Genomic DNA, 65,480 nt, shown 5'->3' with positions numbered 1-65,480 from the left:
TAAAAACATTATAATTCAAGTTTTAGTCGTGAAGTACAAAATAATAACATAAATACACGATTTTCGGCAAGATAACCTTACGTTTGGGAACGGCGGGGCTGCGAGTTGAGTGCTGGCGAAGAAGTTGCCTGTGTATCCAATAACATCGTTCTGGAAGGAAGCGAGCGAGTCAGCGGGCTTCAAATTGATTTTGTCATCCAAACGGCATAATGTTTCGAGAGCCATTGTAAATTTATTGAAATAAAGTAAACTATTGATGATGACAAGCGAAAACTTCTTTGCTTTTGCGTTCAGTTAGTTTGACAGCTTGCAGCTTCAGTGTTGCAATTTAAAAGTAGAACAAAACGTGCCCGTTAAAATACAGGATCAAGATAGGGAACAGGTTTATAATTATTTAAGGATATATGTATTAATAAAACAATCCAATAGTATGTTACAAAGTAAACAACTCACATAATTTTATCTATGAATATTAAAATATATATGAATTACATCCTCCTGTGATAGCGTCATCTGTGGTCATATTTGTCTAAAATTTTATTACTCTACTCAACAGTAGATGACTCTAGGAGTGGCCATTTTATAAGTCACTCATTAACTCCGCTATTCAACAACAGATGGCCTAAATAAGTGTATATCAGCAAATATCAGATTGTCTAAATTGATGATCTTTTTTTACAAAAACTCAAACCAGGCGCTATATGTTACCAAATTACAAGTTGTAAATCGATTCCCACAAAACTATAAGGCGTTACAGCCGTATTAAACCCATAAACGTGATCGCTTGTTTCCACGGCAAAAATTAGACCATTTTCGAGAAATCGTTTGAGAGCAATAAAATGAATACAAAGTATATATCTAATAATGGTGGTTACAACCTATCATTACACTATGAGTCAGAATAAACCGATATAATCTTATTGGCCGGTTTGATTCGGAACGGGCTAAACTCTGTCATTATAGGCACCGGAGATGTGCGATAGACCGTAGTTTATTATATCGGCTCTGATAAAAATATCTCTATAATTCATTCGTTAGATGAACATTAAGTTTACATTTTTACAAGTTGTCATTAATCACTATAAATAATAAAACAAAGTCCCCCGCCGCATCTGTCTGTTTGTGTGTATGTATGTTCGCGATAAACTCAAAAACTACGGAAAGAATTTTCATGCGGTTTTCACCTATCAATAGAGTGGTTCTTGAGGAAGGTTTAGGTGTATAATTTGTTAAGGTTTTGTGAAACCCGTGCGAAGCAGTAGGGGGTCACTACGGGGTTACAAAATCGCGGTGACGGCGGCCGCTGTTGCGGTGACAGCTGCATGCTGCGGCAGGCGGTTATTTCTTGGGCATTTCTATTTAAAGTTGTACCCCAACTTGCATTTTAGATTTTGAAATTTCGATTTCGAGAAACCACGAAAATATAACCGCTGGTGGTAGGGTAAGTATATAAGCGCTGGTGGCCTAGCGGTAAGAGCGTGCGACTTTCAATCCGGAGGTCGCGGGTTCAAACCCCGGCTCGGACCAATGAGTTTTTCGGAACTTATGTACTTACGAAATATCATTTGATATTTACCAGTCGCTTTTCGGTGAAGGAAGACATCGTGGGGAATCCGGACTAATCCTAATAAGGCATAGTTTCCTCTTTGGGTTGGAAGGTCAGAAGGCAGTCGCTTTCGTAAAAACTAGTGCCTATGTCAATTCTTGGGATTAGTTGTCAAGCGGACCCCAGGCTCCCATGAGCTGTGGCAAAATGCCGGGATAATGCGGGGAAGATGATACCTACTAATAATATAAAATATTGTAAATAATATTAAAATTTCCAATTCTATCACAAACATTTTTGGTACATCTTTGCTCTCAGCCCCCAGTACTGAATTGCGAGAGAGGCATTAATAGTTATTTGTTTTACAAGGGGGCAAAGTTGTTGTTTAACCGCTCGTGCTAATATTGATACCCGAGCAAGCGAAAGATTCCGATATTGAACCACTCGCTACGCTCGTGGTTCGAAAAATGGAATCTTGAGCGTTGAGGTTTTCAAAGCACGAGGGTTAAACAAAATTTGCCCCCGAGTGAAACAGATTTTTTTCACCACACCAATCCGAAGCAAATATTAAATGTAAAATATCAAACAAAATCAAACCAAATCAAATTCAAATTAATGTTATTAAATATTGATCATCCAAAATCATCATTTAAAAGTAAATTCCACCAGCATATCGGCACATAAGAAAACAACTCAAAATTTGCATTTGATTACTTTGCCTCGCATGTGAATAAAACGGCCAAGTGCAAGTCGGACTCGCGCACGAAGGGTTCCGTACCATTACGCAAAAAACCGGGCAAGTGCGAGTCGGACTCGCGCACGAAGGGTTCCGTACCATAATGCAAAAAAAAAAAAAAACAAAAAAAAAGCAAAAAAAAAAAACGGTCACCCATCCAAATACTGACCACTCCCGACGTTGCTTAACTTTGGTCAAAAATCACGTTTGTTGTATGGGAGCCCCATTTAAATCTTTATTTTATTCTGTTTTTAGTATTTGTTGTTATAGCGGCAACAGAAATACATCATCTGTGAAAATTTCAACTGTCTAGCTATCACGGTTCGTGAGATACAGCCTGGTGACAGACGGACGGACGGACGGACGGACGGACGGACAGCGAAGTCTTAGTAATAGGGTCCCGTTTTACCCTTTGGGTACGGAACCCTAATTACTGATAGCATCTGATAGCAAAGTCCAACCAGAGATATATATAACTCCGTATAAGATAAATAAAGTCTAAGAAAAAAACGTGCCTCGGACGGCCAAGGAAAAGTCATTCTCGAATAGATGGCGCCATTACCTTTGGCCTATTCTCGGCTAGATGGCGTTAACGACACCGTTTGGTATTTAACAATTTTAACACATATCAGTGAAAGAACATGGGTCAGTATGGAACATTAAAAATTAAGAATCATTTATCCGTAAACATATTTTGATTTTTAGGGTTCCGTACCCAAAGGGTAAAACGGGACCCTATTACTAAGGCTTCGCTGTCCGTCCGTCCGTCCGTCCGTCCGTCCGTCCGTCCGTCCGTCCGTCTGTCACCAGGCTGTATCTCACGAACCGTGATAGCTAGACAGTTGAAATTTTCACAGATGATGTATTTCTGTTGCCGCTATAACAACAAATACTAAAAACAGAATAAAATAAAGATTTAAATGGGGCTCCCATACAACAAACGTGATTTTTGACCAAAGTTAAGCAACGTCGGGAGTGGTCAGTACTTGGATGGGTGACCGTTTTTTTTTTTGCTTTTTTTTCGTTTTTTTTTTTGCATTATGGTACGGAACCCTTCGTGCGCGAGTCCGACTCGCACTTGCCCGGTTTTATTTTATACATTTTCAACTTTATTTTAAGTTTTAATCGTGTGTCGATAGATGGCAGTAAATGTACCGTGACTACAAAATTGACAATGACAGGACCCCTCTATACTATCTATTCTTTTTGGTCCAACTTTGCTATCCGTTAGTGCAAAGTAAGCCTTTCCGAGCTGGTGTGAGCAAGTTCTGAAGCATTAATCGGTGCAATGCAGTCGCATCTGGAATTTAACTTTAAGTATATGACGAACCTAATCCCGCATCAATCTGTGACAAGCAATAATATGTAATCATGTAATTAGGGCCACGACACATGCCTTATTAACATACACACACGACACTGCTGCTACCATGAGGTTACCAATATCGGGATAAACAAAATACCATACATTTTTAGAGCACCGCGATAAGTTTGTATTTTTTATTAAATATGTACTCGTATGTAATGTATGGTTGATTATGTAGTATTTTTAAAACCTGATAATTTTATAGGTCCTATTGGGGCCTTTGTCTACCTCTTATTAGAACGCAACGGGGGTAGCCCTATACTCTGTATCTTTAGGTATCTAATTAAATAAAAGTAAACAAAATCTACCCTCAAAAGGCTCCTTAAGCCAGTTGAGGGTAGATAAAAACATTACATGAACACGTCATGCTCCCTGGAAACCCCACTGTCTGTTTTGTGATTTATTGAAACGTAATGCTGATGTACACAATATGTACTGAATTAGTACATACTTAAAAAAAATTGTACCTCAATAGATCGAGAGTACAATTAACTCAATTCGGACTTGCTGTAGAGCATCTCCCCAGCAACCCCAAAATTTTATTAAAGAAAATTCACGTAAATACTTACTTTTTAGCAAAAACCACGCCTAAAAAAAATTGTACTGCAGTTTTTAACGTTGATCGAGTTAGCCATGGCTAGTTAAATTACCTAATTGTCGCCAGGACGCAAGCGCCTCTAGCCGACTTCTCAAACGTACGAAACTTTGTATTTTTATATAGGTACAATGAGATACACACATTTTATTTATGTTATGAACTTGGTTTCTGGTGAGAGTTCCAATGTTTTCTTGTCAACCAGCAATGGTGTAGTTGCATTGATCATAAACGTATGTACTTATTTTTAGTCGTACCTACGTGTTTTTACATGACATTATTGAAGTATCTTGATAACATTAAAACGAAGATTAGGTACTTTTATTTTTATTGCTAGGTAGGTACTTATAGGAGTTATAATTCATAAAACCATATTTTTTATCTCATTTTAATTGTTAAGCGTAAAATATCACATACGACAAGAAAACATAATAATCAAATCGATTGAAAACTATTTTTAAGTTATCTTATTGACAAAATATCATCATCTAAACATAATATAAACCCATATAAACATTATCACCTAAACATATATAAAACTCGATTGACTTTTTGCATTTTTAATAAAATTAAATATTGATGTAAATAAGTATGTTTGATTGAAATGGTTTACCAAAATTTGTTTTATGTACCTTTGTCTTGAGATCATCATAGCAGTACCAGAGAAGCGCTGGTGGCCTAGAGAAGCGCTGGTGGCCTAGCGGTAAGAGCGTGCGACTTGCAATCCGGAGGTCGCGGGTTCGAACCCCGGCTCGTACCAATGAGTTTTTCGGAACTTATGTACGAAATATCATTTGATATTTACCAGTCGCTTTTCGGTGAAGGAAAACATCGTGAGGAAACCGGACTAATCCCAATAAGGCCTAGTTTCCCCTCTGGGTTGGAAGGTCAGATGGCAGTCGCTTTCGTAAAAACTAGTGCCTACGTCAAATCATGGGATTAGTTGTCAAGCGGACCCCAGGCTCTCATGAGCCGTGGCGAAATGCCGGGATAACGCGAGGAAGGAGATTTAATTTTATTAAAAATGCAAAAAGTCAATCGAGTTTTATATATAAACTGAAATAAATGTCATATACTAAGAAAAAGTGACCAAGGCCTCCAGTTTATAATTTATATAGTAGTGTTTCTACTTGATAAAAACAAATTAAAATATTTTCTGAAAAATAATTTAATTTGTTCAAATACTTCATAGAGTTTTATATATGTTCAGGTGATAATGTTTATATGGGTTTATATTATGTTTAGATGATGATATTTTGTCAATAAGATATAACTTAAAAATAGTTTTCAATCGATTTGATTATGGTTTCTTGTCGTATGTGATATTTTACGTTAAACAATTAACAATGAGATAAAAATATGGTTTTATGAATTATAATTCATATAAGTACCTACCTAGCAATAAAAATAAAAGTACCTAATCTTCGTGTTAACGTTATCAAGATACTTCAATAATGTCATGTAAAAAACACGTAGGTACGACTAAAAATAAGTACATACGTTTATGATCAATGCAACTACACCATTGCTGGTTGACAAGAAAACATTGGAACTCTCACCAGAAACCAAGTTCATAACATAAATAAAATGTGTGTATCTCATTGTACCTATATAAAAATACAAAGTTTCGTACGTTTGAGAAGTCGGCTGGAGGCGCTTGCGTCCTGGCGACAATTAGGTAATTTAACTAGCCATGGCTAACTCGATCAACGTTAAAAACTGCAGTACAATTTTTTTTAGGCGTGGTTTTTGCTAAAAAGTAAGTATTTACGTGAATTTTCTTTAATTAAATTTTGGGGTTGCTGGGGAGATGCTCTACAGCAAGTCCGAATTGAGTTAATTGTACTCTCGATCTATTGAGGTACAATTTTTTTTAAGTATGTACTAATTCAGTACATATTGTGTACATCAACATTACGTTTCAATAAATCACAAAACAGACAGTGGGGTTTCCAGGGAGCATGACGTACATGAACATGATCAAATAATGTTGGTTAAAGTCAAGTCGTTCAGTGACTGATCCAGGCGGTTTTTGTATTTAGTTGGTTAACCAATAAATGTTATAACTACCCGAAAATTTACAAATTGTATGTTTACTTTTATTTCAATACCTAAAGATACATTTGGCACAGGTTTATACATAGAGTATAAACCTGTGCCAAAAACGTAGTCATCAAACAAAGTACGTAATAAGCCTAGTGAAATTAAACTAACCGTGAATCATTCAAAACTGTTAAAGTATGTAATATTGAAACCTGGCAAAAATACTTTTTAGGGTTCCGTACCCAAAAGGTAAAACGGGACCCTATTACTAAGACTTCGCTGTCCGTCCGTCCGTCCGTCCGTCCGTCTGTCTGTCACCAGGCTGTATCTCACGAACCGTGATAGCTAGACAGTTGAAATTTTCACAGATGATGTATTTCTGTTGCCGCTATAACAACAAATACTAAAAACAGAATAAAATAAAGATTTAAATGGGGCTCCCATACAACAAACGTGATTTTTGCCCGAAGTTAAGCAACGTCGGGCGGGGTCAGTAGTTGGATGGGTGACCGTTATTTTTTTGCCGTTTTTTGCATTATGGTACGGAACCCTTCGTGCGCAAGTCCGACTAACACTTGCCCGGTTTATTGCGTAATGGTACGGAAGTTACGGAACCCTTCGTGCGCGAGTCCGACTCGCACTTGGCCGGTCTTTTAATGACATAAATTTATCAGTCGACTGTATGTTGTAAATGGTTGTATTGAATTTTTTGGAAAGTAAAATGTATGCACTTGCACACCACGCAGCTTGGTCACCGTACAAATACCAACAATCGCGTGACATGCCGGTCCTATGGGAACTGCGGAATAGCGCCTAAATCTGGAAGAATGCCTTAAATTGCGGCCGTCCTCACACCGAATCCAAGACAGTCCAGACAATCATGGAAACTAGATTGCATAGGTACCTATTTCAGGATATTTTTCCCTAAAGGATGATTCACGTTAGACCGGGCCGTGGCCGGCCCGGAGCTTCGTTTTCTATGGAAAGCATCACGTGATCAGCGTACAGCCGTCATAGGAAATGATATGTCGGACGCCTCGGTCCGGGCACGGCGTGAGTCAACCTTAACCTCGTTGTAATAAAAAAAATACTTATGTTAGAAGTATATGTAAATAGAGGTTAAACTAGCAAAAAGTTTGAATAAACTTTAATCCGATGTCCTGTAGTTTTAATAAAACTATTCTCTTTTTGGTAGGTATCCAGGCAATAACTGTTAAAAAATTGTTAAAATAATTCGACCGTGCCATAAAAACGAATTAGTCATATAATTCACCAAAATAGGCTAAATAATTTTGACGCTACTATGGAATACACGACAAGAACATAGAGTTAGACCAAGACAAGTCTGCAACGGTTTGATAGCACACGCAGTGCAAGTGTTATTTTAAACGTCAATCTTCTATTAAATTATGTCCTGATTTTATGAGTCCGCCTTTTGTATTCATAAACGCGCTACAAACCTCAATTAGCTAATAATCGTTTGTCTTTATCTGTCATTTTGACTTATAACTGTAAGAAAGGGATAAAACATAATTTAACTAAATCAGGCCCGTAAAGTTTTATGAATAAGGGGCTAAATAAATAAACAATTAAATATTCGGTGTGAGCGACGGCTCAAATTTGCCCTGACTAATTTGGCGGGCCGGGCTATCATTTCGGTGCTAGGTTAGGTTTGGGTTGTCGTGACTTTCGCCACGATCGACGGCCCGAGTGGGCGGACTTTTGGCGTTCACGGCGCCAACGGCTTCTAATTTTTCTACCAAGGAGGCTTCTTCTTCTTCTTCTTGTTAGGGGCTATATTGTGACGGATTGTCACTTGGCCGTATCAATCTAGGAAAAACAGCATCTGTCTGGTCGGTGTGATCGATTGTTAAAGGGCAATTAAATAAATAGATTGCGAGTATATACTCACATCGTATATTATCCTTTTTCACATAGTGAAATAAAATGTCACATCATGTTTATAGGTTGTGTGCTCGGCTAAGGTCGGAGCAAAAAAAGAAGGAATCATAGATAATGCAGATCTACTTATATAGTTTGTCATAGACATTACGTAAGGGCTACACAGACGTTCTAACATATATAAGACTCTACAGCCTATGTATCACTGCGACCATCCCTGATCTATTGTGATCGCCATCTACTACAACTCTCGATCCAAACCTGCAACTTCAAACAGCTGCAGGATCTTTTTGATCTCGACAGACTTTAACTCCTCCGGGCGCAATATGTGTCTGCCGAGGATTAAGTTACGAGTGCGCATTAGGCAAGGGCACTCTGTGAGGATGTGCAAGGGCATCTCCTCTGCCTCCACACAGAGTCTGCACCGCCCCATGTCACGTTTCCCCATAGTGTGCATGTGCTTATTTAGGCCGCAATGCCCAGTAAGCACCCTTACCATGTTGCAAGGAGGCTTGCTGTTCGCTTGTGTACGAACCGTCTGATGGTGAGCGGACACCGCAGACTATGGAGATCTAGTTTGAGATGTAACCTGAACAAAAATGCAGGGCCACAGCCTACACAGTGTAATCTCGAGCGCTCTTAGAACTTTGTCATAAGAACACAATACTTAATTCGTACATATGTATACCTACAGACTATGAATAAAGATAAGGTATGAAGCGCCCTATTCTCTCTTGTGAAAATATGAAATTTTACAATATTCGGGTATTTTATTTTCAAATCTAAGGATGGTAGAGTTAGACCAAGAAAAGTCTGCAGCGATTTTGATAGCCCACGCAGTGCAACTGTTATTTTAAACGTCAAACTTCTATGAAATTATGACGTATAAAATAAATAACACTCGCGCTGCGTGGGCTATCAAAATCGCTGCAGACTTTTCTTGGTCTAACTCTACAGGCGTGTCTTACCACGACTCTGACACTGACATATTCGCTAGCGTAACTTACCTACTTCCTATGCATCTCGCTTGTATGTACTGGCATATTAGTGCGAGCGAGTCTTTATTTGTAAAGATGTAAATAGAGCATTGCGCATTGATCTGCAATTACTGCATCCGTGCAATAAAACGACATTTCCGGTGCTTTGTCAGATACTTACATTTATTGTAACGGGAAAGGCTACACTATAGATAAATCTGCGATCATCTTACCAATGAGTTTATCGGATTCGGTACTTATGTGCGATATATCATTTGGGTCAATTTTTGAAGAGGGTGTTTTTTCGACATTTGTATGGCATTTTTTTATTTTTGAAAAATCTGATTTATAATCATCGTTTTAGGAAGGGTTCTTAACAACAAAAAATATACTGTAGGAGGCACCTCTGTACTTTTTATAGTTAGCTAGATATGGACGTTTAAAGATCGACATTTGTATGACACTAGTTAGCCATTTGTAAGGCGCTTTTGACATGTATAAGGCATATTTTCGACATTATATGGCAGTATCAACATGTATATGCCACTATTTATTATTTTTGTTGCATTTATAAGACCCTGACGACATTTGTATAACACCTTCTCGACATCTGTATGGCACTATGTCGACATTTGTATGCCGCAATCAACATTTATACGGTCAAAATAGCCGTATAAATGTCGCCATACTAATGTCGCGACATGTCGCCAATAATATTTTTTAGCGATATTTCCTACACAATACAACCGATTCACTTATTTATTTTACTATATATTTTAACACTATATTTGCAACTATTATTATAAAATAAACATTTTTATTCCAACTATGTACCAACGTATTAAGCGTCCATACAAATGTCATTGTAGTCGTACCAAAATATATCGAAAGAGATTTTTATCTGTTTTTAAATATTTTAAACTGTTTCCGGGTCTACATTTGATGTCAATCGATGCCCAACTAACCGCACTATTCTGCCCTCCTAAGGTAAAAAGCCGTATTTGCATTCAATTTTCATACAAATTGAATGCAAATACGGCTTTTTAGCTTAGGAGGGCAGTATTGCGTTGTAAATTTAATCTAACCGTTATTCAATAGACAAAGAAGATTATAGGGGGTATATTTAAGTCATAACAAAACAGGTGCCGCGCGGGACAGCGATAAAAAGGCTTCCCTTGTTTTATTAAATAACGCATTAATTTATCAATATGATTAAATCAATTCTCTAGAAAATGCTCTTTATAGAAATACAAAGTTGTTTATAATACGTTGCCTACATCCAAAGTTATGATTTTTTTTATTGCGCGATGTCGCCACTGGGACACGCGAAAAACGGCAAATTTCGCCGTTTTTGGAACTTCAAATACGATTTTGTCAGGAAAAAAATAATATTTTAGGTACACTTGTGCATTATTTTTAAAGCTTATAATACACTGAATGAAAATATATACATACCCAGTCTTTTAGTCCTATGGACTTCGAGTTTTAGCCGCGGGACAGCAAAAAATGCCTATTTGAAAATTGACCCATTTGATGAAACTGCAAATCCAATCCTTTAAGTACCTTAAAAAGCATTTACCTACTCGTAACTCAACAACAAGTATAAAACTAATGGGACTATATTCATAAATAAATATTTGTCAGTGAACTGATCTCTCTCTCAATCTGTCTCTTTAAAAAAAAGTCTTATTACACATGTTTTGTTCTGTTGCTATTCTGTCCAGTCTCTATTTTAGTTTTAATTTTGTTTCTGTTTAAGTCTTAAGTGTTTTTTTTCGGTGCCCTGAAGACCAGTGTCGTGTCTATTAATAGACGTGGCTTACGCTGAACGGCATCCTATTTGTTGGTAGTTATGATTAATTAGTTAATTACTTTGTTTTAATACTTAATGCAGTATATTTTTAATGCCAAATAAATAAATATTTTTTTCTATTGAGTTGGTATCCTTTGCCGAACTGCGACTGATATAGTCGCAATTCGGCAAAGGAAGTCGTATGCGATTTCCGATACATTGTAGCATTTGATTGATCGATTGAATTCGTTCCTACTTAGCCTTGAATGATCTAAAATCGCATGCCATTTGTTGCAACGTTTTTAGATGCCTTTATGTACAGTAATAGCTCGGCGGTGGTGTATGGCACGAGCCGGTGTTGCCAGTGTAATAAGAAAACGGACGCGCCCGCGGCGCCCGCGCAGCCACCGGCCTAGGGACGAGCGCTATCGATACTAGTGTCGACAGTAGGTAGAGTACATGTAGTGCATTTTCTTCGTATTTTCTCGGAAATGTTCGTAATTGCCATGCTACTTCAGTCAACGTCAGTACTTTTTGTACCGAGACTGACTGAAATAGAAAGACACGTTCGTACGTTTCCGTAAAAATACGAAGGAAAATAATTATGCACTACATATGTACCTACTCATTTACTCTTTTTAGACAAGTGTAACAATTGATTTAATTACTGAGTGTTAGTTTTTGTATAGATCTTCTAACTTATTTTGGGATAGGGAGTCGGTTCAATATTTACATACCTAGTACATATGACCCAATCACCAGGCTCAGTAGTGTCAAAGTTACGGTAGAAAATGTAACACACGTGTGTGTACTCAGCAGTTTATGTATGTACATGCATAAACTGCAAAAAAAGTTGACGCTCATCTTCATCTGAAATGATTTTCGTATTCCCTATTACTTAATAGTTTTCTAAAAAAATATTCGTAAAAAAAATGTTATGTGACAGATAATATAATCGTTAGCACGAGCGTTTATTATAAATTAAAGCTATCAAGTCCTTGTCATTTCTAATAATATATTTACAAACCTGTCTAAATTCTTCCTCTAAGACTTTCTCTTTTCAACAATTTAAGTTTTTTAAGTAAAAAACACTAGACCCTTTAGTGTCATGCATCGACTGTCGATAATCAAAATTTTTATCGACTAATCAAGCCCTAACATAAAAATATAAACCAAAATCCCCTCAGGCGACTGGCAACATTCATTTCGGAATATTAATAAGCCGCGTGCAGCATTACCCCGTATTTCACATCTTTTCTCTTTCTTTCTTGTTGTTAATCCGTATGTCGGTGCTGCTCTAATGTTCAAAAGTCGTATAATGACGATCGTTGCTTGTAAGATGGTAGATTGGTGAGTTTTATGCTCTGAATTTTATGTTATCCGAGATATATGTATGGTAGCAGGTTTTCTTGTGCAGCTTGTATGTATTAATAGCCGTGTCGGATAGGTTCATGTTTAGATTAAAAGATAACCAAAAAGCGTGTTATTTAAGTTAGGTAGTAACTAGGTACCTTAGTTAAACTTGGTCAAGCAGATCTTGTCAGTAGAAAAAGGCGGCAAAGATGAAAAATGTAGGCGCGAAGGGATATCGTCTCAAAGAAAATTTGAATTTCGCGCCTTTTTCTACTGACAAGATTTACTTGACCATCTATATCAGACAATTCTAGTCCAATGTGGTGTTTAGCAATAATGTGTCAACCCACATTTGTTACGCAATAAGATGCCAACTCAAAAAAATTACGCTTAAAGTTGACATTTTACGCTTAAAGTCGCGATTTTAGCACTTATTAAGTACTCATGATTGAAACTTTCATTCATTTACAAATTTGAGGCCAATTTCACAACACCAATCACCGTACTATGAGGAAACTATAGAATTATAAGTTTAATCATTCAATCATTTCATCGAGGCACTTAGTATTTGGCCCTCGGCTGCTGTCAACTATAGGTATAATAATGTAACAATCGGGTACGATTAAAAGTTAATTGTACGGTTCGTCTATTAATCGAGTTTGGATTGAGATTTCATTGAATAATTAGTTTTTATGATATGGCAAACGCGCTCATGATTCTGATGGGAAGCATTTACCTACCTGTAATACAAATGGGGTTACAAATGTGTTACAGTAGGGCTAATATGGCCGGCTCTTTATCATTTGTCGCCATGCCTGTCACGTTCTAACAAATACGTTAGTGCGAAAGTGACGCATGGCATGACAGGTGATAAAAACGCGACCATTGATGCCGATGCAGGACTTTATGGAAGTAGATACCTACGCTCATTTCTTGAAGGTTTGAAGGTCGTATAGTTAATTTCATTATGATTGCCGAGCCTATACTTACACCTTAAAAACAAAGTCCCCCGCCGCGTCTGTCTGTTTGCGTGTATGTATTGTTCGCGACAAACTCAAAAACGACTGAACGGATTTTCATGCGGTTTTCACCTATCCATAGATTCTTGAGGTTGAGTTGTATAATTTGTTAAGGTTTTATATAACCCGTGCGAAGCCGGGATGGGTCGCTATGTTATTTAATCACTCGTAGGTATATGCCCACAACATGGCATGTATATGGTATGTTGTCTTGGTCTGCATAAAAGTCTGTCCATAAGAACTTTGTCTACTGCGTCGCTAGGACGCTCGGAGTAGCCCGACCGTCCGACACAAGGGGCAGCTAATTTCCCACCGCGGTAACCGGCTTACGAGTCCCCGGAGAAATTCATATGGCGCTGAGAACAAAAATCAACACTCGAGAGCCCGCGCTCATTTGAGGGATGTGTGTGGGGTGGATGCGGCAACTGGCTATCGGCCCTATTCGAATAATGTTTCTAAGAAGTTATAGCGATACGATACCGATCTGTCAGTGTCAAAGAAGAAGTGTCACTTTTGACACAGACAGATCACCATGACCATGACAGATTGACCATGTAGTAAAAGACAAGAGGCTTGGTCAAACACTGATTTATTTCAGCTACCCACATATGATCATATCTAAGACTAAGAACTACCTACATATTGTTAATGTAATTCTACATTAACAATCGTAGGTATCCCGGCGTTTTTCCATGTATCATGGGAGCCTGGGGTCCGCTTTGGCAAATATACAAACACTTTTTATGTACCGACATTAAGCAAGATGCCATGATAAGCGTGTCAGTAGCGTAAGTTTGCTAAAGTACGAAGTGCTTCTGGTCTATTAGATATTCGTAGCCATTTTCAAAATTATCCCGCTTTCGAAGTTACCCCAATGAACCTTACTAGAGTTCGTTTTTTTTAGCATTAGAAAGAACTTGAAAGAAGGTAAGCGATCTTGGCATGTCTTTTAAGTGAAAAACGCTTTTTAAAAATCAGTAACTATTACTTATGAAAGCAGAAGAATATAAAAGATCGTATTATATTCATAATTGTTACATATTTGCCGTAACTTATTTATAAAATGTGTTTTTCCATTAAAAGACACATCAAGATTGTTTACCTTATTTCTAATGCTAAAAAAAACGAACTATAGTGCCGTTGCTCGACTCGAAACGCGCCGCAATTGATGCAAAGAGTACAGTCGCCTGCAATAATACGTTACACAACAAAGGCCGCAAAAATATCTGATACGATCTTATTTGTAGAGCCATAAGAGCGTCTCACATATATTTGCGGCCTTTGTTGTGTAACGTATTAAGACGAAACAGGAGCTGAGTTTTAAATATTTTAGGTAAATATACCCGTCTCGCTAACGGAAGCGGCACCTAAAAGTAGTGCGATAAGGACAAGGCGAAAAATCCTGCGTAAAAATCTCAAAAATCGAGGTTTCGTACTCCTCTGTTTCCTCCTCCAAAACTTAACCAATCGTAACCAAATTTGGAAATCTAAATGATTATGAAATTATCTGTGTCGGACCGTTTTGCTTTTTTGGCTATTTGATATCAGTTTTGAATGCCACGCCTCTCATTGCGGCATAGTCAATTAGGCCATTTTGGCCATTTTTGAAGGGCTCTAGCGCCTTAAAAAACAAAAATATAAAAAAAAGGAAAACGGTCCGACACAGATATTGACAATATTAATCTGTGTTGAAAAAACCATTGCTCTAGCTTCAAAAACCACGGAGGAAAACGAGGAGTACGTTTGTATGGAGAAATGACCACTCCCGTTGGCTCTTAATGCAGGTGACTGTACGTAATGTAACCGCTCCCACCATAGAAAAACTGCCGCATCCGCATCTCTGGCTCAATGTCAAAATGTCAAGTGTCACTCAAAATTGGCGGCATGTTGACAGAGAGGATTACGCCATGAATATGTATCGAGATTACTTTCTATTCACTTTACGTATTTACTCGGCAGGAGCTTATTTTTGGCCAATTTCGTTTGGTAATTTTATTCCCATGATAGTTTGATTAGTACGGGCCCCTAAAACTATAGGTAAGGTTCTAGTGCTCGACATGCTAATGCCCAATAAATGACACCTTGCTGTCACCTCTATTGACAATGACTTAAGTTTCAAGATGACATGTACAGCATGTACTGGGACCGCGTCGAGCACCAACCAATACGTTTCTGTTTCTTATTTTTGAGATGTGTTAGTTACAGAAACTAATTTTATTTTGAAATTATCGGTTTTCGACATGTCGATTCAGTCCGCATTTGTATTGATTCAAAATTACTTAGATAATAACTTATTATGTAAGAAAATTTCGATTTGTTCTGAGGCTTTCTAGATCTGACGTGAATAGAGGTTAGGCATATGTGGCATAAGAGGCAAGTCATTGTAAAACGAGCTCTGTGGACTCCGCACCCCCCACCACACTTTCTCAGAGCGCATAATATTAATTAGGCCCTGGTTACACATTGATTAGTGTTTAGTGCGAGTTCATACAATTTCTATTTGGGTTAAACTTTAGTAGCATGGATAAATAGGCTCTAACAAGTCTAACAGCCATTGAAAAAAACCACTTGAATTTGGAATCGGTTGCAAATAAATGAGTTTTACGGCTGTATTCTTAATGTTTAGCAGCAACACTCAGTCTACCCACCCCCTATAGCTACCTCTAGTTGTCGATGCCGACTTGACTGCTTTAATAAAGGGCATCACTGGGCAAACATGGCCGCGTGCCTCCGCCGGCTGTCACGTGACCACAGAGCAGATAATAAACTGTCATTCCGATCGCTTACAGAACACGAGCGGGATATCCGGGTGAATTTCAAAATGGCGAAGTCGTATCGTCGCGAGAATAGTTTTTTGCTCATTAGTGTTTAAAGTGTACTTTTGATAGCTTTAACAGTGGAATAATAAATCTGGGGGCCTTCTCTTCTTGTCTGTCACTCTGATTATGCCTTAACTGGAGTAAAAGGGAAATTTCGCTACCATGGAATTTATATGAAACTCTAGCATGTGACGTCACAATCAAATTACCTACTCTTTATAGTTTTACACGGGTTTTAAAATAGAAATTGTGTCTAAAAATAACTCCTGTCTACGTTTCTCTATTAATCTTCTGGTGCTTTATTGCATGCATCGCCTAAAATAATTTATTTTCAATACACTCAAATACCCTATTTGCCAACTTCGGTGTTCGCGGTAGGCCCTGATGTCCAGAGCATATGCAAAGTGCCTCGAGATCAAGATTTACTGGGTTGCCAGTAAACTAGGCTAGCATGTGCAAACAATACGACCACTGAGCAGAGATCGCTCGCGCGCGAAATTGACTATGCCCTTCGCGTTTTTGATGTCACTAAATTAAAATGGCGGTCAGTTGTGTGTGAACGCGGGTAAACTAGTGGAAAACTGTTAAGGGAAAGGAAACCTCTGACATATGTTTTCTATGCTCTATCACTTTTAGCAGTGGCGGATTTCCAGTCGTTGCCGCCCTAGGCCCCAGGCCCTATAGGCGCCCCTTTCGCAGCACCAGCGGCCTACTGGGCCTTAGGGCAATTCCGCCACTGACTCATAGAGTTTTTACTTCAGTGATCGGAATTAATTTTGAATTTCGTAAATACATGGCTTTGGAAAAGTGCTTAGGTACCTACGTCAATTTGGCTCTATTAGCATGTTTTTAGAACTTGGGCGTAGGTATATAGGAAATCTACTAGGCAATGTGATTGTTAAAATTAATTTATAAGGTAAACGTACTGGTGCTCGACGCGGTACCAGTACATGTCATCTTAAAACTTAAGTCATTGTCAATAGAGGTGACAGTAAGGTGTCATCTATTGGGCATTAGCATGTCGAGCACTAGTACGTTTACCTTATTTGTGGTGTTCCATGGAAAGCTTATTTAACTTGTTTAGGGATTTCTCTTCTTATTCTTAATCTAAATCATGCTTCGAATATAAAAAAACCTAATGTAATGAATTGATATTTTTGAATTTCAACCACTCGATTTCATGTATGTGGTTCAATAATATTATCTCCACTACTAGGCACTTAAATTCTACTAATGCAATTGAAAACGAGTGGTCAATATACCACTAGATTTCCAATTTCTATCGCTCGTATTTCAAAAATTAGCATTTCGCCGTTTTCCACCGATTTACAAGTAACGAAACCGAGCGATCGAAATTCAAAAATCGCTCGGAAGATAAAGGTAAAACGTGTAAAGAGTAACGTCATGTGATCATATTATCTAGGCTACCATGCTTTAATGCATATGAATTAAACACAGTTAAACCAATTTTTAAACAAGCAGATGCGAGCGATATTCCAAATTTTATATTAAAGGAAAAAATGGAAAAAAAATTACGCTTCCGGCAGGACTTGAACCCACAACCACCGCAATTCGTGCGTTTGCTCTAACCAATTGAACACATTTCAATTGTTGTTTCTGTTGTTTTTTTAAATACAGTTCTTAAGTTTTTTATCTGTAAAATATGCTAACAAGTCTTGTATTAAAAATGCATTTCTATGCATATCAAAAATCTAAATATACTCAAACTTACCCTTTACCTTATCGCTACTTATTATACCGCGATAAATCATTTAGCATATTCCATACCAATGCAGATAAAACCGCAATTTGAACTTTTACTATAAAACCAGCAATAATTTTAATAAAACGAAATACAAAAGGCCTAAGTCATCAAATGATTTGCGAATTTAGGCCTTTTTTAAACTGTAAGAATGAGACATAAGCCCTATTTAAATAATAATAAATATTACGGAGTCGAACCCGGGACCGTGCGCGTTGCTAATTGAGCCATTTCACAGATAAGTAGATAAAACACGGAATAGGGCAAAACCCTACATTATTCCTATTATTTGCATATAATAACTATGGGGTCCGTTATACGTGACTTCACCCTACTATAACCACCAGTCACAGTCCACGTAAACTCGACTCTATCTCAATTGCATAAGGTTGATATTTAAGTGTATTTCTCGTGTCATAATATTTTTTTAAATGGTTTTATGGAGTGGTTCGATAGGACCCCCTCGGGATTCGAACCCGCGACAGCGCGGAATGCAGTTATGCAGATTATTCGTTGATGACCGATAGCGTTTGATGCGGTGTTTTTGATCGCCTGATTTGGTTAAATGAGGGTATTTGAATGTTCCCTTCAGTTTGTAAGAGGGTGACATTTAGAAAGAATAAATGTCACATTAATACTGTCGTAGTCGGTAAGAAAAGTTTACGAAAATTACTGTAACTACAAAATAGTGGAACAGGTTAGGTTCAAATCGTAATTGTGTCAGGATTGTTGATTAAAGTTATAATCATGGTATAATAATATACTCCGCCTGGTAGGTACTCTCTTCCCGTCTTTTATAGGTCACCTAACTGACACAAGCCTACGTCATCATGCGACAGCGCTATATGATAATATGCGATAGCGCTATATATAGCGGCCATGTTATTGTGACGTAGGCCTGTGTCACTCTGGGAAGAGAAGACCATGTTTTATTAGACTATGGTTTTAATTATGTCTAACTCTTAAAGTATAATGAATATATCAACATGTGTAAATTGGTCGGTGAAATCGTTTTTTTTTTACATTTTACAATGGTCTTGATCTCGACTTGTGATTAAAACGCTTTACTTGGACCCCAGCACACTAGCACACATTGGCTCCGACGCAACCGTAATGTGTGTCAGAAAAGTGCATCATCCGTCCTAACCATGATGATATATAGGTATGATCAAAATAACAATAGGATCAAAACAGACCTCGATCTAGGCTGTTAATAAAACAGGAACCGTTAGCAAAACTGTCAAAAGTACAATTCATGGACGGTATAGGTACCTACTATTTATTTACCAATGATAGATTACACTTTTAACTTTACCACACACAAGCCAAACTAAAACAAACTTGATTTTAAGACCATTAAACACGTCACAAAAAACTATAAAACCACTAATTTCCAAATCTATAAAGCTAAATGGAGAAAAAAGCGGCATTTATAACTTTATCCTTATATTTAAACGATAATTATGGTTTACGTTAACGTTCCAAAATTAAAAGTTCGGTCTCGCGCCACGTATCATTATGTTTGCATTATTGTGTTTTTATTTTGGAACGACCATAGAGTAGAGAAGTGTAAAAATATCCAAAAAACTAAATTAAATGAAAAAAATTGTAAAAAGGTAGTGAATTTTGCCAAGTTTCTTTAAAAAATACGTTGAATATGTTAATAGGTTCTCTAGATTAAATAGTGCCATATAGGTATTATAGGTATGTAGTAGGTAGAAACGAGTGACGACCAAACAATAAAAAAAAACCTCTAAATAGGCTGTTGCGTGTTTGACAGTGTCCGAGACTTAAATTAATAATGAGCTTGTGGTTTTGAAGTGAAAACTTCTTTAGCGGCGCTGGGCAATGAAAGAAAAACTCAATGACATTACATGAAAAAGGTTCTAATTGTACGGGTTGAAATACGAGGATCTCACAGTTACATTCTAACTTTATATCACTCAAATATAATTCAATAAACCTACATCTTGATGAAATCGCTAATAAAAGTGAACTCTAGTACTGGTGAATAAAACTCAAAATATCATGACCAAATATATTTAGATGCGAGGTAACTTTACAATTTCTATTCGAATTTTAAACAATTAACGCTACAAATTTCAATTTCGAATTTTAAACAAGCTCACTGACCAGCAATTTCGGAACTAAAGTTTTTCAATAGAAAGGAGGATGGGTAAATTATACATAGTGCTGCAGACATTTTGGACTAGTCATTGAGTTTTCACTTCTGTCGGCACTCCCGGAGTGCAAACCGTTGTTTTTTTTATTGTTAAATGTTGTTGAAATAAAATCCCTCAATTAATAAAATCCCAGGCAGTGAAACGCACTATTCATGAATATTTAGGTAGGTACCTACCTATACTTTTTCAGTAAAATCACTTGATTAAATTCCTTTATATTTAAACATAGAAATTCAACCATGCTTGTTAAAACAATGTTCAAACTTGGCTCTTTAGTTAATTATACCCTTTTATCCAAAGGCCCCAAAATTTTCGAAATGTGATCGTGCGTTCTGAAGTCTACAGTTCGACCTAAGGTTAAGTTGGGTCACGACTACGACACATCCCAATTAGGGACGATTAGGTGAAATAATTTATGGGGTGCGTTCAGAAACGCGCATTCGTAACAAAAACGTAGAGGAACACCGCCTGGAGGTCTGTTCGAAACTGATAAATATTATCTCAATTTGTTATTTCTGTTGATGCATTCTCGTTGCAGCAGTGGAACGCTGCCTATTAAAGAGTGACCAATTGGCCAGTAATTGCTGATGTATCCTTTATATTATATAGGTACGTAAAAAAACAAAAATAAATTATGCTCTGGTACTAAAATTCAAAATTCCTTGCAAAATCGTTTCTTAAAACAAAAACGTACGGTCGTCCCGTTAATAATTTTGTGGTTATATAAAAAACACCGATGTTTAGTTATTAGAATGATCAATAACGGATTAAAATGAGGTCTTCCAATTTCGAATCCTGCCCCTTGCCGGCATGTTGTGGTGGCGCCAAAATGTTTCTTTTAGTATTTATTTTACGTTAAGTGTTGATTTGCGGACACAGCTTCTTAGAAACTATTCGTTTTTTTGAGGTCAATACTGTTAATCAATTCACTATATGCAAGTGAGTCATAATGACTTATTTTTTTTATTGTATTATCAAGATTTTACGTACGGTAATTGCTTTTTACGAAAAGTAACAAAAAAATAAATAAGGTAGAGATACGTTTCGACTATAATTCACATAATTTTTATCTTTGTGCAGAGTTAGTTGGTCAGACTAAAGGCTTGGCCACATACAGAGCGCGACGCAGCGCCGCGTCCGCGCCGCGTCCACGCCGCGCGACCGCGGCACATGCTAACAGGTTACCGACGTCAAACAGACTGCGTCCCGCCGGTATCACGCCCCGCTTCTGTCGCGCCCCGCGCCGCGCGGCCCCTTGCGTCCGCGCGGCGCGTTCGCAGCGCTGCGCCGAGCGAACGCGGCGGCCCGCCGCGTCGCGCAAGGTCACATCAGTAGGATCGGACGTTAGGCAGCGAGCGGTGCGCCGCGTTCCCGCGCGGCCGCGCCGCGTTCACGCGCGCCCTGAGGGCGTGTTGAGAGCGTGAGGCCGGCGCGATCGGCGCGCGCCCTGTTTGACCAGGCTTCGCGTCGGCATCACGCGGCGCGGACGCGGCGCTGCGTCGCGCTCTGTGTGTGGCCAAGCCTTAATACCTGTTAGCCTGTTAGATATATGTAACCAAATGGAACCAAACGGGATATATGTGGCTTAATTTCTATGCTTTCCTTTTTTATCAGAAAATTCAACAAAATTTGTGTGATACAAAGGCTCTTATTGCATATGAAGCAGGGTCTTTCTCTGAATGAGAGCTACAAATAAATTCCCTGCAAAGATATTATAGTCTGTCAAACAACTTTGTCAGTTGAATCAAATTTTCTATGGGACGATAACATTTTTTAAATTTGCCGCTTCTGTTGACGGAAATGGCTTGACAGACTATAATATACATATAATAGATTGTGATTTCAAATGCTAATAAACAAAACACTGTTTTTTAACATAAACCATAAACTAAAGAGAAATTGCCAGAAAAAGCTCCAAACGTTGTCCCTGTCATTAATAGTACCGCTCTGCGGTTATTAAAAAAAATAGCGCCGCCCATCACGATTCACGCGTTTTTCAAAACTTTGGATTTGGAACGTTCTTGTTTATTTGTTTTTTATGTTGACAGCACTGGATTTAAGGTGCGTGGATTTTCACACGGTGCCCACGGTGGTCAATTGTTTTTTTTAAACGGTACTCGAGTTGTAGAACTTTTAAATTAGAAAATTACTTACATTTTACTTAATTATACATATTCTTTTAGAAAATTTACAATAACACAAACATCCAAATATGCAGAAATCACAAGATAATACATTAATAATTATGTCAATAAAGACTTGTTGGATATTAATGATTATCTGCATTAATATCTAAATTAATTAATTACTATGTTGCCCGTTAATAACGGCGATTTGGCCCAAATATAATATTACCTGTACAGGTAAAGTACTCAGTAAGTTTATTTTTCCATTATCAATAAACAAAACAACAAAATATCTAAATACACCCTTTTAAAGTACCTTTGCCAATCGATAATTTTGTCTTTAGTAAACATAGTAATCATTGATAAATATTATAATAGTAGTTACCGTAACAAAAGCTATTGCCTAGCCCACAAGGGTCACGCTGCGGGTTACAGGCCACAACTTTCCATTCTATGTGACAGATTCAGTTTTACCAACTCGTAATGGTTTTGATCTTAATTTGATATGACCTTAAATCGATCACGTTGATAGAATTGATTGATTGAAATGAAGTGAAGATATGGAGTTTGTCTCACATATTGCTTAAGAGCCCATCAACGTGCACATTAGCGCCGCTGCTAAATAATCGTGATTATTTAAATTCAGTGGCGTGCACTTCATAAAGGCAAAAAGGCACTGCCTACCCTACTATAATTCCGATGTCTATCCTCTTAAACTACTTAATTTAATTTATACTTGATCGTACTATCAGTAATCGATATAACTTAAAACATTCTAAAAATTAATAAGCGCTCCATCTACCGGTTAAGCTTTGTCATCAAGTCATCATCTATAATAATTCTACGCGACGAAGTTTACACCACGCGGCACTAGCGCCGCTACGTGCCTTGCACGGCAAAGACAGAAAACATTTCCGTCTAAATCTTTCTATGTGTGCCTTCGTCGTTACGCGGTTACAGTGTAGTGGGCCTTCCTATAAGTACGAGCACACAATTATACAAGTAACGCACACATTTAGACGCAATAGGCAGTGTCTTTCGTACCAAACCTAAACGAATGACGCCCGAAAGTTTCCGAATAGTTCCGATGTTTATGTGACTATTTTAAAAAGTAGCATTTGCTATGGTAATTTAGTGCAAATACGAGACTATTTTTTTATTCGTTTACAGTATTTGGTTAAGTTTATTTTCATTTTTTATTCGGTCGCCATTGTTTGTTTGTTTTGGTGAGTTTATGAGATAACAGTTAACAGTTGCCGGAAATTATAAAGTGCGATTAGTGAAAAAATGGATAATTTAACTGTGAAAGTTGTGGTGGGTGTGTGTGTGTGCAAACTATTAAAAATGATGCGTTTTCGAAGCTTTCGTTTAGCCAAAAAAAGAAGTAATTGAAAAGACTTGACAACAATATGAAAACCATCACGCAATTTTTTTGGTGAGTTAGTAGCTCTCATTTTTTAAGGATCCGTATCCAAAGGGTAAAACGGGACTCTATTACTAAGACTCTGCTGTCCTTCCGTCCGTCCGTCTGTCATCAGGCTGTATCTCACGAACCGTGATAGCTAGACAGTTGAAATTTTCACAGATGTATTTCTGTTGCCGCTATAACAACAAACACTAAAAACAGAATAAAATAAAAATTTAAGTGGGGCTCCCATACAACAAACGTGATTTTTGACCGAAGTTAAGCAACGTAGGGCGGGGTCAGTACTTGGATGGGTGACCGTTTTTTTTTTTGCCTTTTTTTGCATTATGGTACGGAACCCTTCGTGCGCGAGTCCGACTCGCACTTGCCCGGTTTTCTGATATAATTTTGCTTACCCAGTCCCAAATCTCTGTGCACGCGACTGCACCGGTACCAATCAACCATGCAACTAAACCACTTCGTGTTTAGGCTCGTTTGATTCGTCTCAACAAGATCTTTGACACAAGATAGTACTCAGGGTCTGATGATGGAGCCGGCAGGTGGTCACCGGTACCAATCAACCATGCCACTAAACCACTTCGTGTTTAGGCTCGTTTTATTCGTTTCTATAAGATCTTTGACACAAGATAGTACTCAGGGTCTGATGTTGGAGCCGGAAGGTGGTCACCGGTACCAATCAACCATGCAACTAAACCACTTCGTGTTTAGGCTCGTTTGATTCGTCTCAACAAGACCTTGGACACAAGATAGTACTCAGGATCTGATGATGGAGCTGGAAGGTGGCCACGGGTACCAGTCTACCGTGTAACTGAACCACTTCGTGTTTGGGCTCGTTTGATTTGTCGCAACAAGATCTTTGACACAAGGTAGTACTGAGGGTCTGATGATGGATCCGGAAGGTGGTCACCGGTACCAATCAACCATGCAACTAAACCACTTCGTGTTTGGCTTCGTTCGATTCGTCGCAACAAGATCTTTGACACAAGTTAGTACTCAGGGTCTGATGATGGAGCTGGACTGTGGCCACGGGTACCAGTGTACCATGTAACTGAACCACTTCGTGTTTGGGCTCGTTTGATTCGTCGCAATAAGATGTTTGACACAAGATACTACTCAGGGTCTGATGATGGAGCTGATGATGACAGACAGGTACCCGTCGCCACCTTCGCGCTCCATCATCAGACCCTGAGTACTACCTTGTGTCAAAGATCTTGTTGAGATGAATAAAACGTGCCTAAACACGAAATGGTTTAGTTGCATGGTTGATTGGTACCGGTGACCACCTTCCGGCTCAAACATCAGACCCTGAGTACTATCTTGTGTCAAAGATCTTGTTGAAACGAATAAAACGAGCCTAAACACGAAATGGTTTAGTTGCATGGTTGATTGGTACCGGTGACCACCTTCCAGCTCCATCATCAGACTCTGAGTATCACCTAGTGTCAAAGATCTTGTTGAGACGAATCAAACGATCCTAAACACGATGTGGTTTAGTTGCAGGGTTGATTGGTAATGGTACCTTCCAGCTCCATCATCAGACCCTGAGTACTGTCTTGTGTCAAAGATCTTGTTGAGACGAATCAAACGAGCCCAAACACGAAGTTGTTTAGTTACATGATAGACTGGTACCCGTGGCCACCTTCAAGCTCCATCATCAGACCCTGTGTATCTTCAGTGTCAAAGATCTTGTTGAGACGAATCAAACGAGCCTAATCATGTTACTACATGGTTGATTGGTATCCGTGACCACCTTAATCATCATCAGATCCTCAGTACCAGTTCGTTTTTAAACCCTCGTTGATACAAACTTTACAACCTATAGGTTCCAAATGCAATGACGAAACATGTAAATAAGCGAGTAGGTACCTATAATTTCTTTCGAGTAATATACCTTCATAAGTACAAGTATGGGGCTATTCATAAATTACGTCGTTTCAAATGGGAGGAGTGGGGGGGTCTGGACATCGGATGATGGTAACATGACGTAGGAGGAAACAGATTCATCCGAAGCTTGATTTTTGGATGATTTGAGGGGTGGGGGGGGTCAAAAATCGTCAAAAATAGATGACGTAATTTATGAACAGCCCCTATGTACATTTGCACTGCATTTAGTATTTTCGTACTTACCAAATAACAGTTTTAGAACTTTAAAAGTTAAGTACAGTTAGTGTTGTTATGGTTGATTTCAATATGCTTCGCGAAGGATCAAGAATGTTTAATCCATCATTGTAGTGCGAGTGTGGTAGAAGGGGTCGGCGTACTGAGCTCGCACGGCCTGCCGCAGCGCGTAAAATACCTAAACTCGCTCAACGCCGAAATGTAATAGCGCTCTTAAACAAGAAACTTCAAGACGCCACTCGTTCAAGTAACTTTGAATTTTGAATACCGCGAATATTCCGTTTTTTTCCTCGTTGTTTTTTTTCTTAACTTGTTGGGTCTTGCAAGAGTTGCCAGCGCGCAGTGGTGCGTTCCAATTCTCATTCACGTCCGGAAGATTTTTTGACTTATCGGTAAATTTACCAAATAGTAAATCTATTTAAACGCGAATAAGAAATATACATTATCATAAGTAATTGAATTAATGAAAAGTAATTATAAAATGCCCTTCTTCTGACATTCTTTACCACGCTCGATCATATATTGCTGAAAATAAAAAGATGAAATCCGAACGTACCCTTAAGGGCATAGATAAGAAAAAACCATTCTGTTACAATCATATAAAAGGTATGATGGCCAACATAACGCAAAAATACCTTATGACTAAATTCTTAAAACTAATTATTACACATTATACAAGAACGAATGTATAATTATAACAATTATGTAATATTTCGTTATACTTGGTTATACTTAATCTAGCCTAGGGTGCACCCTTTTACCTCTAAAATGAAAAAAGGTTAACTTAGTACTATAGAATTAAAACAACATTCAGTTTTTTATTTCTTTAATAAACTCCGTTGAATGCTGTGAAAGAAATAATGATTAATTACGTACATATTTTCAAAAGAAAATACGTCAACCGTTACCTTGAGCTCAACCAATTCAAAACTTAATTTGACAACCTCGGCTTCAAGGCCCTTCGAGAGGGATCTACAGATGGAATAGCCAAACCTAATCTGGCTTCCCATCATCAGAAATCTCAGATCATCTCCACCATTTTTGTCGTGCCATCTATACCCATCTAAGTATAATACACTTGCCTGAATCCAATCGGGTATAGATTCGCTTGGGCGACAATATCATATGATGAGTACACATAACACCATGCTACATGAGAGTAGGAGAAGGGGTCACCTACGACCACACTGTTACATGTACAAGTACATTTACTTCCGAGTTGGCATCGCATGTTTCGTATCAATATGAGAGTGCAGTCTACTGGCCTTATCCAGAGTGACTCTCCCGTCCTGTACGATCGGTCGCCTCCAGACTAGGTACTACCATCTAGTACCCTGGTGTCCTACACACCACCTGGACGAGGGGGCGGTGCCCCCTCGGGATCCTCCATATGCCTGCCCCCTAGATCCGGCCCTTATACTCCAACTCATAACCGACCGTACTACATGCGTTATTGCCTGTGTGCTTCCGATACACACTCCGGAAAGCCCCGCCCGGGCTTCCCAGTCCAATATCGAGATTGGACTATGTCTTAGTGAAACTACGTTAACCAAGGACCGTTGGTTAACCCCTTGTTCCACTCCCATGTAGCTAGGATGTCGATTATACAAGCATAAATATGTGTGTAAACACTCACCGGGGCAGGCTCCCGTTACCGCGTGGAGGCGCACCATGTACCGACTCAGTACACCCAGCGCCGTCCTACGCCTCCTGCACGTACCTTCATTTCTTCTCTAATGGCGCCATCGTGCTTTTTCCCGCGATCGGAACTGTCAGCTGTCAGTGTGGCAGTGTTGCCACATGACAAAGTAGTCCTGGTTGATACCACTTACCAACTTACATCGCGCTTGGCGCGACACTCCGGACAACAATGAAGGTTAATGCAGCAGGGCGAGCAGGTGTCGCGTCCACTCCAGGATTTTATCCCTGGCACGTATGGCTGCGATCCGCTTGCTTCTGCCAACGCCTCTTTCCTCTGGCTGTTCCTCTGGTGGTGGGACTTCATTGTGACTGGTCATGTCACACTCTGCCAGATCATCCGCGTCGACCTCCGGTTGTTCAACGAGCACAGGTACGTGATGATCATTCACTCTGTTTGGAACTTCCAACTCCCCGCTGTCCTCTCCAATCTCAGCCGAGCCTCCCGCTACAGGTTCTACCTCAGGCGTCTCGTCATCTACCTCCAGAGGGTAGAGATGGCCAATGGAACGTGTTAAAGTAGAATCGTCAACCTTGACCCTCGCTACTCTACATTCACCATCACTTCCCTTGATCAGCTCGTGGATCTTCCCCACTTTCCAGAGGTTTCTGTTCTTGAGATCCGATTTAACCTGTACAAGGTCGCCTTCTTGTGGTGATCGATGAGATTTAACTCTAGGCTGCTTGGGTGAGTTGTTGTACCTCTCTCTCAGACTAGCAAGATACTGCATGACGAACATTCTCTTAAATTCTGCTAGAATATTGTATCCTCTCTTCCAGCTCTCAAACAGGTCACTCTTTGTAACAGTGTTACAAGTCGGAATATCAGCAGCAGATGGTCTCATAGTCAAACATTGTCCTAGGCTTAAGAAATCTGCCGGGCAGAGAACATGTTCCACATCTGTACCGACTCTGGTCAGTGGTCTTGAATTCAGCACTGTTTCCACTTCCTTTATCACCGTCAGTAACCTGGTATCATTGAGAAGGTGTTTTTCTAGGGTTCTTTTAAGACAATGCTTCACCAAGGCCACAAGCCGCTCGTAAAACCCTCCATGCCACGGTGCTAGTTGACATATGAATTTCCACTGTATGTCATTCTTAACGCAGTATGGCTGTTGTACCATTGCAGCGACCAACTTAAAACAAGTCGCATTATCTGAGTACATCCGTTGTGGTTTGTTTCTACCAGCTATAAACCGTCGCAATGCTAGGAGACATTCTTCAGCCGAGAGGTCCTTCACGATCTCGAGATGTATCGCTCTTACTGTCAAACAAGTGAATAAGGCTACCCAACGTTTCTCTTTACCAGTCTGGGTACTGACAAATAACGGTCCTAGATAATCAACACCAGTGTAAGTAAAGGGTCTGTTGTAATTTACTCGTTCTGGAGGCAGCGCCGGTGTGGCTGGTAAACGATACGGACCGCCGCCGTGTTTGACACACTGGGTACATCGCTTTAACACCTTCATCACCTGGGCTTTCCCTTGGGGTATCCAATACCGTTCCCTGATGATACTCAATGTATGTGGAGCACCAACGTGGTAGTTACTCTCATGAGTCTCCTTTATGATTCTGTCAGTGAACTCTGAATTCTTTGGCAATAGTATCGGATACTTCATGTCATAGCTCCAGGTGGTGTTTGCCATACGCCCACGGCACCTAAGAAGGCCGTCCACATCAACAAAGAGATCTAGGTTTCGTGCTAAATGAGTCCTTTTACCATCTAGTTCTTCTTGGAAGTGCTTTCTTTGTAGATCTTTTATCTCGGACACTATTTTGGCAACAATGGTCTGCTGCTGGATGTCTCCTTCGCTATGATTTTCAGGATTGTCAAGTTCCATGTTTCCATCAGTAGGATATTCACCACTCTCTGTAGGCATGCTTAAATCCTGGGTATCCATTAGTTCAACGGGATCACTGGGACTTCCTTGCTCTAGGTCCTCACTCTGGTCAGCGTCATCACCAATGGGTACTACCTGTGTTGGCTCACCTGGGTCGTCACCCAGGACCTCCCCAACAGAAAGAAGGTTCTGATGTGCCTCATAGAGTCTATTTTGGGGCCAGCATGATTCTTCCTTGGCAAGAAACTGCGGTCCGTTAAACCAAAGTTGCCTTTTCTCTCCAAACAGCTCGGGACGCGTAGCAATATCAGCAGGATTTTCTTTTGTGTGGACGTAGAACATCTCTGTGTTAGGATGGTCACGCTTGATTTCGTTTACCCTGTTGGCAACAAAGGGTGGGAGCAGTTTGTTTGACCTCATCCAACTAAGTACAACCAAACTATCTGACCACAAATATTCTTTCTCAATGTCAAGATCAAGGTTGTTCCTTACATATTTCAGGAGTCTGCTTCCAATCAGAAATCCTAGTAATTCTAATTTGGGAATTTTTAATTCATCCTTGTCTTTGGTCTGTGACACGTGTGATTTTGCTATCAAAAGCGAGACTGATTTTCCTTGTCCATCTTCAATCACTTTGAGGTAGATAACGGCAGCATATGCGTCTTTGGAGGCATCTGTGAAGCAGTGTAAGTGATATTTAAGATCACTCCTTGAGATATCTGTCCCGATATACCTAGGCACCTCTGTGTCCACTATGGATTTCAGACTTTCCATGACTTTCTTCACAGACTGTGTCATCTCCGTAGGTAGTTCTGTATCCCATTTACATTTCTTTTCACAGATATTCTGGAAGATCAGCTTCATTGACAACATTAATGGGCATACAAAACCACATGGGTCATACACACGTGCTAGAGCCCGAAGAACTTTTCTTTTTGTGTCAATAGGAGGATTTGTGCTGAAGTGGTTCTCAGTCAAATTCAGTTTCAGCGTATCTTCTTCGACATTCCACATAAGTCCAAGCACTTTGACCTGTCCATGTTTGACTGACCTATGACATTCTGGTATCATGTCCATAAAGCTCTGGTTGTTTGAGATCCAGTCCCTCATATTCATAGACAGCTGTTCAAACACTGTTCTGGTTTGCTCATAGATCTGCTTAGCCTCCTGCAGGCCATCGGCTCCAGTCACTAGGTTATCCACATAGCATTTGTCAGCGACTTGTTTCAGCAAGGCCTTGTTTGACTGGCTTATGTAATGTCGGATCGTTGCTGTCAGTAAGAATGGACTCGCGACAACTCCGAATGGTACTCTGCAGAACCTCAGATATAGCAGGTTATCCTCCGTCGCTTCCTTGGTTGTGTCCTTTAACCAGAGGAATCTTGTGACATCGCGATCATCCTCTTGAAGTGCTACTTGTAGGAACGCCTTTTCTACATCAGCCAGTATGCCATACCTCTTCGTGCGGAACTTCAAAAGTAACGCCGTTAGGTCTTCTAACATAGAAGGTCCGCTGTAAAGGCACTCATTGAGGCTTTTCTGTCCAGTACTTTTGGCACTAGCGTCGTATACTATCCTCCCCTTGCCGCCGCCATCTTGTTTCACCATATGGTGGGCGAGGTAGTGAATTGGGTGGTCCCCGTTCAAGTCTGACCCTCTAGTAACGACTTCTATAATTCCGAGGTCAAGTTGTTCCTTCAAGATCAAGTCATATTCCTTAATCAACTGCAAGTCTAGTCTTTTCAGGTTACTCTTCAGTCGACCAAAGGCCAACCCAAAATTTGATGGCAAATCTGGTGGGTACTCAATCCAGGGCCATTTCACTAAGTACCGGCCTTCCTGATGTTGCACTGTCTCATTGAAGTGACGAACTGCTTCTTCTTGTCTCGTAGCTTTTGGAGAGTCCGTAATCCCTAGGTTCTCTAATGACCATAAGAACCTTACATCTATGTTTCTTAAAGGCAGATCTGGCTCGCTGAAATATGGGCAGCTAGGAGTATGACATTGACAGTATGTGACCACTGAGAGTACTCCGCTTCTTTCTTCAGGAGCAAGCTTCCCCGAAGGCACCCATCCAAAATCCGTATCCAATAACCAAAAGTCTTCGGACACCTGGATCTTTCTTCCTGTGAGGATAGCGCCAAAGTAGTCATTCCCAATGAGTACATCAACAACCTCTCCAACTGTATCATCATCAGCAACAATGTCGACTCCAGGATACTTGAAGGATGTCACCGGAACCCTGTCTGTAATTCTTGGTACGACGTTCACAGTAAACTGCCTGGTAACATCACGTTTTGTCTGGATGTCAACCGTTGTTGAGGGGGTCGATGTCTCCATAGGTTCAGAAGCTCCGAAGGTAAAAATTAGTAGAAGGTCTTCCTGAAGGGTAGGCAGGCCTAACTTTTTTGCAGCTGCCAGAGTAATGTAACTCCGCTGACTACCGCAGTCTATGAAGATTCTGCCTTTGTTGCTTTTCTTAGTTAGAGGGTTTTGAAGAGTTGCCACTGCGGTCTGTAAAAGGGTATGTTTGTTAGAAGTAGCACACAAGGATTTTAAAGAGAATTTCTCTAAAATGTCACGTTGCTCACCATCTGAGGCCGGATTGGGACAGAATATGAGTAGATGGTCCCCTTTACAGCGGAAACAAGCAATCTTGCGCTTGCAGGATGATGTCACATGATTGCGTCGGAGGCAGTGTAGACACCTTCCCATTACTTGCTTCTGTCGAGCTTCGACTGTACTGTACTTGCGACAGTCCCTGCTAGCATGTCCTTTCAGGTTGCAGAACAAGCATGCTCTCTTAGCTCGCTTTGAAGGTGGTGCTCCAGCATTTCCAGCAAGTTTCCTCTTCCGGCTAGTCTGAGGCCTCACCTCTGTGCGGACTTGCAACGCCTCAGTTGTGCTACTGCCAGGCACGGCAATGTACTCTGTACTTGGTGTTGACTTTTCCATTGCCGTTATAATTCTATCTAGACTGTTTCTGATGGCCATCAAGTCAGTACCTTCACCGATGAGGTGGTGCTCACGTATAACCTGTTCCGGGAATTTTGACAGTACTAATGCCCTTAAATGGTTGCCTCCAACTGGTTCCCCGAGCTTCTCTAACACCCTGATATTCCGTTCAACACTGTCTAGGACACTCCGACAGCTGGCACTAGTATAGTCTGCCTTTTGGAGGTTGTTGAGGGCCGTATAATGCGCGTCAATCAGAGTGTTAGTTGACCCATATCTTCGCTTCAAAGTTTCCACTGCAACGGAGTAGTTTGCGTTGGTCGCCGCTATTCCCGAAACCGTTTCAAGTGCTGAACCCTTTAGGCAGCTCAGGAGGTACATTAGTTTCTCAGATTCCTGTAACTCTCTATGGTGTACATTAGCTGCAAACCGGTCCCAAAATTCGCACCATTTCAACTTGTCCCCCGAAAAGGAGGGAAGGCTTAGTTCGGGCAGTTTGGATTTCTTCACGGTTTCCTTCTGTCTTTTGGAGATCTGCCACGCAACTTCCAACTCCGTCAACAGATCTTCAGCCACTAATTGATTCTGAGTTAATTCAATAACATCCGCATCTGGTACCGCGTTTAAGTATTGGAATAACTCCTTCTCAAAACTCCCCAAGCATTGCTTCAATTTTAAGCGGATTGCCGTGAACTCCTCTTCACTGACAGCTCCTTCCGCTTGCAACTGCTCCCAGAGAGCTTGAGATTCCGCAGTCACCTTTTGTAATTTGTCATGGCGCAGCTGAACCCGGGTGTACAAACTTGCCATGGTGACAGCTGAAATTAATTAACATAGCTAGTTAGCCTACACTGCAGTCTAAAATACAAATAATCGTCATGACTAGTCGAAAGTTATATGTTTATAAAATAACTAATTCAAAAATGTAGGTAGTATTCATCTCGGCGGAAGCACTACCGTGCATCCATTTATTTTCTTCAGCTTGTTGTTTCGAACGGCGATTACATGTAGAAAGTTCCCAACAAAATCATTACGTATCCATTGTTTAAACTCACCCTGAAAACCGTGCTGCCGTACAATAGTTTCCTTTCTTTTTTAGCTCCGGACGGTGGAATTGAATACGCGTAGCGTACCTACGTATCACAAAACTCGTCTCAAACTGGCCAGGTACATTCCCTACTTCTTTGTGCAGCTGTAATGTATACAGAATACCTCAATTACCACATTTTACAAAAGAATATAACATATTTGCTGATAATTCGAAGATAAACTTTGTCGCCGGGAACCTGGCAGCGTCATGGCTACTCAACCAAGTACATTACAACTTATCCGTACCTGCAATTTTGCTGCAACTCGCTTTGGGAATGATCCCTTTACCAGAACTGAGATCGCAATCCTCACAACACTGTGATATATCCAGGAACACACTAAATGATACACTTAAGAGCGCTCTTACAAGAAAAGTCGAAATAATGCAAAATTGATGATACTAGTCGACGAAATTCAGGACTTTGCGCTCATTATTAGAAACAATGAGTACTTGTTCCAGTAAAAGCGTCTTCTTATCTTTATAAATATCGTTGTAAATATTAGAAAAAGGACTTATTAAATTAGTAATGATTTTTTTTCTGATGGTCGTTTCCGAAAAACCCCGTGAAGCACTGAATGGCGAGCTCTTATTTGGAAATGTTGAGAATTTTACTCTGCTAAACCTGGCTATTTTGTATTACTAATACCCTGTACTTTAGGCATATCAAACTATATTTTTCCTACATACCTTTGAGAAAGAGAAAATCAAAGTAAAACGAACTCGATTTTCTCTCCGAAACAAGTGTCAATTCCTACGAAAATCTACTTAATATCGAAGTCATTTTCATACTCAAGCAATCTGCAACGTTTGCTTATACTGTTGGTATACATTAGTGTTTATGAAATTCTACTATAATTTTTTGGCAATTTTTTGAAAACTACTCTATATTACCGATGACGCGCGCTGCGCCAGCTCAGTGCCGCGGCAGAGCTTGTAGAGGCAGGACGTGTGTCGGTCGGCTCCGCACATTTTCAACGGCGACGACGAGGTTTTTTATCATTGTGTGCGGCGGGCGCCGTGTAAAACGCTATACTGTGTGCGTGTAAACCGCAACGAGAGACTTTGATCCTAGCACCGTTTTTATAGTATTATAATTTATAATGGTACAGTTTAATAAACTACCGGACAGGATTAAAAATATTTGAAACGACCTGACATTCTATATGTATTTATTTGACTCAAGATAGTACTCAGGGTCTGATGATGGAGCCGGAAGGTGGTCACCGGTACCAATCAACCATGCAACTAAACCACTTCGTGTTTAGGCTCGTTTTATTCATCTCAACAAGATCTTTGACACAAGATAGTACTCAGGGTCTGATGATGGAGCCGGAAGGTGGTCACCGGTACCAATCAACCATGCAACTAAACCACTTCGTGTTTGGGCTCGTTTGATTCGGCTCAACAAGATCTTTGACTTAAGATAGTACTCAGGGTCTGATGATGGAGCCGGAAGGTGGTCACCAGTACCAATCAACAATGCAACTAAACCACTTCGTGTTTAGGCTCGTTTTATTCGTCTCAACAAGATCTTTGACTTAAGATAGTACTCAGGGTCTGATGATGGAGCCGGAAGGTGGTCACCGGTACCAATCAACCATGCAACTAAACCACTTCGTGTTTGGGCTCGTTTGATTCGTCTCAACAAGATCTTTGGCACAAGATAATACTCAGGGTCTGATGATGGAGCCGGAAGGTGGTCACCGGTACCAATCAACCATGCAACTAAACCACTTCGTGTTTAGGCTCGTTTGATTCGTCTCAACAAGATCTTTGACACAAGATAGTACTCAGGGTCTGATGATGGAGCCGGCAGGTGGTCACCGGTACCAATCAACCATGCCACTAAACCACTTCGTGTTTAGGCTCGTTTTATTCGTTTCTATAAGATCTTTGACACAAGATAGTACTCAGGGTCTGATGTTGGAGCCGGAAGGTGGTCACCGGTACCAATCAACCATGCAACTAAACCACTTCGTGTTTAGGCTCGTTTGATTCGTCTCAACAAGACCTTGGACACAAGATAGTACTCAGGATCTGATGATGGAGCTGGAAGGTGGCCACGAGTACCAGTCTACCGTGTAACTGAACCACTTCGTGTTTGGGCTCGTTTGATTTGTCGCAACAAGATCTTTGACACAAGGTAGTACTGAGGGTCTGATGATGGATCCGGAAGGTGGTGACCGGTACCAATCAACCATGCAACTAAACTACTTCGTGTTTGGCTTCGTTCGATTCGTCGCAACAAGATCTTTGACACAAGTTAGTACTCAGGGTCTGATGATGGAGCTGGACTGTGGCCACGGGTACCAGTCTACCATGTAACTGAACCACTTCGTGTTTGGGCTCGTTTGATTTGTCGCAACAAGATCTTTGACACAAGGTAGTACTGAGGGTCTGATGATGGATCCGGAAGGTGGTCACCGGTACCAATCAACCATGCAACTAAACCACTTCGTGTTTGGGCTCGTTTGATTCGGCTCAACAAGATCTTTGACTTAAGATAGTACTCAGGGTCTGATGATGGAGCCGGAAGGTGGTCACCAGTACCAATCAACAATGCAACTAAACCACTTCGTGTTTAGGCTCGTTTTATTCGTCTCAACAAGATCTTTGACTTAAGATAGTACTCAGGGTCTGATGATGGAGCCGGAAGGTGGTCACCGGTACCAATCAACCATGCAACTAAACCACTTCGTGTTTGGGCTCGTTTGATTCGTCTCAACAAGATCTTTGGCACAAGATAATACTCAGGGTCTGATGATGTAGCCGGAAGGTGGTCACCGGTACAGTGGCGTGCACTTCATAAAGGCAAAAAGGCACTGCCTACCCTACTATAATTCCGATGTCTATCCTCTTAAACTACTTAATTTAATTTATACTTGATCGTACTATCAGTAATCGATATAACTTAAAACATTCTAAAAATTAATAAGCGCTCCATCTACCGGTTAAGCTTTGTCATCAAGTCATCATCTATAATAATTCTACGCGACGAAGTTTACACCACGCGGCACTAGCGCCGCTACGTGCCTTGCACGGCAAAGACAGAAAACATTTCCGTCTAAATCTTTCTATGTGTGCCTTCGTCGTTACGCGGTTACAGTGTAGTGGGCCTTCCTATAAGTACGAGCACACAATTATACAAGTAACGCACACATTTAGACGCAATAGGCAGTGTCTTTCGTACCAAACCTAAACGAATGACGCCCGAAAGTTTCCGAATAGTTCCGATGTTTATGTGACTATTTTAAAAAGTAGCATTTGCTATGGTAATTTAGTGCAAATACGAGACTATTTTTTTATTCGTTTACAGTATTTGGTTAAGTTTATTTTCATTTTTTATTCGGTCGCCATTGTTTGTTTGTTTTGGTGAGTTTATGAGATAACAGTTAACAGTTGCCGGAAATTATAAAGTGCGATTAGTGAAAAAATGGATAATTTAACTGTGAAAGTTGTGGTGGGTGTGTGTGTGTGCAAACTATTAAAAATGATGCGTTTTCGAAGCTTTCGTTTAGCCAAAAAAAGAAGTAATTGAAAAGACTTGACAACAATATGAAAACCATCACGCAATTTTTTTGGTGAGTTAGTAGCTCTCATTTTTTAAGGATCCGTATCCAAAGGGTAAAACGGGACTCTATTACTAAGACTCTGCTGTCCTTCCGTCCGTCCGTCTGTCATCAGGCTGTATCTCACGAACCGTGATAGCTAGACAGTTGAAATTTTCACAGATGTATTTCTGTTGCCGCTATAACAACAAACACTAAAAACAGAATAAAATAAAAATTTAAGTGGGGCTCCCATACAACAAACGTGATTTTTGACCGAAGTTAAGCAACGTAGGGCGGGGTCAGTACTTGGATGGGTGACCGTTTTTTTTTTGCCTTTTTTTGCATTATGGTACGGAACCCTTCGTGCGCGAGTCCGACTCGCACTTGCCCGGTTTTCTGATATAATTTTGCTTACCCAGTCCCAAATCTCTGTGCACGCGACTGTTTAAATTTAAGTTGGTCCGACTAGGTTACTCAAAACTTAACTCTCGCTAGATGGCGCCACTTTCGCAAAATTTCAGGTTTTATTTTTTTGTGGAATGGTCTTGGTATTTGTATACTTAAAAGTATGTTTAGCGCACTATTTAAGTAAATATTGAACTATTAAAATAAACATAAAACCACCCTTTTAAGTCGACGGAGTGTTGCTGTCACGCTTTTTCCTACTATTACTCACTCATGCAAACAGTGTTTCTGTGATCCTTGTAGTAGACAAGTAAGTATGTTGCAATAGCGTTGCGGTATGTTCGTGGAAATACGTGCAAGAGGATTGGGGTTGAAGACTGGTGCGAGTAGGTAATTTCTTTTTGTTTATTTTTGTCTTTTTGTGTTATCTTACCTTTAAACGAGCAATTATTATATATATATATATTTATTTATATATTTGGATGATATCAGAAACGGCTCTAACGATTTCGATGAAATTTGCTATAAGGGGTTGGATCCCTTAGTAGTAGTAGTAGTAATCACTTTATTGTACACAACACAGGTTTACATAATATTTACAGAAATAAAGGTACAAAGGCGAACTTATCCCTGTAAGGGATCTCTTCCAGTTAACCTTAGCTTAGATGCTAGCCTTGGTTAGTCTGATCTGTGAGAAAACGCGCATTTTTGAGTTTTTATATGTTTTCTAAGCTTTGGTCGGTCTCCCAGATATTCAATCTCTTCTTCCTCGCGTGGGGTCCGCTTGGCAACTAATCCCAGAATTGGCATGGGCACTCGTTTTTACGAAAGCGGCTGCCCTGACCTTCCAACCCAGAGAGTAAACTTATTGGGATTAGTCCGGTTTCCTCACATTGTTTTCTTTCACCGAAAAATAGGTATCGGTATATAAATAGGTTCCGGTAAATAGGTATCAAATGATATTTCGTACAAAAGTTCCGAAAAATCTTTGGTACGAGCCGGGGTTAGAACCCGCGACCTCCGGATTGCAAGTCACACGCGCTTTCCGCTAGGCCACCAGCGCTTCCCCCAGATACTCGTATTCAGTATTATCAAAGAGAATAGATAGTATAGAGGGGTCCTGTCATAGTAAATTTTGTAGTCACAGTAAATTTACTGCCATCTATCGACACACGACTAAAACTCAAACTGCAAACGTATAAAATTATCAAAAAATGTATATATATGGATAAATGATTTTATTATTTTTATATCATTTTGACCCATGTTCATTCACTGATATCTAAGTATGTGTTAAAATTGTTAAATATGAAACGATGTCGTCACGCCATCTAGCCGCCCATAGGCCAAAGGTGTGTGCGCCATCTATCCGAGAATGACTTTTTCTTGATTTCCGAGGCACGTTTTTTCCTTAGACTTTATTTATCTTATACGAAGTTACATATGTCTTTGGTATTATCAATAAATTACTTTATCAACGTTTTCAAAAAATATATTCAATACCTGATTTTCATAGATTATGATATTATTGGGTTCTTCCAACTCAGAATCACTAGCATATTTGTGGCAACAATAAATACTTCTTGTTTACATAAAGCTATAGCTAGTCTATGGCCATTTGGACAGTGCTGTCAGTGTTTGAGTTGTCAGTTTATGTTTTTGTGAAATAAACGGTCTTGTGTTTTCAAAATGGTGTATTAATTAATTACATCCATAAAAGTACAAATATAACAATATTCTTGTTGAATCCTGATGCTAATATAAAAACTATGTCCCAAATATTTGTATAGAAGTTTTAGTTTCCGCTACGTCAAAAAATGTCTAATGTAATAGGAAGAAAGATGATGCAACAATATGGATTCTAATAAAGTTATAATTTACTTACCGGGTAGTAACTAGTAATAATTGTGTTTTTCATTCATAGACAAAATTCCATTATTTTCAACCACAGGAAATTTTATACATTTCGTTTTTATTGCAGTGAGGATGTCCTGATTTTAAAAATCCAAGAGATTAGGTAGAGTATAATTTCTAATTATCTTTGTAAAAAATAAACGAAAACGCTTAGCCCATACTTAATCCCCATAATAAAAAATAAAAAAAACAAAACGAAATTTAAATGTAAAAAAAATACAAAAAGTTATGTCCCAGCATACAATGACTGGGGATCGAACCGGGAACCTTCCGTTTAAAAGCAAAAAAGCGACTGTTTACAAAACAGGCCATGATAGTTCTTAGCTAAGCTGACGAACTTCGGGTACTTATTCTCGCTTCGGTCAATTAAGTACCTGTCAAGTATCAGTGTCAACAAAATTGCACTAACATGACGGCACTCCAAATTCGCGCCGTGGTCAGCCCGGCAACGTCGGAAATGGTATGGCAACGTCGCAAATGTATCTGTACACGACATTTGTGACGACATGTGTGTAATTTTTGCATGATTTCTGTATGAAACATTGTTTTCCTATTAATTTCGCGCAAACGAATATTCGAAAGTAGATAAATGCCGAAATATTTATGTACTAATAGTGTGTAGTTACTTAATGAAAGCTGATTGAATTTTGTATGAAAATCGAACCACCTTAACGAAAGATATTTAAAAAAGGGGGCCGCCACGTACTGTTTTTTGTATTTAAGTACCTTTTGAATACGAATCCAGCAACATTAAAACTAGTTTGATGTATTAAAAAGGTACTTAAATACAAAAGAAAGTACGTGGCGGCCCCCTTTTTAGGTTTTCAAATATATTTCGTTCGCAGCGGCGCTAGTGTGCACGTTGATGGGCTCTTAATGAGAGAGTGAGACACAATGACATTGGACCAAGATATTGGACAGATGGAATACCACCCAGAGTTGCGCAGGATGATCTTCAAGGTCGTGTCAAAACCATATCAAGAGGTTAAATCAGAATTGGGCTCCAGGAGCCATTATTTCTGTAATACTTATATATATATCTTCCCGTTGTAATAAATTAACTTAATCTATTTACTTAAAAACTGCTTATAAATATCTGGGAGACGGAGCTTTGCTCGGAAAACATATAGAAACTCAAAAATGCGCGTTTTCCCAGAGATAAGAGAGATAGCTAGATCGATTTATCGCCCCCGAAAACCCCCCATATACCTAGCAACTTTCATCGAAAACGTTAGAGCCGTTTCCGAGATCCCCGAAATATATATTTATATATAAATATAAATAAACAAGAATTGCTCGTTTAAAGGTATTAGATAGATTAGATAAATAGATAATAAAAATCGACTACACCTAAATATTAGGTTATCATCATTTACAGGATTACAGCGTTTCGACTCTTCCAACTGCATAACTTTATGGAATTATATGTAAAAATGCCCACGAAATCAACGCCCAATAGATAGGATAGAAGCGCCCAATACGTAGTGCCTACGTATGTTTACCACGTACAGTCAACAACAGAGCTATGAATACAGGCAAAGTGTCAAAAATATGTATACAGTACTTTATTGCCGTACATTAAGGTCGTGTATACATATTTTTGGCACTTTGCCTGTATTCATAGCTCTGTTGTTGACTGTACCTATTATTAACGGTCATTAACGGACTTTAATTATTGAGCCATGGGTTCAAGCTGATTTGGCTGATAGATACTTAGGGTCATTGCGTCAGTTTATCGTCCATTGCCTGTTTCCGTCCACTTGTCGTAGTTGCTACAGAATTGCGTATAATTTTAATATATACCTGTATATTCTATTAATAATTCTTTGTAGCAACTACGCCAAGTGGACGGAAATAGGCACTGGACTGTAAACTGACGCAATGACCTTATAAAGCCCTTAATGGCACATCAGGCGGTCTAGCATAAGTTGCGCTCTCGCGTGCGAATCCATACTTGATGTCGCGCTTGATGTATGGAGTCGCGCGCGGGAAGCCAACTTATGCTAGACCGCCAGCTAAGGTTCTGGGAACCTGGTATAGCCATTGACAATCGTTGATACAAAACGCCAATCGAAACTTAAATAATGTGTGGAGGTAGTCACGTGATTCATCGTAGCATTTGTCATCCCGATACTTTAAAATCGCACTTGGACAAACGATAGGTAAAGACCTATCGTTTGTCGAAGTGCGATTTTCATCTTGGTTAAGGGGCCCACTGATTAACAGTCCGCCGGACGGTATCGGCCTGTCAGTTGTTCGGAACTGTCAATTTTGTTCTAACTGACAGGTCGATACCGTCCGGCGGACTGTTAATCAGTGGGCCCCTTTAGGTCCTTGTATAATTGCACAGAAAAGTCAATTAAAGGGCGGCGCCGGACGGTATAATCGGCCTGTCAATTGTTCGAAACTGTCAACATTTTGTTCTAACTGACAGGCCGATACCGTCCGGCGGACTGTTAATCAGTGGGCCCCTTTACTTACAAAATTACCGTTACAGCAGGCAGTTTTATCATTTAATGCCATCTATTCCTGAAAAACTTGAGTCAGCGGTAAATCTCTCTATATAATTGTTTAATCTGCTGAAAAGTTAAGCTTTTTTAAGGAAAATCTACAAATAAATTTCCCCTTGTTCGAGAAACAAAAGTATTTGCAGATTGTTAATTAAAATCTTATTTGAAAGAGGATTTCTGGGGTTGGTGGAGTCTTGTAAATATGTTTTATTTCTTGAATATTTTTATTTTACCATATTTTTCTTTAGTAAAAAAATACATCTTGATGCACATTGTTTTGTATCTTATTTTTAACGGAATTTGACAAAAATGACCACGAAAAAAATCAGTTACTTTTTCATAAAAAATTTAACAAAATAATTCTTTACGAAATAACATTTGAGTTTGAGACTCATTACTTCAATAACTTTTGTATGAAGGAAAATATCGTAGGGAATCAGGAACTGACTAATCTCAACGAAACAAATAAAAAGCTTCAATTCTTAGTGAACTGATATAATCTTCCAATGTACTGGTTTACAAGGGTTTCTTTACTATACGGTTAAATGCAGAAGTGGTGGTTATTGTATGGAGGCTGATGAGAGAGTGATTTGCAATATTTGATCAGTACAAAGGTGGTTTAAATTTAGGTGCCTCTAATTGGTCGCGATACAGAGTATGTGGAGCGCTCCTATTGGTGCTTTAGAAAAAGCTTCCGAATACTAGCCGAGCCCGACGGCTGCGTTTAGGAATGTATTGAGATTTTATACAAATAAAAGGTTGCGTTCGCAATATTCAACATGGCTTAATTTCCTTTTTGGGATTAGATCCAATGAAACGGCAGTGGCTTTCGAAGCCCTTAAGCTCTTAGGATTAGGTTGCCGAGCGGACCTTGAGCTCGTTTTACGATAAGGTATGAAGACTATGTTTATAACATCTTGTCCCCATAATTAAAATGTAGGCCTAAACCCCACGGAACTTTCTAAATTCTAAACAAAGATGTCAGCATTGATAGCTACATACTCACAACTGCCTGTCGATGGACCTTATACCATTGCAATACGGTTCAAGACAGGTCAACAATAGACATATGTAACGGTCGCCGGCCAGTTATTAGCTGATATCGGCGCGCGCGCCGCTCGAGGCGCTCGAGGGACTACGTATACTAGGTACTCGTCAGTTTTTGAAATTGGAATCATTCGTTCAGAGGTCAGATAGAAAAAGTTATACAATTTTGGGAACTTAATTGATCGAGCGTTACCGGAGGTCTCCGTTTCAGCTTTGGTAAAAATGCTTTCGGATGTCCGCATGCTCTCCTCTACAGGTCAAATTTGTCGTGAAATTTTGTGAGCAGAAAAAGTTCAAAATGGCGGGAATTGGCATACATTTAGGATTTTCGCTAGGTACAGTCACCTGCAATAATATTACACAACGAAGTCCGCAAAAACCTTTTACACGATGTTATGTGTAGAGTATATATGTAGAGTCATAAGAGCGTGTCACATATTTTTGCGGCCTTCGAAGAGTAACATATTATTGCAGGTGACTGTACTACTAACATCAATAAATTACTCCGACAAGATACAAACATTGCCGGGATAGACATTTCAGACATTGTTTTCTGGTCAAAAGTATAGTTCGTTTTTTTTAGCATTAGAAATAAGGTAAACAATTTTGATGTGTCTTTTAATTGAAAAACACGTTATAAAAATAAGTCACGGCAAATATGTAACAATTATAATTTTTAAAAAGCGTTTTTCATATAAGAGACATGTCAAGATCGCTTACCTTCTTTCTAATGCAAAAAAAAACGAACCATAGTAGTCAATTTATTCACAGTGTTCGTGGTTTAACCGTTCATACAGGTATGTCTATCAGTGCGGCAGTGGGCGTACAGTCCACTAAAATATGTGTAAACACTTTGGTAATGTCACTGACAAAATGCAAAATATTAAAACTACTGTTTGTCATTTCATTATGCACTTAGATATTTCGTTAATTCAGTGCACATTGGAGACCTTCACATATCTTTGGTTTGATTTTTTGCACACCGTTGATTTTTGGTAGGTACATATACTAGATTTACAGGTAAGTACAATTATTTTCATCGAGTGTCAAACAAAAGAAATATTATCTAAATGAAAGTCGACGGTTAACACTGGTACATGGTGGCTAAAAAATAACTGCATTCCCGTTGTTAGGGAGGTTTAGTGATTATACTGAGCATCGTTTACTATAGTACCAACCACGAAATCGCGAAAAAAATTGGGCTGTTTCATACATTTTGGCTGGTCCATTTTCTATGGGAGGGTAATTTTTTTTGCGGTTTCGGGGTTGGTCCCATAGTAAAAGTTGCTCAGTATAATCCCAAAACTTCCCTGGCAACGGGAATGCAGTTATTTTTTAGCCAGCGTGTATATATAAGCCACTTCTGTCTTAGACTGTACATTATCTATCAATTTTAATGACACAGTACGTTGGTATTAACATATTGAGAGCATTACACGCACTTGTAAATAGTCATGTTGACGCCAAAGTCCAAAGTCCGTTTATACATTTAGACGATTGTACTCTTTGCTAGTGTCTTTACGGCCTAGTATTGCGTAGACTTTCGAATGTAGTTACGTCATTACGTAAGTTAGCAAAGTGGCTATTACTAAAACTGGCAAAAGGTCGTAAAGACAACGAACAATTGATGATATTATACCATTTCTAAACATTGCAATTTTTATACAGTTATTTTATTAAAAAAAATGAAATTAGTTTATTGATGGTTTTCACTAACGTTAAGATGTTATTTAGTGTTTGATGTCGGATAATAGTTGATCTAATTTGGGCAAATTATACCTTAGTTACTATTATCAAATTACATATAAACACATTACGTGCAAACCGAGTGTATTTACTTTAGATTTATTATAGACTTGCACGGCTGAAACATTCTAGCTTTGGACAGAAAACCCGTACCGCTTATTTGGAACCATCGCAGAAATATGGGGCATTGTCTATGAAAAGGGACCTATTGTCGATGGCGCTTACGCCGCACAGCGGTGCGCGGCATTGTATTTATATCGGAGCATCGTTATTAATGGCGTAAGCGCCATCGGCAATAAGGTCCCTTTTCATAGAAAACGTCACATATAATCTAGTAGCAACAGTTGATAAAGGCCTGGAAACAAGGGATTGTCGTCCGAGTGTGAAACAAGCGGACTAGGTGAGCGAAACCATTTAATAACGTGAGGCAGGCGATCCCTGATCTTCCTCCAACCTAACCTGTTCCAACGAAGCTTTCCCTTTTTTTCCGATCAGTGGAAAAATATTGCTCACCTTCCCGAGCCTACGTTAAAAAACTGCCTGTAGGTATTTACTGGTAGGAATAAGGTATAATATATGTCCTTAGCGAAAAACAGTGCTGGTTTCATCACACACATATACATACATACATGGCATCATATGCTCGGATAGGATATATTTTTTTTTATCTTTGTCTCCTAGATATTTTAATTTATACGAGTATGTAGGATATAGCAACGTGTAAATAATTTTGAACGAGCAAAACCTAACGGATCCAGTGAAAGCCGGAGATAAATCATAGCTAATCTAATCGCGCCATCTATCGGCAATAACCGTGGGCTTCGAGGCGGGATCAATAAAAATGAACTACGCCTTACGTCATCTAAGCTTTAAAGATCTTCATGAAGAAATCGTTAAAATAATGTAAGTATACTTATATAAAATAATAAACCTTATAAAACAAAGTCCCCGCCGCGTTTGTCTGGTTGTGTGTTTGTATGTTTGTATGTTTGATCGCGATAAACTTAAAAACTACTGAACGGATTTTCATGCGATTATTACCTAACAAGAGTGATTCTTGAGGAAGGTTTAGGTGTAAATTTGCGAAGCCGGGGCGGGTCGCTAGTATACCTATATATAACAGCTTTTGATTCTCTTAACTTTGCGATGTCTACAGGAAAAATGCGAGTAATAAATAATTGTGTAGGTACTTACCACCTTATTCATAAAACTTCACGGGCCTGGTTTAGTTAAATTATGCTTTATCCCTTTCTTACAAATACATAAGTCAAAATGAGTATAAAGACAAACGATTATTAGCTAATTGAGGTTTGTAGCGATTTATGAATAAGGGGGTTATCTGGTTATAAAACAATGAAGAAATATTCACCGCTAGAATTTTAGTTACCTTTTAAAGTAACCTGTAATTTCTTTCGTGTTCAAGTCACAAAATTAGCACCTTTTACAGTATAAAAAAATATGTGACTTTCCTTTACAGAAGGGTCCTTATGCTTCAAGTCCAATAAGGAGTTTTTAGTCTGAAATTCGAACAGAAATTCTGATAAAAACGTCCTTATTGCACATGAAGCATATGAGCGTTTTCACATTGTCCGATCGGATGTCGAAAGGAAGTAAAATGTAAGATATATGTGTTTCTCTGTTAATATACCATTATTACTAAAAACGATAAATAACGCAAAAAAGGCGGACTTAATGTTAATGGCACTCTCCTGCAGCTGTTTTTGTTATAGGCGCCTTCCGACATCCGATATCGGAAAGGCGCTTTCGATAAATTCAACCATGTCGGAGCCCCCCGTCAGCTGTCGGACCGATAATATATGTTTGTGTGCGTATGTGTAGGCTAATGTTTGTTGTAGTGTGCGTGACCGCTAAAGACGGCGCCCGGGCGCGCCCCCGCGGCCTGACCACGCTGATGTAGGATCCTACATCCGATATCGGATCGGACAATGGGAAAACGCTCTTAGAGCCCTTCTCTGATGAAAAGCCACATATGGAACATGTCCCCCTGTATCCCCATACTCAACACAACCTATCATTTTGCATTTTTCACGCAAAAATGACATGCTGTCTGACCGCGACCTGTCATCGGCTAAGTTCCGTCATTAGCTGTCATTAAAGTCATTACGCAGGTCAGTGATTATGACCTAGGTCTGGGGTTAAATCGAATTTAAGTGGATTTTAATTTCGGGGGGAGTTTTTTGCTGATTTGAAAATTGTCAGTGCAGTTATGACTATATGAGTACGTATCTACTCGTATGTACTCGCATTGCAGAATTTTTATCCGATTTAAAAAAAGAAGGACGTTTTGGCATCTTTGGCATTTGTTCAAAGCAAAACTTCTGAATTCGAACTGCTGATGAAAAATAATGTTACGTCTTTTATGAATCCAAACTCGGTTTAGCAGTATTCAATCCTTTTTATTATGATAATTAACAATCCAAGTGTAGATGGACAAACTTTCACAATTATTCTCATACACCACGTACTCAATTACTCTCAACAACTTCTCTCCTCCAAATCCAAACCCTGAATGCCCCCCAGCGGCTGGGGCCCAGCTGCTCAACCGATAAACTCCCCCACCGATTGGTCAGCCGCGCTTGCACCTGATTGGCCGGTTTTGCAACCGACCAATCACGGCAGTCGCTGTGTTGCCATCATCAAATAATTTACACAGATATTTTAAAGTATAAGAACTACCTTACACGATGCTACATTATAAACCATAGACAACGATTTATTATACAGTAAATACTTAAAACTGGTCTACATCATGCTACAAAAGTGACAGCTAGCTTTAAGTTTCTTAAAATACCCTTATGAAAACAAATTAAATCTACTCATAATTAACAATCATCACATTCGGCCATCCGTTCGAGTGCAACTCCCGGTGCATGGAGCTTATTAATGGCAAAGAAAGCCGAAAACTTGTTACATATTTATCACAATTTGTCATTTTACTATGAATTAAAATTACACTAAACAAGAATCATCACATTCGGTCAATAGTTACTTTTCATTTATAGTGGCCGATTGACACTGTTGTTGCAGTTTAGACAAAGGGACATTATCGTCACTGTCGTAATCGGACGACTCCACAGAAGAATCACTTGATTTTTCTGCCGTGGTACTGGAGGAGACAGTGTTTATCCACGGTCTGACTCGATCTGCGGCAACAACAGTTTCAAACGACTTACTTTTTTTGTTGAATCCTGGAACATTACTTATCTTGTACCTATCATTACCAAGAGCTTTTGTCACTTTGTAAGGTCCAATAAATTTAGACAAAAGCTTACAACTATTACCTTTATTATAATAATTGGTACGTGTGATCTTTACTAGATCACCCTCTTTGTAAACGGCAGCGGGTGCTCGACCACTGTCATGACGCAACTTTTGTTTTTGTTGAGCGGCCTCTATATTAGCGCTGACACTATTTCTGATTGATTGTATGTTTTCTACTGACTCGTCAGCACCGATACCGAGTTTATTAGCCAAACCATCTGGGAGCTTGCAGCCAAATAGAGCCTCCGATGCCGTTTTTTGAGTAGACGCACTAACAGTGTTATTTATACCCCACTGTATTTTACCCAGCCACGTGTCCCAGTCACGCTCATCCTCACCAGAATTGTGTTTTTTTAGCGAATTTAAAATGGTCTGGTTGAAGCGTTCAGCCTGACCGTTTGCCCTAGGGCACGCGACTGCGTTCAATACGTGTTTTATCCCATGTAGATCACAAAACTCTTTAAATGTCCTGGAAGTGAATGAGGTCCCTCGGTCAGATATAATTCGGGAAGGAAATCTAAAATCATAAAATATGCTATCGAGAACCTTTAGCGTACTTTTAGTTTTTGTGTCCTTCACGGGTTTTACAAATACATATTTGGTATAGCCATCAACCACAGTCAGAATGTAAGCGTTCCCCTTTTTACTTTTAGTAAACGGCCCCAGATGGTCGATGTGAACTGTATGGAAGGGGACGTCCACCTTCTGTATGGGATATAAATGGCCAGCTTTCTGATTCTTAGCACTATCCTTATTATATGCGCACTGTATACATGAACGTACATACTTTTTTACAAATTTGCGCAATTTGGGGAACCAGTACTGTGTCTGAACTCTCTCAATCGTTTTTGTTTCACCTAAGTGTCCGATGTCATCATGATTTGCCCGACAGATCTGAAACCGCGCGGCACGAGGAACTACAAGACATAATTTGTCTTCTACCCGTCTGTAAACTTTGTGCTCCTTCACGACAAAGTTTTTCTTTATGTCCTTCGACTCCTCGTCATTGCCAGGTTTTAAAATTTTAACTATCCTTGCGATATCGGGGTCTGTCATTTGTAGAGTTAAAAGCCAATGCTGATCGGTGTTAATGTGATAAACTGTCATTGTCGAGTTGTCGTTAAGGTCCGTTAAGTTGGTATTGCGGCTTAATGCGTCAACGTGTGCCATTTGAGCACCGGGTCTGTATTCAATATCAAATGTAAACTCGCTTATCTGAAGCCACCAACGGGCAATGCGTGGTACAAGATCGCGTTTGGTGAGAGTAGTCCTAATTGCATGACAGTCGGTCACTACTTTGAAGTTGGTCCCTAAAAGATAAACCCTAAACTTTTTTAAGGAGCACACTATGGCTAAGGTCTCTAACTCGTAAGAATGCAGGTGTCGTTCCTCAGGCGTAGTTTGTCTACTGAAGTACGCGACTGGCTTCAGTACCCGAGGGTTCTCCTGCCATTGTAATAATATACCACCTACGCCCAAGGAACTGGCATCTGTATGGAGTTCGGTGTTTAAATTAGGGTTGTAGAGGGCTAAAATCGGACGCTCAACTAGTTTATCTTTCAGCAAAGTAAATGCCCTCGATTCTATCTCAGACCACTGAAAAGGAACATCCTTTTTTAACAGATTGGTAAGAGGTCGCGCTATCTCACCGAAACCCTTAACAAATTTTCTGAAGTATCCTGATAGCCCTAAAAATTGTCGGACTTCATGGACAGATTTTGGTACTGGGAACTCCTTAACGGCCATAATTTTATGCTCGTCTGGACGTATTCCATTGGAGGAAATCTCATACCCCAAATATTTTATAACGTCATCAAAAAATGTACATTTCGACAGTTTTAGAGTCAATCCATATTCACGCAAAAGCTTCAGAACCTCCTCCAGTCTTTGGAATCCCTGTTCAAAATCTTCCGATGGCACAAGAATGTCATCTAAATACGCTAATGCAGCATCAAAACGTTTTGAGCCAAGCATCTTATTTATGAGTCTCTGAAAAACCGCGGGTGCATTAGCGAGGCCAAACGGCATCCGTTTGAACTCAAAATGACCGTCTGGAGTCACAAATCCTGTGTAGCGACGACTTTCCTGTGCCATAGGAACCTGATAATAACCTGAAGCGAGATCTAACGAGGTAAAGAAGCGATTACCGCTAAGATTGTTCAACTGATCCTCTATAAGAGGGAGGGGAAAACAGTCTTTTCTAGTCTTATTATTTAATGCCCTGAAGTCTATGCACAAGCGCTGTTCTCCGGTCTTCTTTTTTACCATTAAAATGGGGCTTGCAAACTCAGATTCGGATTCCTGAATAATATCATTTTGTAGCAACTCATCTATTATACCACGCACTTGCTCCCTTTCAGAAAAAGACAGTCGATAGGGTCGATATACTACAGGCCTATCATCATTCAGGTCAATGGTCATCTCAACGTCTTTTGCGAGCCCTATTTCACTGAGGTTCATAGCGAAGCAGTCGCGGTACAATTGGAGCATGTTATAAAGTCTATCTACATTTTCATCGCTAACACCTTTTCCGACTTTAATTTCTGCGCGATCTAACGGCTCCATAGTAGTCACGTCTTTGGTTATTCGATTGACCCTACGAAACGATCTTTCTACAAAAGGCGTAGCTCGAGCTAATAAGGTATCGTTGGAAATTACCAGTTTGTCGGGTCGACAATTCGTTATGACCTGGGGGCCTAGCCGAAACGCATTTCGAAAAAAGATATCGCTAACGAATCGATAAAAAATGTATGGGAATGACAGGTACCGTAGATGAGTCTGTCGAAAAATATTAACGAATACAAAAATGTTAGCCAAGTTGCAATGTTGTAACGAAACGCAAAACATTCGTTACCAAAATTCGATATCTGCCATACATTGTCTAGCCAAGTGACACTTTTGACAAGCGAAATCGAATCGTTATCGCCTCCTAGGTGTCGATATCTAGCACGAGCTATCCTCTTGCAGATAACTTACCGAAGCACAAGAAAATACCGAATAATAGTGTTTGTAAATTAGAATTTGTAATAAAAAGCATACTTCAACATTATTGTGGGCGGCGAACAACGCGGAAGTGTCGCTTAGACGCAGGCGCCGTCTGAAAAATCGCCTCTATTGAAACTTGAAACTGCTTAGGAAAGGACTGCCCTTAGCTGGTGATCTTATCATGTATGCTACGATCAAAGGATTGTGGGCCGTACGCAGCATTTCACCCAAAGGATCCAATGTGACCGAGGCGCTGAATATCTACCTATCTATAGTGACAGTGTCATGGAAAAATGGATTATGCACCCACAAATGCAACACGAAACAATGTCCCTACAAAGGTAAGAGTGAGTCAATAACTTATCCCTACTATACCTACTAATAAGTATATAAAATATGTTAATAATGCTAAAATAACTAATGTGTTCCTGTTACGTCATCAAATATAAACCGATGAACGGTGTAGATTAAATTTGGTACCCATATGCGCAATGGCAAGCACTTGTTTTTCAATAGGAAAGTGAATTGAATGTGTAAAGGCAAAGGTATATAGGTAAAGGCTATACAAATATAGATAAAGACTCGGGAACAAAAGTTCTTCACACAAATAAATGCCCTTCCCGGGATGCAAAACCATCACCTTCATAGGCAAGGTCACTAACAACTAGCAATATTGTAGTGTCATCCCATTTTCTTAAATTGATTTGAAAGGGATGAGACTACAGTGTTGCTACTTTTTAATTTCTACAATTTCTAGTCGGACTCTACAGTAAGCTCAAGAAGACTTGTGTTGTGGGTACTTAGGGTACTTAGATAACTATATATAGATGGTCAAACCAATTTGTCAGTCAGTAAGAACCAGGAAAACTATACTCATACTTATCTTTTGGGTGCTAGTACTGGTATATGACAAAGCTAGTATGATTCTCTCTGTCTTTGTTTGAAATGAGACAGTCCTTTGACAAACTATACTTAAATACATAGACAACACCCATGACTCAGGTACAAAATATCTGTGCTCATTACACAAACAAATTTCCTTACCGGGGATTCAAACTCAGGATTATCAGCTTAACCGGCAGGGTCACTAGTCACTACCAACTAGGCCAGACGGGCTGTTGTCATACATATACATTATCAACCATATTAATGAAACTTTTTCATATTATGAAACATTGTATATGACTTCTTTTGGCAGGCGCAGATACAGTCAGCTGCAGAGAAAAGGTCCCACCCCTGCATACAAACTTCTATGTAGTGGTGGTACCTTTTCTCTGCAGCTGACTGTACTTACACACTATATAAAAATAATCATAACATGTACTTACACAAAACATTTAGTTTTTTTTTTGTCATATGACTGGTAGAGAATAAATATTATAACCAAATGTTACAGAGTTTGTTGAAAAACTAAGCATTCATTTTGTTTCAGGTGACTTGGATATTCATTGCAGCCTTGGCATATGAACCAATACTTTATGGTGCTCCAAAGCCAGGGTCAAGGGAAGAAACTATGTCACATGTACAACCACAAAAATATATTGAGTGTTGTTTTACTATTTTAAAACACTGTACATAATATATGTACAAACATGGCTACTGATTTCATGCTGCTGGCAAAAAATACCTGCTGCATCTTTCATTAATAGATTTTCAATAAAATAAATATAATTTAACTTTTTAACCCAATCATTGTTTCATTTATTTATGGCATTTATTTATGGTGGTTACCACCTTAACTTATGGTATGCTTAGGAGCAGATCTGTTCCCATGTACTTACCTATATTCAACTTTAAAAAATGCAATAATTTTTAAAAGTTGTCTTTGTAAAACGACCGGTCTGGCCTAGTGGGTAGTGACCCTGCCTGCTAAGCCGATGGTCCTGGGTTCGAATCCCAGTAAGGGCATTTATTTGTGTGATGAACACTAATATTTGTTCCTGAGTCATGGGTGTTTTCTATGTATATAAGTTTGTATTTGTCTATATAAGTATGTGTATCGTCGCCTAGCACCCATAGTACAAGCTTTGGTTAGTTTGGGGCTAGGTTGATCTGTGTAAGATGTCCCCAATATTTATTTATTTATTTTATTTTATTCAATTATGATTGATATATAAATTACAAATTTTTGACAGGAGCATACAAAAGGTTAAATATGAACAGCCAGTAGCTTAGTGGGTGAGATTACCTTCCCAAATTTCCATTGACTATAAATAATAAAGATGTGTTTAATTCATTTTTAACGCCTCACTCACTTAGGTATTTCTATTACTGAGTAAACAAAAATCAAAGACAGGTAGGTAATAAAAAAATAATATTAAGTAACACTAAGTATGATTTATTAGTTTTGGTTTCACAGGCAGCTTTTATCTTATCTAATGCATCTTCTTAGTCGGCGTCTTCATTGCTGAAGGTCGTGTCTAGTTTGAAGAGTTTCCTGCGCGATGTACCATGCTTTTCCAAGTGTTCCTGTCCTCGGCGATCTTAATAGATAAATCTAATGCATAACATCTATGTATTCAATGTCCGCTTGACTTTTGATAATTTCGAAAATGTTTGAAGTCTATGAAGTAAATGAGTTCACTGAGGTTACACTGATTTGGGCAAACCTGTCCACAATATCACTTCACGGTTTGAATCAATACTAACGCTTAAAGTATTGTCTCTTCTGGTCAAGTAAGCCAGCAGTGCACGTCCTTAGCACTGGTAACTGCCATGAAGGCGTCATTGCAGCGGCAGCTCTGACTGTACGTGCCAACTTGGCGAGAACTTCTCAGCGTGGAAGAAGAGCCCGCGGAGCCGCTCTTGCCCGCTCTGGCTGCGTCGCCGCCTTGGTTGGGGCTGCGGGGACGACGGCTGTCTGAAATTGTTAAACTTTAGGTCAAAATTATATGCAATTAACAACGCACTCTTCAAATATTACACTATATAGAGTTATTTTATCACGAAATTGTGATAAACTAAGTTAAACAAATACCAAAATATTTAATTTGCTTACCGATAAAACAATTATTTTCTCCAAAATTAGATTCGCTGTTCACTTGATACTCTTGACAGCTGACAGATGATGTTTCTTGACGGTTTTGAACGAGAACCACAGACAAAAATTAATTTTTACCGACTTGGCGCGTAGAATGAGCGTTAACTCAAAAGATTGCCTCTTGGCTAGGTTATTGTAAACATTATCGACCAGTCGCTTGCGATCGTAGAGATCGAATCGATACGGAGCGAATGTAATTCGGCTACGCCCCCAGGTGACCCTTCCCTTGTTCGATGTGGTAAACTCCCTGATGCAAGTGATACTCTCTACCCGGTTCTGCACAAGTATACCCTTCCATGTAAATATCACCAGAGTATGCACCATCGTCGGTACATACTTCAACCAGTCCTACTATCTCAATCTCATTGGAGTCTACACTCACAAGCTTAATGCTATTATCTTGTCGGGGTAAGTCCGCCGTAGATGGGCTTTTGTAAAATAAAAGCTTGCGACAGTCTTTCAATACAGCCACACCGGGCAACTCAGTGAAATCTTGGCCAATAAGAAGAGGGGCACGTAGGAATCTATCTGGGACTACAAGTACTTCAACCCTAGCTTCGACTTCATCAAGTTTTAACGTAATAAAACTCTTGTATAGTGGAATTACCGAGCCTTCACCAAAGCCTATAATTGCAGGGAGTTCATTAAAACATTTCGACAAATTTAACGTTTGGGCCTCTGTTTCGCGCATAAGGGTGCTCTCACTACCGAAATCGACGTAGGACACAAAGGTTCTATCGTTGACTAAAACCTTCCTATAGAATTTGTCATTAGGATTGTTGGAGGTGGATATCGTCAAAGTTTTTCGTTCCCCGCTAATAGTTTTATTGTCGTTTGACTGTTGTGGGGTTAAGGGATTGAGTTTGCATCCTGCAGCATCGTGCCCCACCCTAAAACATTTTTGACATTTAACTAAAGGATTTGGGCACTTATAATAGGTATGTCCCTTCGCTCGACAGTTAAAACAAGTTACTCCTACCTCACTGGATTTGGGCGTATGATTAGAAGAACGACTAGGCTGAAAATTATCATTGCGTTTCCTGACATATGATGGCATTTCAGTGACTTTCTGAGAATTGAGAAAGTTCAGGAGGTCCTCTGGTTCTTTACAGTTCAACGCTTGCGCGCCATTCCTAATGGATTTGTCTATGATTCCATGTATCACACAGTCTACTGCGTTTTGTCCTTTAATTTCGCAGCGATTTAACAGAGTAAGTTTATCATAGAAATATTCACGCAAATTCTCGTTATATCGAGTGGTACGCGCAAGCATTTCCTCCAGAAGCCGACCATAATTTTGCTCATTAGGGAAGGCCTTTCGAAGTTTCGCCTGCCACTCATCCCAGCTATAATTAACCGAAGGCAATGCCTCAAACCACTTTTTTGCAAGGCCAGTTAATTTTTGGAGAGCAAAATGTATGGTCTGCTTCTGATCCCACTCATATATACTAGAACACTCATTAACCTTCCTTATCCAACTCTCCGTACTTTGTGCTTTGCTAGACGGGTCGAACTCAGGTATTACGTTATTCATATGATTATTATTCAGATGATGCAATTTCACTTTATCACTTCCGCGAAGGGTAGACACAAGTTTAAGTACCTCGTCAACAGTGAAGCCCGCAATCGGTGGCTCGCTCACAGGTTGTGTCGTCGTCTGTTCAGGCTGCGACGTCGTCGGTCCTGGCAGCGATGTCCCCAGCTCGAACGGTGCCAAGTCCTGCGATCCTGTTGTGATCTTACTTGGTTCCACCTCTTCAATTACCCACGCGGTTGCAGCGACATCTTGTGCGGTTTTGCGAACCCGTTTAGCGGCGGACAGCGGCGGCCGGTTGTAACCTCCCTTCCGCTTGCGACTCCGTCCCTTTTGCCTCGCGTCATCGCCGTCATTATCCATTATCTCGGAAAAGGAAAAATGCAGTTAATTAATAATATTGCGAATAGCATAATTGAATTAAGTGATAATGGATAAACTCTAATCTCAATATAACCTGATTTCTCATGAAAATCACATTAATCGAGAATCATGCGTAACCATTGAACATGAAGCATACTTAGCTGTGATGAGACACACATGGCCTCCCTAAAGGTTTGGAGCATACATAGCTCCAACAGACACACATGGCCTGTAATGACTAAGGAACATACATAGCTCCTCTCAGACACACATGGCCTGGAATAACTAAGGAACATACATAGCTCCCTTCAGACACACATGGCCTGGAATAACTAAGGAACATACATAGCTCCCTTCAGACACACATGGCCTGTAATAACTAAGGAACATACATAGCTCCCTTCAGACACACATGGCCTGTAATAATTAAGGAACATACATAGCTCCCTTCAGACACACATGGCCTGTAATAACTAAGGAACATACATAGCTCCCTTCAGACACACATGGCCTGTAACAACTAAGGAATAACTCCACTAAGGTACACCTGGCCTCCTACAATAAAGACACTTACATAGCCCTATAATAGCACACATGGCCCACTAACTCTAAGTTTAGTTTAAGATTACTTTAAGATTACTTTAAGTTTACTTTAAGTTTACTTTATGTTTACTTTAAGTTTACTTTATGTTTACTTTAAGTTTACTTTATGTTTACTTTAAGTTTACTTTAAGTTTACTTTAAGTTTACTTTAAGTTTACTTTATGTTTACTTTAAGTTTACTTTATGTTTACTTTAAGTTTACTTTAAGTTTACTTTAAGTTTACTTTAAGTTTACTTTAAGTTTACTAAGTTCACTTCAAGTTTACCTTAAGTTTACTTCAAGTTTACTTTAAGTTCACCTTAAGTTCACTTTAAGTTTACTTTAAATTACTTTTAAGTTCACTTTAAGTTTACTTCAAGTTTAGTATAGTTTACGTTTAGTTTAATTATAGTTTACGTTTAGTTTAATTAAAGTTAAGTAAAGTTAAGTGTAGTTAAGTAAAGTTAAGTGTAGTTAAGTAAAGTTAAGTGTAATTAAGTAAAGTTAAGTGTAGTTAAGTAAAGTTAAGTGTAGTTAAGTTAAGTGTAGTTAAGTAAAGTTAAGTGTAGTTAAGTAATGTTAAGTTAAGTTGAGTCAAGTCAACTCACCAAACAAAGTTATTATGAAATTAAGTATCATCAGCTGACTTCGGCTAACTCGGGTCCGTTCGGCTCAGCATTGCTCCTAGCGATTATTACGGTTGGCACCACTTGACGCCCTTTTGCGTGCACGACCACAGATAAGATAATGACTTGAATTTTGACAACCCTAAATAGCCGAAAGGGATAGCATGATTCGTCCCTGAATCGCTGTCAAACTTCGGTTTTGTAGGAAGTGTCATTTCCGCACGGTAGTATCATTATTTATTCTGTGGTATCAATGCAATCTTGTTTAGTTTTATTGTATCTCATTCTCAAGATTCAAAACGCGTCTGTTATGATTAGGACAGATATGACCGCTAGGTGGCGCAGGCGCCACGCGCAGCCTTTGGCTAGCAACCAAAATTGGTGTGGGACAGATGTACTTGTTGCTACTTGTTGCGACGCGACGAAATCGCGGTGAGGGCCACGCCTGACACAAGCCAGTTCGACTACTTTATTGTTGACTAAGACTGACCAAAATTTACTTAAATTAATATATGATTCAGTTTACATTATGCCTTCGTTGATTAATTTTGATGTTATTGGATTGTCACAGCCTGCGGCAATTGGTCTAATATTGTAATTACTCATACTTGAACCGGATTGAATTACCCGATTCCGCAATTATGGTGAAATCAAAGAAAATTAACCATTAATAAACATGAAAGGTTGTAGCAATCCGGTAAATCATAAGAATAACAGAACAATAAAATCACATTTCACACTTTAACGGAATATTTTAAATAAAACTTTTCAGGAATGTACCTTATTGGCGCGTAGATAGTCCAACTTCTGAGTTTTTATAAATCCAAACTCGGTTTAGCAGTATTCAATCCTTTTTATTATGATAATTAACAATCCAAGTGTAGATGGACAAACTTTCACAATTATTCTCATACACCACGTACTCAATTACTCTCAACAACTTCTCTCCTCCAAATCCAAACCCTGAATGCCCCCCAGCGGCTGGGCAGGCTGACGCAACTAGGAACAAAAAAAGGTTTTGTATGGACTATAGTGACCTAGCCATAGCCAAAAAAACAAAATAAAACGTCAGTGCTATTCATCTGTCATGTCAACTGTCAGCCACATTGCTTTGTTGCTTGTCATGGCGGATCGTAGGTTTTACTTACGTATTTCTTGCAATTTCTTTTTTAAAAGCCTTCGTTATTTTCCAAAACACTCAAACGTGATAAGAACATACAGTGAGTCTATAGATTTTGTTTAAATACCACCGAAAACTAATTTGTTTCAGTGCGAAATATGTGGAAATTGATACACTCTCGAAAATCGCAAAAAAGGAAGTTTATGGCGAAATTTCCATTAGATGAAGACCGGTAAGTATTGCTTTAGATACTTTTAGCCTTATTTTGGTGTAGCAGGCTATAAACACATCGAAAATTAGATATTTCATATCCACTTTCATTGTGAATGTGAACTAGAGATGTACTACAAGTATCGATACGAAGTATCGATATCGACTGCAGCCTAATTTTTTATCAATGTAAATAGTAAATAAAATAAAATGAGTGAATTTCCTGGTAACTTGCATACAACATGACTATAATTATTTCTCCGAATATTTTTAGTGGAAAATTATCTATCATCTGTGTATTAATTAATGGAATGGACATTATATTATATATTTTTGGAATCTAGTAATAGGGGATATTACTGCAATGTTCTGCCGCCAGAGTGCAGCACTACCGACTCTAGAAAATTCATAGACTAACTTATACATACTCTGCCTCAAACTGTTTTTTGACAAGTTTTCACAGACTATAAATTATGACATTGATGCATCAAGGCGGTTTGTTAACAAGGGCCTACCGGTAAACGGGAAAATCGAAATTTAGTTATCTGCCTCTTTATCGCTCGAGTATGCAAGAATGATAGAGAGGTTAGATAACGAAATTTCGATTTTCTTGTTTCGCGGTAGACCCCCAGATTGCGAAAGATAGTGGTAGTGGCGCTACCTACGCAGAGTTTTGCGTAATATTCCCTATTATTTAAGATTTTAACCTAAAATATAAGAAAATGTATGTGTGTCTGTTTTAATTATTAAATGTGACGTCCCACGGTCAAAGGTACCTTATGGCGGGTATGGAGTTATGCATACCCCAGTAATCTACAATAAATAAGCTATCGATAACACAAAAGATCAACCTTCTAGGTTGCGTAGTTACAGAGATATGATTTTTTGAAAATAATGTTGTGAAATGAGCAACTTTACGATAGAGAAGTTTTAAGTTTAGCCGCCTAAAAAACTATGTTCCTGAAGTAAGTTACATAGTTGACTACAAATAATAATGCCTTATATATCTGAGATTAAAAAAATATTGCGACTTGTTCTGTAATGCAAATAGAAACTTTTGATATCGACTGATTTATGTGTATACTAACCAATGTCTTGAAAATAAAGTTTTATTTCATTTTCACGATTGATTGCAATGAGCTCTCAAGATTTAAATTTTATCTATTAGAAAACGACACTGACAGACAGTTTAAGCAAAAAACAATACCGATTTAGAGGTGAAAATGTATTTTCTGACTTTTTCATATAAAATCACAAAATTGAATATTTTTACTTTTAATGTGACACACAATCAATTTTTCTGAGCACATATGAAAGAAATTCTGTCATTCAAATGAAATAAATCCTAAAACCCCAACTAAATACTATATTTAACCCCTTATGCCACTTTAAACTTACATAACAATAACAGTATTTGCTCCATACATTTACGAAAAGGTACCTTATGGAAATAAATCTAATAATACATCACTACAAAATATCAATCATATTATAGTTTATCTTTTATGAATAGAAAATATTAATTTACATTAAACTGCCCCCAATTTAATTAGTTCTTCGTCATAATAATCTTAAAAAAGACCAATAATTTGTATGTAATGAAAAGGTACCTTGTGGTCAAGTTACATGATGAGGCATGATGATGATGGAACAGTTAGGATAAACTAATAATATTTTGGGGTTAAGATGGTATAAATCGTCTATTTCTTATCAATAATATATTTCGGTTGCTATTGAAGATAAGCGGCATTGAGGTTCAATGACCTCAGATATTCCATAAGGTAATGCGTCGGGTATTGGCATTTTTCAGCAAACCAATGGCTGATTTACTGCATGCGACCAAACCAAATGAAGATTATTCTAGTTAAGAAAGACTTGACGAGAGTAACTTTGGTATAATAGCAGTCTACTTGGATTTGTGATGTCGGTATATGTACGGTTATAATATTTGCGAGGCGCCCCAACCAGTACTGAAATTATCAAATTAGTTTTGCAGAATGCTAATACAGATCTCTACCAAACTTCTTTTCCCGTATTGACTAGTTTTTTTGGGAATTTTCAATCTTTTTTCCATAAGGTACCTTTTCTACTAAACTCTGAGACGACATTACTAGGCTTATAACTAACTTATAACAAAAATAAAAACAGGTAAACAAACGTTACGCATTAAGGTTTCAGATCACACAATAAAAAAAAATTGAGCATTTTTTCACCTCTTTACAAAACATTTAATATCTCCGAAACTAGAAACCCTCATAAGGTACCTTTTCCCGTGGAACGTCACAAATGTTTTCAGATGCAGGCAGTGGGTCAAATAAGTTGTAATGGAAGACTTAATTTTATTATTCAAGAATATAATACATAAAAAAAAATCATTTAATCAGGTGAACACACATTTTCCTCTGTTACCTGTGGACCGTCGAACCGTCGGGATGTATTTTAAATTAATTATATTAAATTATAAAAAAAAATCATTTTACATATTTTTATTTTAACAATTAAAAGTCGTGTTCACATTTAAGTCCAACCATGTATTAGTCCACTCAAAGAACACTATATATAACATACGACTTAAATGTGGACTCGATTCTAACCTGATTTCGAGTACGAAATTTGTTGACAGGGGCCCATGTTTCAACCCTCCCCAATTTATCGATATCGATAAAATTCGCAAGCGTGTAGCATACTACACTATTTAAGTATGTTATGTTGGTACTATTGTTCTTTGACAGTTCTTTGTCGTACATGTTGGTAATGATTGGATAACCAAACATATACACAGACCAATCAAGTCGCTAGTATGGAAGTCCCGTCTCTTAAAACGTAGTGATTATATTCTCTTTGCGGCTGGGGCCCAGCTGCTCAACCGATAAACTCCCCCACCGATTGGTCAGCCGCGCTTGCACCTGATTGGCCGGTTTTGCAACCGACCAATCACGGCAGTCGCTGTGTTGCCATCATCAAATAATTTACACAGATATTTTAAAGTATAAGAACTACCTTACACGATGCTACATTATAAACCATAGACAACGATTTATTATACAGTAAATACTTAAAACTGGTCTACATCATGCTACAAAAGTGACAGCTAGCTTTAAGTTTCTTAAAATACCCTTATGAAAACAAATTAAATCTACTCATAATTAACAATCATCACACGTCATTTGATAATGTTAAAGGATTTTTTTTGATATGTGCTCTATTTATCTACAAATGATTTAATTTTACAGATGATCGAATTTCATACACATATTTACATGTAAATGTAAGTATGTGTATATAATCGTTAGAATTTAGTTTTATTTTAGTTTTAATGTTTAGTTTATTTATTTAGTTAATACCTACTGTTTTGCTTTTAATAAACATTTCATACATATGTATGTGTGATGTAGGATGTGGTCTCCACTGGCCTCAATATAAAATAGACATAGCTATAAGATTATACCTACTTAAAATACATAATGACACGTAATGTAATAGATGCTTAAGATACTATCGACGTTAAAATAATTACGAAATTATGCACAATCTAACCTGCAATCTATGCAGTATAATTTTACAATTTATATAATCATAGATCATACAACAGCGAATTACATATTAATCAATAACGAGACCTTTAAAAGTGTAAGAACATAACCCGCCTACGTTTTTTTCGTTCAGAACCTCTTTGAAAGTCGATTAAAGTAATGCGTGTCACCCAAAGTGTTAATAGTTATTTGTTTCACAAGGGGGCAAAGTTGTTGTTTAACCGCTCGTGCCGATTGATACCCGAGCAAGCGAAAGATTCCAAAATTAAACCACGCGCGTAGCGAGTGGTTCGAAAAATGGAATCTTGAGCGTTGCGAGGGTTTCAAAGCACGAGGGTTAAACAAAATTAGCCCCCGAGTGAAACACAACATTTTTCACCACACCAACCCGAAGCAAATATTAAATGTAAAATATCAAACCAAATCAAATCCAAATGAATCTTATTAAATATTTATCATCCAAAATCATCATTTTAAAGTCAATTCTACCAGCAAACACAAGAAAACAACTCAAAATTTGCATTTAATTAAAACCAAAATATTACTTTGCTAATCCGCGAAAAGATAACGTGCTAGTCAATCAGTGCTAACCCGTTATACTTACTTGCGTATTTTTACATGCAATTAATATTCCCACCCTCCCACCGCAAAAATAAATACGCAAATAAATATAACAAACCACCACCAAAAGAATAAACCTCGACACGTGTTTCGCCTCTCTACGAGGCATCCTCAGGAGTTGTTGACGGTCTGACGCCCGGCAACGGAATGACCTGTCTAGAATGGTCGGCCATATTTATACCTGGACCACTCCCCCTACCGTGCAAGTGTGAGTGAGATGGAAAAATTCGTAATAACGGCGATGACGCAACATTCAATTGCAAGTTGTTGTTTATGTTGTTGTTGTTTATGTTGGCAAGTTGTCTGATGCAATTTACAAAATTTTGAAGTCTAACGACATTCCTGTGGCCTTTAAGACAAATAATACTTTGCACTCGAAGCTTTGCAATGGCAAAGATAAGTTCGAGAATGGAAAAAAGTCTGGAGTTTATAAGCTTACCTGTGACGATTGCAATAAAGTGTATGTGGGGCAAACGGGCCGTAGTTTCACTACTAGGTATAAAGAGCATGTTGCGTCATATAGACATAACCATCCAGAGAAGTCCAATTTTGCAAAGCACTTATTAGATACAGGTCACACTTTATCTGAGAATCATTTTACATGTTTGCGAAAAGGGATTGCGTTTGGGTGTTCTGGAACAACTGGAAATAATTAGGTACAACAATAGGGGCATGATTCTTAACGAACAATTGAATGTTGCGTCATCGCCGTTATTACGAATTTTTCCATCTCACTCACACTTGCACGGTAGGGGGAGTGGTCCAGGTATAAATATGGCCGACCATTCTAGACAGGTCATTCCGTTGCCGGGCGTCAGACCGTCAACAACTCCTGAGGATGCCTCGTAGAGAGGCGAAACACGTGTCGAGGTTTATTCTTTTGGTGGTGGTTTGTTATATTTATTTGCGTATTTATTTTTGCGGTGGGAGGGTGGGAATATTAATTGCATGTAAAAATACGCAAGTAAGTATAACGGGTTAGCACTGATTGACTAGCACGTTATCTTTTCGCGGATTAGCAAAGTAATATTTTGGTTTTAATTAGTATGGATTTCCGCAAAGTAACGCCTGATTCTATTCAAAATTTGCATTTGATTACTTTGCCTCACATGTGAATAAAATGCAACTTTGCTATCAGTTTTTGAAGTGCAAAGTAAGCCTTTCCGAGCTGGTGTGGTGAAAAGTAAATAGCAATGTTCGTTATGTCACTTCCTTGGAAATTAACAAGTCGAACATCACTCGAATACAGCAAGAGGTAGGGCAATTCGATTTTTAGTTATTAGACCTATTTCCAATGTGATACTGATCTGTCAGTGTCAAAATAACATTTCTTCAACCAACCACGTCCCTTGACCAGTGTCAAAGTCTGTCAGTACAGATCAGGATCATATCAGTGTCATATTGGAAACAGATCTAATAACTAAAACTCGAATTGGCGTCAACATGTAGGTACACGACCGTACATGACGCACCTTTAATATAAAGTCGTTTACCTACATGATAATCTATTGAAGACATGTTTGACATATTGATTATTGAGTCGTGTAAGAGATGACATGTGACGTATTAAATTACTGTTATTTTTATGTCAAATGTATGATCACAATCAGCTAAGTCATAATCATAGATCGTGCAAAATTTGACCTACATAGACTTGGTTTATTTACATTGGTAGATTCTCAAGATCATGTTTTCAAGCTGCAATTGAGTTTGATTTCTATGATATATTTTAGTTTTACTTAAATACAAATTGCATGATCCATCATAACATAATAAAGTGATAAAAAAAAACAAATATTACTTATTCTTATTATATTCTAAACAGTAACACGGAAAACTGCATCTCTGTTGTTTTATTGGGAATGTTTTTTTTTGTACTTAAGCGACACTCATGTTTATTTATTAATCTGAAATTGAACTGATTGAGTAATTATTTTCCATCGTATTTTCTATACTATTATTTTCTATTCTATACAAAAAATACTGACGTTGACTGGAGTAGCATGACAAAGACGAACGTTTCCAAGAAAATATGTACGATGGAAAACAATTATGAACTATATCTGTACTGACATTTATTCCGATGGACAAGCAATCCTAATATGCGTATTAGTATCTCAATGCTTTAGGTATTTAATTTTGCCATCACAGTTCGTATTAAACCTTTCATCATCACAAAACGATCCCCATCGCATGTGTAATAAATAAAAGTAAGAAATAATCCAAAACTAGCCCTCCATTAGGTAATGAACATTCGTAGTAATCCTCTGTGTTGCCAGAGCAAATATCCCGGGGCCAATCGAGTGCAAGGGGATTTTGAATTTGGTATCTTGTTTTTTTTTTGTCTATGGATTTAGTTTCAATCGAAATTTGAATTTCGATGGGGTTGGTAGTGAATGTATTTCGTTGAATCATATCAGGTACGAGTATCGTTGTATGGTTGTATCTTAGTTTGTTTACTAACACCGTAAAAAGTATAATATAGATTACGAAATCTTCTGTCCAAAAATGAAAAATAGGAATAGGTAGGTACTAGGATTTCATAGGCAAATATTTAGGTATTACCCATTTCTATTGAAATAACCACAAGAAAAGACTATCGTTTAATCTTATACAGACATTTTTAGTTAGTCGTATTCGTATCATTCTAATTCTTTTTCCAATCACTTTTAACTAGACAGATTAATAAAAACCTATTTCCAAAACATATCAGCACACTGTTAGCTAACAAGAAGCCAATAAAATCGGGTTTCATTGCAAATCCTTTTGAACACATCGATCGAGGTAACTCGTTAACCTGATAAACTCCAGACAATACCGAGGGCATTATATAATAGTTCTAAAATACCGACAACCCTTAAAAACACTCAAAATTAGCAGAAAATCTCAAGAACACGCACGGAAACCCTCAAAACCATTGTTTTCAGTTTTCGCCACCCGCAGCGCAACCGTCGAATTCAAAAAAGGAGTTCTATATTTTTAATTGGAACATATTCCAGCCAGCATTGGGTTTTTTATAGGGTAGCGGTTGGGGCGACGTCGCCTCGAGGTATTTGGTTTGGC

At 38.8% G+C, this 65,480-nt stretch overlaps 2 protein-coding genes across 2 annotated transcripts in view; both read right to left on the bottom strand.

The window, feature by feature from the left end:
- The window catches only part of LOC134800790 (proteasome subunit beta type-5-like), a 3,211-nt gene extending 2,906 nt beyond the window's left edge, over window positions 1-305 (bottom strand). Inside the window, exon 1 of the mRNA XM_063773343.1 lies at window positions 82-305. Coding sequence (XP_063629413.1) covers window positions 82-225 — 144 coding nt within the window. The 5' untranslated portion in view covers window positions 226-305. The remainder of the gene's footprint in view (window positions 1-81) is intronic.
- A 27,335-nt stretch (window positions 306-27,640) lies between these two features.
- On the bottom strand, window positions 27,641-33,067 carry LOC134800679 (uncharacterized). The gene has a single exon (XM_063773162.1). It carries the CDS (start codon window positions 33,065-33,067, stop codon window positions 27,641-27,643), a length of 5,427 nt encoding a protein of 1,808 aa, XP_063629232.1.
- Window positions 33,068-65,480: the final 32,413 nt, after the last annotated feature.

This window comes from Cydia splendana, chromosome 20 (assembly GCF_910591565.1).
Source record: "Cydia splendana chromosome 20, ilCydSple1.2, whole genome shotgun sequence".
NCBI classification, from domain to species: Eukaryota; Metazoa; Arthropoda; class Insecta; order Lepidoptera; family Tortricidae; genus Cydia; species Cydia splendana.
This window is presented reverse-complemented; position numbering and strand designations above follow the sequence as displayed.

What these genes read in the sequence shown, in the direction of transcription:
- LOC134800679 (XM_063773162.1), bottom strand. Translation starts at nt 33,067, where the DNA reads ATGGCAAGTTTGTACACCCGGGTTCAGCTGCGCCATGACAAATTACAA.